At 45.3% G+C, this 60,948-nt stretch overlaps 1 protein-coding gene across 2 annotated transcripts; it reads left to right on the top strand.

Annotated features, from left to right (window-relative positions):
* The first annotated feature begins 8,259 nt into the window (after positions 1-8,259).
* LOC141112553 (F-box/LRR-repeat protein 8-like) lies at positions 8,260-54,912 on the top strand. Of its 2 annotated transcripts, none has more exons than XM_073605474.1 (3): positions 8,260-8,323; positions 27,436-27,610; positions 51,502-54,912. In XM_073605474.1, the coding sequence occupies exons 2-3, from the start codon at positions 27,459-27,461 to the stop codon at positions 52,493-52,495; spliced, it is 1,146 nt and encodes a 381-aa protein (XP_073461575.1). In that variant the 5' UTR covers positions 8,260-8,323; positions 27,436-27,458; the 3' UTR covers positions 52,496-54,912. The 2 variants fall into 2 exon arrangements, with proteins under 2 accessions (XP_073461575.1, XP_073461574.1); XM_073605473.1 differs by lacking the exon at positions 51,502-54,912 and adding an exon at positions 36,398-39,244.
* The last annotated feature ends 6,036 nt before the right edge of the window (positions 54,913-60,948 follow it).

Below are 60,948 nucleotides of genomic sequence, written 5' to 3'. Positions count from 1 at the left end.
TTCGTGCAGGGAACCATACTTGATCCTTCACCACGGCAGGGTCGTGTTACAACCTGTTCCATCCTTTTTGCCAAAGGTGATGTTGGCCTTTCATTTAAATCAGGACTTTATTTTGCCTTCTTTTCTTCTCAGCCTCGCTTTGGCGGAAGAGAGACGACTGCATTCATTGGATGTTGTCTGGGCAGTCAAGGTTTATCTGTCTAGATCTGCGGAGATCCGAGGATCGGACTCCGTTTTTGTTTTACCAAAAGGACCCAAGAAGGGGCAGGCAGCTTCCAAAGCATCCATTGTCAATTGATCATTCAGGCCCTATGGTCTGAAACTTAAAGCTCCTCCCTTTTAGGGTGAGAGCTCATTCTACCAGGGGTGTAGGAACCTCCTGGGCTTTTCGCCATCAGGTATCTGTGGCTCAGATTTGTAAGGCTGCTTCCTGGTCTTCAGTGCATACGTTCACAAAATTTTATCAAGTGGATGTTTGAGCAGCCGAGGATTCGGCTTTCGTGTACTGTGGGCTGCTGTATAAGTTCTGATGGCTATCGTTTGGCAGGGTGTTTCCCTCCCCTCAAGGCTATTGCTCTGGGACGTCCCAGCAGGTAATGAATATTAGCCTGACTCTGTCCCATGATGTATGAAAAAGAAAATAGGATTTTTTCGTCATACTTACCTGGAAAATCCTTTTCTTGAGTACATCATGGGACACAGAGTGATCCCTCCCCTCTTTTTTGAGGATTCAGTGCTTGCTACAAAACTGAAGTTCTTCCTGTGTGGGAGGGGTTATATAGGGGGATCACTTTCTGTCTAAAGACCTTTGGTCTACCAGTGTCCATTCACCTGGAGATGGAGTATAACCCAGCAGGTAATGAATATTAGCCTGACTCTGTGTCCCATGATGTATGAAAAAGAAAAGGATTTTACAGGTAAGTATGATGGAAAAAATCATATTTCTTTATTGTACATCACGGGACACAAAGCAAACATAATAATGACTATATGGGTTATATGCCACCTACTGGTGGATGGACACTGGCAGATAGTCAAACAGGAAGTCCACCCCAATATAACCCCTCCTACAAAGGAAGGACCTCAGTTTTTTCGCCAGTGTCTGTAAGGTAGAATGGTCACTGATGTGATACATGTGCTCTTGGAGCATACTTGGAGGTCTGGACGGTTCTATTTAGAATCATGATATTCGTTCAAAAAAGCTGTCAGCCAAAATGGATGGTACCCGAGCCTCATTGAAAGGAGAGAATATTCCTCAAGGTTTTGCCTGTAATGTGGCCTTACGGCGCTGGACCCTGCTTAATGGAACCAGGGTGCTATACAGGTCCAAGAATTTATAGGAACCGGAGGCTTTTTGCCAAGAGGAATGGGCAGCTTTACCATCTGAGAAGATAAAGAGCCTCATCCACAAATACCACAAAAGACTTCAAGCTGTCATTGATGTTAAAGGGGGCAATACACGGTATTAGGAACTGGGGTATGTCAACTTTTGATCAGGGTCATTTGTGTAGTTTCTGTTGTGATTATGATTTAGAAAGAGTAAACACAGTTGACTGATAATAAATGGCTTCAGCCAAACCCTAACCATGAGTGAAAGAAAAGTTTTTGTTCTCATTCATGTTCTCTGAAAAATGGCCAAGAAATCATAAATTCTGCCAGGGTATGTAAACTTATGAGCACAACTGTAGGTAACTGAATTTGACTTAGCAGCCGCCTGCAGTCCCTGTACAGCAGGGCTGGAGTATAAGAGGGAGAAGCAGTACAAGCCAATCGGCACATGTACTAAGACATCCCGTGTTAATAGGAGGAGTACGCAAAGTGACAGATACGCTTGCCACTGTGCTGTTTCTTCTTTCCCTGTCCAGTCACAAACCGGGGAGGGTCCAGGATGATGGGACTTGGGGACTAAATTATAATCCAAGATGTAGTGAGGACGAGTCTTCTGTCTAAATATATTTGTGGTAAAAATGTCTTCCTTTTTTTTTTTTTTTTTTTTTTTTTTAAATGACACTGTCAGGTCTTGAGCAGATTTGTGTAAGAGAAAGTCACCTGTCTGACAGCCTGTGTCATCTACCTTTTCTCCATTCTAATGTTGCAGCCTCTGTAAGACTTTTTGGCATTTGACACTCCTGCATACTGTGGTTCCTTCATCCAACCCCAAGACACTACATTAGACAACACACTCCTGTGCTAAAGTGAGCTGATTATATAGTGTCGCAAGTGCCTGGTCAAACCGTGGATAATTATACAGACGCCTTGCTGCCCTCTAGGGCTGGGGTTGTCCTAACCGTATTGTGAGGATAGAAAAAAGGGCGCGCTAGCCTAGTGCGTTATCCAACATATTTTTTAAAAGATATATGAAAAAACCATAAAGATGTCTACTCACAAACATAAGTTAAAATAAAATCATAAAATCACGCTCATCACACCACAAAAGTGGCAATCTCTATCAGTTGCTCAAATCACCGAACCCGGGGATGGGGGGGGGGGGGGGGGTCTTGGATAAGACCCCTCAGGTTGATGCATCTCGAAGGACTGGCCTTCTTCAGGATTTTTTCTTTTTCTATCCTCCAAGACACTACATGACTTGGTAGCAATGTAGGGTTGTGGGGGTCAGTAAGCAGTAGCGGTGCACTGACATTTAGGCTGCCTGTTTTTTCAATCGGCCGAAAGAAAAAAAAAAGCCCATACCAAAAGGGGGCATGGTCCTCCCCTGGTGCCGCCCATTGCGGGAGTGTCATCAATGCTGCCCAGTCCTCCACTCCCTCCTCCTCCCCTCCCTCCTCTCCTCGCCGTGATCTCCGTGTGTCTTGGAGCTGAATAGCCCTGGCCATAGTAACAATGTCCTACTGTGACAGACGGTACACTGATCCAATGCCGGGATCAGTGTGACATGATTACAGGAGGCAGGACATTGTTACTGCGGCTCGGGCAATTTATATCCAGCTCCGTGACACACAGATCGGCGCTGATCTGGGCACAAGTAGGCTCCATATGATTGGCACTGGTAGGCTCCATATGATTGGCACTGGTAGGCTGCATATGATTGGCACTGGTTAGGCTGCTGGGCACAGGTAGGCTGCATATGACGGGCACTGGTGAGGCTGCTGGGCACAGGTAGCCTGCATATGATGGGTACTGATGAGGCTGCTGGGCACTGGTAGGCTGCATATGATGGGTACTGGTGGGGCTGTTGGGCACTGGTAGGCTGCATATGATGGGCACAGGTAGGCTGCATATGATGGGCACTGGTTAGGCTGCTGGGCACAGGCTGCATATGATGGGTACAGGTAGGCTGCATATGACGGGCACTGGTGAGGCTGCTGGGCACAGGTAGCCTGCATATGATGGGTACTGATGAGGCTGCTGGCCACTGGTAGGCTGCATATGATGGGCACTGGTGGGGCTGCTGAGCACTGGTAGGCTGCATATGATGGGCACAGGTAGGCTGCATATGATGGGCATTGGTTAGGCTGCTGGGCACAGGCTGCATATGATGGGCACAGGTAGGCTACATATGATGGGCACTGGTGAGGCTGCAGGGCACAGGTAGGCTGCATCTGACGGGCACTGGTAAGGCTGCATTGATCTCTTGTACCATGTCTGCAGTCTCTGACCAGCTCCTATATCATGTCTGCTAGAGGTGCACCGAATGAAAATTTTGCTAACACTATTGGCAATGTGTTTAAGTAAGAGATTGCAGACATGATACAAGAGATGGTCAGAGACTGAGGACATGATACAAGAGATGGTCAGAGACTGAGGACAAGATACAAGAGATGGTCAGAGACTGAGGACATGATACAAGAGATGGTCAGAGACTGAGGACATGATACAAGAGATGGTTAGAGACTGCAGACTGCATTTATCTTGACCTTTCTTGCACTAAAGGTGCCAATAATGGCCAACAATAAATTCGTATTCATTTAAATTGATGATATTAATTAAAAAGTTGAATACAGTCATGTATAAAAATATAAATATTTAAAAAAAACTGTAAGTTTTGTTTTTTTGGCCTAGTGCATCCTTCATTTTTGGTTTCGGCACCAAAATTTCCATTCGGTGCACCCTTAGTAAGCAGGGGGCATTCTATGGTGCAGGGCGGTTGACAGGCAACTGGGAGGTGATGCATCATCTACTCATTGCCTGTTTTAACCCTGAAAGGCCCGTACCAGTGTGCACTTGTGCAAAGCATGTGCATTTCAACAATATCCTGGTGTCCCACAGGTCTGGGTTGTTTCCTGCAGCGGAGTGTTGGAATTCTCGTTCTGGTACTTGGTCCTTCCACACTCCTCTGCATTCATTGGCTCCCTATTCACTTACATCACCACTGCCAGCAGCCAACATGGAGGAGTATGTCTCTTCTGTAGACTCTCTCGCTATTAAGCGGTATGACAATTAAGCTAGCACGTGGGGTTGCTGGGGGGGGGGGGGGGGGCACGATCCTTACAGGGGGCTGGGCAGGAGGTGTCGCCGGGCTGCCCACAAAAAAAATTCCAAGGTGGCCCCTGATTAGTCAGCGACTGCCTGTCTTTTTTTATGTGTGTTGCATGGCGCTGCAGTGCCTGTGGTATATGTACTGAAGTACTGCTTCTTGCCAACTCTCAGCGACAGGACTTGTGTTGTAGGGTCCCTAGAGACCGTTTAGAAATAGGTCAGTGCGTTTCGTGGCATAACCCGCTTCCTCAGGACCTCCGATCACCACATGGTAAGATCATCCCTTGGTATGTATATCAAGTTTGACAAATATGATCAGGTTCGCCTTTGAGTGTGGAAAGAAATGAACAAATCCAAAGCTGTCCTACTGGCCCCTGAGGAGAGCAAGACCACTCAAAGGGGGATCTCTTAAGGGTCTATCGCATTCTCAAGTAAAATTTTTCCCAAATACCATCTAGGGGGCTGTAAGTCCCATGACTGGAATTGTTTAAACATTTAGCCCAGCTTCACACTGAAAGCGGGATTGGAATCATGTCAGTCCCGACTTTGGGAGCGATTTCAGAGACATCTGTGCGGGTTGCTGCACAGATGTCTATACAAATTGCACCCCGAAGTCGCCAAAAATAGTACAGAAACTACTTTTGGGGATCAGTGTGGCGCCACATTGCTGGCAATAGCTGCCAATTTGGCATGCAATTTGACATGTCAAATCGTATGCCAAATTGCTGCAATATGAACCTAGGCTAAATAAGAGTATGGTATGACCATTCGAGGCCAGTATGAAATCTCCACACTTTTCTCCAAGATGGTGTCCTCCAAGAGGAACGCCATCTTGGAGGAAAGTGTGGAGATGCCATGTTACAATTTGTGATTTGTCTCATGTAAAGTCCCATGACCAATGTACACTATATTGTCAAACATATCGGGACACCGCACATGAACACGCACATGAACTTTCATGGCATCCCAGTCTTAGTCCATAGGGTTCAATACTGAGTTGACCCACCCTTTGCAGCTATAACAGCTTCAACTCTTCTGGGAAGGCTGTCCACAAGGGTTAGGAGTGTGTCTATGGGAATGTTTGACCATTCTTCCAGAAGGGCATTTGTGAGATGATGTTGGACGAGAAGGCCTGGCTCACAGTCACCGCTCTAATTCATCCCAAATGTGTTCTATCGGGTTGAGGTCAGGACTCTGTGTAGGCCAGTCAAGTTCCCCCACCCAAAACTCGCTCTTCCATGTCTTTATGGATATTGCTTTGTGCAGTGGTGTGCAGTCGTGTTGGAACAGGAAGGGGCCATCTCCAAACTTTTCCCACAAAGTTGGGAGCATGAAATTGTCTATAATGTTTTGTTATGCTGAGGCCTTAAGAGTTTCCTTCACTGGAACTAAGGGGGCAAGCCCAACCCCTGAAAAACGATCCCATAACATAATCCCCTCTCCACCAAATGATTTGGACCAGTGCACAAAGCAAGTTCCATGCAGACATGGATGAGCGAGTTTGGTCTGGAGAAATTGACTGGCCTGCAGAGAGTCCTAACCTCAACCCGATAGAACATCTTTGGGATGAAGTAGAATGGAGACTGCGAGCCAGGCCTTCTCATCCAACATCAGTGCCTAACCTCACAAATGCGCTTCTGGAAGAACGGTCAATCGTTCCCATAGACACACTCCTAAACCTTGTGGACAGCCTTCCCAGAAGAGTTGAAGCTGTTCTAGCTGCAAAGGGTGGGCCAACTCAATATTGAACTCTACGGACTAAGACTGGGATGCCATTAAAGTTAATGTGCGTGTAAAGACAGGCGTCCCAATATAGTGTATTTCCAATTTTATATGTATTTATGGATGGAGGCATGTCACTTATGGTGCTCCAGACCACTTAATTTATATGTAGTATATGGTGTTCCAGGCACAATTTTAATGTATATGTAATATATGCTGATCTTATACCGGTAAGTGATATCTCTGTCATATGCCTTGAAAATTCAATAAAAAAAATCACTGAAAATGAAAGTTGTACCTTTTTTTGAATTGTTTTTCATCTATACGAAGGTTCATGCATCAGTTCCTAAAGTGAGAAGAAAGAAAGACACATGATTCTTCCAAAATATAAAATTTCTCGTAAAAAAAAAAAAGGGACAGTTGGGAGTGATACTTTAACTGGTTAGCAACCGCCCACTGTAGATATACTGCGGCAGGGCGACTGCTCTGTGCCAGATCATGTACCTAGTATGTGATCTGACACTTCCGGGTCTGGGGCGCGCATGTGTGCCTCCGGTGACCCGCTCCCTGTGTCATTGGACACAGCAGGAGCCAATCAGCGGGTCCGGCGGACGCGATGCCCGTCCGGACCCTTCGATCGTTCGTGAGAAATGCAGAACTGCGGTCAGCCTATGTAAACAAGGCAGACCGCTGTTCTGTGAGAGGAGAATGTACTGATCCTATGTTCCTGCTAAGCAGGAACCAACACAGATCTTTACATTCCCCCAAGTCACAGCAACCCTCTCCCCATTGTTTAGTAATCACTCCCAGGGAACACATTTAACCCCTTTGATTGCCCCTGAAGTTAACCCCTTCCCTGCCAGTGTCATTAGTACAATAACAGTGCTTTTTTTTTTTTTTTTTTTTTGAACATTGATCACTATATTAGTGTCACTGGTCCCCAAAAAAAGTGTCATTTTAGGTGTCCGATTTGTTTGTTGCAATATCACAGTCCCGCTATAAGTCGCTAAACGCCGCCATTACTAGTAAAAAATAAATAAATAAATAAAAATCTGTAATAGTTTGTAGATGTTATAATTTTTGTGCAAAGCAATCAATATACATGTATTTTTTTTTTTTTACCAAAAATATGTAGCAGAATACATGGCCTAAATTGATGAAGAAATTTGATTTTTTTTTTTTTTACTTTTTTTTTTTTTTTTTTAGAGCCCTTGCACACTGGGGCGGTTTGCAGGCACTATTGCGCTAATAATAGCGCCTGCAAACCGCCCCGAAAGTGCCGCTGCATGTATTCCTGTGTGAAAGCCCCGAGGGCTTGCACACTGGAGCGATGCGCTGGCAGGACGGTAATAAAAGTCCTGCTAGCAGCATCTTCGGAGCGGTGAAGGAGCGGTGTGTATACCGCTCCTTTACCGCTCCTGCCCATTGAAATCAATGGGACGGCGCGGCTATACCGCCGGCAATGCGCCTCTGCAGAGGCGCTTTGCGGTGGTTTTTAACCCTTTCTCGGCCGCTAGCAGGGGGTAAAACCGCCCCGCTAGCGGCCGCATACCGACGGTAAAACGCCGCTATTAATAGCGGCGTTTTACCGCCGACGCCGCCCCCGCCCCAGTGTGCAAGGGCTCTTAGGGAAATGTTTTATAGCTAAAAGTAAAAAATATTGTGTTTTTTTTATTTTTATGTTTTTAAATTTTATTTTTATATTTTTTCTTTTTTTTTAAATCATCACTCTTTTTTTGTATAAAGCACAAAAAATAAAAACCGCAGAGATGATCAAATACCACCAAAAGAAAGCTCTATTTGTGGGGAAAAAAGGAAATACAGTTTATTTGGGTACAGCGCCGCACGCCCACGCAATTGTCAGTTAAAGTAACGCAGTACCGTATCGCAAAAAATGGCCTGGTCATGAAAGGGGGTGGTAAATCTTCTGGAGCTGAAGTGGTTAAAGTATAAAAAACTCTATAAAATAGCCATTGATGAGCAAGACAATGAAATGTGACGTTAGTGGTAGACGTTTGGATTTCTCATGCTGGTCACAGTCAGTACGCCTCTTCTGTACATTGCACGCCTCCTTCCTGGCTCTGACTGTCATCTGACCCTAGAGAGCCAATACAGATTTGTAGGAGGTAGGGCAGCCTTGTGTTGCAGGAAGGGATCAGACTTGGTGAGTGTGCAGGGTGTGTTCTTCTATATACTTCTATTATGGTAGCATCAGCCTACATTTTTCTTTTACCATTAAGTACATGGTGTTTTATCATATGGCGCACATATAGTCTTATTTAGTGACTCTTTGATAAAGTGGCTTTTCATAGGTTAAATGATTTTTGTTCTAGTGACAGTAAAGTGACAGTTGCTAGGAGAGGGCTTGTACTGCCAGTAAATTGTGCCTGGGGAAAAATCCTTTTGACCTTTTTTTAAAAGCAACAAATTGTGTGAAGAATGTTGTCAGCGCTGATGGGATCAACGTTTGTGAAAAGTGCCGCTGCCGCATGTATTGTTCAGCTTTAAAAAACTTTGCGACACATCGCTCACATGAAATGCGGAGAACAATGGCTGTGTATGTACTGTCATTTCGATTTATTCAGTTACAAATCTGACATTGATTTGCAGTGCTTTGCTTACAGTGATATTAACCACTTGCCTACTGGGCACTTTTACCCCCTTCCTGCCCAGGCCAATTTTCAGCTTTCAGCGCTGCCACACTTTAAATGACAATTGAGCCGTCATGCGACCCTGTACCCATATGACATTTTTAGCATTTTTTTTCACACAAAGAGCTTTCTTTTGGTGGTATTTAATCACCACTGGGTTTTTTTTTATTTTTTGCTAAACAAACAAAAGACCTAAAATTAACCACTTCAATACCGGGCACTTATACACCTTCCTGCCCAGACCAATTTTCAGCGCTGTCGCACTTTGAATGACAATTGCGCGGTCATACAACACTGTACCCAAACTAAATTTTTATCATTTTTGTTCCCACAAATAGAGTTTTCTTTTGGTGGTATTTGATCACCTCTGGGATTTTTATTTTCTGCTAAACAAATAAAAAAAAGACTGAAAAATTTGAAAAAAAAAATATTTGTTTTTTTTGTTTCTGTTACAAAACTTCGTAAATAAGTACGTTTTCTCCTTCACTGATGAGCACTGATGGGCACTAATATGCGGCACTGATAGGTGGCAGTGATATGCAGCACTGATGGGTACACATAGGTGGCACTGGGTACTGATAGGCGGCATGGATGGCCACTGATAGGTGGCATGGATGGGCACTGATAGGTGGCACTGATGTACAGTAATTGATGGTACGGATGGATGCCAATCAGTGCCAAACAATAATGCCTAAAATCTGGGTCATCTCTAAGGTCAAAAACACAAAAAGATGAAGAGTGGCGCTACCCCCCTACAGTGGGGCTTGAGGTAAGTGACCACCCCCCCTTTAATATAATAAAAAGATCCTAAATCACAGTAGTTGAAAGTGGATTACCAATATTCAATAATAGTAGTCACACAAAAACATCAATTGCTTAATGTGATAGTAATTCCTAATGTGATAAAAATAACCTAAAAGTGTTGAACATAATATAGCATTACCTTAACAAAAAGTGACATGTAAATTATTACAAGTGACACCCCGTGAACAGTGAAAAAAAACGGTATTGTGATACCAGAAACATAGACCAATTAGTCATAAAAATAGGAAAAAATACAAGATACACAGATCATGTGCAAAATATACGATGGAAAAATATAGAATAAACCATGTGAAAATAAAAATATATAATAAAAAGTAAGTCCACATTTGTTTAGAATGATGAAAAACAAATATATTGAATGGTGAAGAAAAAAGTTCAAAAAGTGCAAGTGTCTTCAATCTGCAAATGCTGTTGCACCGTGTACACCACACCTCAATGCCGTGATTCCACTCCCCTGTGAATTGCTCACTCACCAGCTGATAAGGCCTCACACTCTCGTGTTTGGCTGGCAAAACACCTCAACCCACTATCATGGGGTTTATCATGCGGCCACCGATATCCACTGTTAAGTGTGCCGAACACTTTTCCTTGAGAAAATGACTCCACATATAAGGGAAGAAATGCTCCAAATAGCGTGATACCGTTTTTTAAAACATTTAATCAAAAACTAAAACCCACACATATGCACTCACATGGTAACTAAAATCAACTCTGCACTTCACAGCAAATGGAACTGTATCACAGCAAAGTATAACATAGCATGCAGTAACACTAGCAGGGACGGCCACAGCGGACCCAGGGAGTGTGGACGCCGGCGATCGTCTCACCCGTTCACCGCTCACATTCTCAGCTGGTCCCCGCTCCGTCTCCCGTCAAATCTCCCTCTATCAGACTTCTACGATTGCCGCGTAGCCACGCCCCGACATGTTTCGTTATAAGGTCCCCATGATTAAGTCCGTATGACGAAACATGTCGGGGCGTGGCTACGCGGCAATCGTAGAAGTCTGATAGAGGGAGATTTAACGGGAGACGGAGCGGGGACCAGCTGAGAACGTGAGCGGTGAACGGGTGAGACGATCGCCGGCGTCCACACTCCCTGGGTCCGCTGTGGCCGTCCCTGCTAGTGTTACTGCGTGCTATGTTATACTTTGCTGTGATACAGTTCCATTTGCTGTGAAGTGCAGAGTTGATTTTAGTTACCATGTGAGTGCATATGTGTGGGTTTTAGGTTTTGATTAAATGTTTTAAAAAACGGTATCACGCTATTTGGAGCATTTCTTCCCTTATATGTGGAGTCATTTTCTCAAGGAAAAGTGTTCGGCAAACTTAACAGTGGATATCGGTGGCCGCATGATAAACCCCATGATAGTGGGTTGAGGTGTTTTGCCGGCCAAACACGAGAGTGTGAGGCCTTATCAGCTGGTGAGTGAGCAATTCACAGGGGAGTGGAATCACGGCATTGAGGTGTGGTGTACACGGTGCAACAGCATTTGCGCTTTTTGAACTTTTTTTTTCACCATTCAATATATTTGTTTTTCATCATTCTAAACAGATGTGGACTTACTTTTTATTATATATTTTTATTTTCACATGGTTTATTCTATATTTTTCCATCGTATATTTTGCACATGATCTGTGTATCTTGTATTTTTTCCTATTTTTATGACTAATTGGTCTATGTTTCTGGTATCACAATACCGTTTTTTTTCACTGTTCACGGGGTGTCACTTGTAATAATTTACATGTCACTTTTTGTTAAGGTAATGCTATATTATGTTCAACACTTTTAGGTTATTTTTATCACATTAGGAATTACTATCACATTAAGCAATTGATGTTTTTGTGTGACTACTATTATTGAATATTGGTAATCCACTTTCAACTACTGTGATTTAGGATCTTTTTATTATAATAGAGGGGGTGTGGTCACTTACCTCAAGCCCCACTGTAGGGGGGTAGCGCCACTCTTCATCTTTTTGTGTTTTTGACCTTAGAGATGACCCAGATTTTATCATTTAATTTTTAAAGTGGCAGCTAGCACTAGGACGTTTGTAGTATACAGAGCGCAGTGGTAGTAGGACGAGATTTGGTGGCCTTTCTCTTGTTCACTCACAGTTTTAAACAATAATGCCTGCCAATCAGTAATACCTATTGTGGGCACTGATTGACATCCATTGTGTGGGCAATGATTGGCATCCCAGGTGGTCTAGGGTGGCATACCTGGTGGTGACATCCCTGGTGGTCCTAGTGGCGTTCCTGGTGGTCCATTGTGGGCATCCTTGGGGGGCGGAGGAGGCTGCGCTGATAATCAGCAAAGACCCCCCCCGTGAGAGGAGCAGCCAAGGAGCATTCCTCATCGCGAGTGAGCAAAAGCCGATCAGCGTCTCTTCCTGTTTACACTGTGATCATCCGTGATTGGACATGGCTGATCACATGGTAAAGAGTCTCTGTCAGAGACTCTTTACCTAGATCGGTGTTGTGGTGTGTCAGACTGATACACCACACCACCGATCACCACAATGCACACCCCCACGGGCGCGCGGCGGCTGTTATCCTGCTGGACGTCATATGACGTCCGGTCAGGATATTAAAACCACTTTGCCGCCGTCATTTTGCTATAGGGCGGGCGGCAAGTGGTTAAAAAATAAAACCTGTTTTCAGAGTTATACAATTTTGGAAAAAGGTAATTTTTCTCCTTCACTGATGGGCACTGATAGGTGACACTGATGGGCACTGATAGGTGACACTGATGGGCACTGATGAGGCGGCATTGGTGGGCACTGATCAGGAGCCTCTGATAGGTGGCAGTGAGGTGGCATTAATGGGCAATAATAAACAGGGCCAAGGATAAATCCAAGGAAAAAAACAAGCTTACTTACCGACCAGTTCGCAGACAACCAAAGTCCTTGGCCCTGTTTATATCTTATGTCGCCCTCCAATGCTGCTTACTGCGATGGCCAGTTATACAGGGGGGGAAGTGGCACTTTTTTTTGTGACACTGATGGGCACTGGTAGGCGACACTGATAGGTGGCACTGATGAGCACTGATAGGTGGCACTGGTGGGCCCTGCTTAGCAGTATGGATATGCATGGTAGGTGGCACTGGTGGGCACTAGTTAGTAGCAGTGGCTCTGTGTATGGGACCGATGTGCCGTTTTATAGAAGCCAGTAATCAGCTTATTTATTTCTCCTCGCGCTGTCAGCGTGAGGGGGAAAAAAAAGCCGATTTCCAGCTTCTGTTTACATCATGTGATCAGCTGTCATTGGCTGACAGCTGATCACATGGTAAAGGGCCAGGTTCAGCCCCTTACTCCGATCTGTGATCAGCCGACTCTCATGGACTCACTGATCAGAGCGCCCAGCCCTGCAGGGGGCATGCAGGCAGTGGTTGCATGGGAGGATGTACATGGACGCCCTCCCGGCAATTTAGGCCCACGCTGAAGCCGTCTTTCGGCTATAGAGCGGGCGTGAAGAGGTTAAAGCAGTATTAAACCTAAAAGCAAACATTTATTATATTGCTGCTTACCAATTCTTAGATGTAATGGCTGCATTAGTTTTCTTTATTTTGGCTTTCTGTCCTTTATTTTCATCTGCAGATTCAGCCAGTAAATCTGTTTTTTTTTACATTGCTTACAATGATCAGCTTTTATTCATGTAAAAACCTTTATCCCAAAAGAAAAAGCTGTTTGCTGTGACTGATTATAAGTGTTAGCTGGAGTTCAGCTTCAGTTTGTTAGTGTATTTAAATCTGCTAGTACATCTAACATTCATCCCCTCAGTCTGACAATGCCGCCGCTGTCTAGTGTGCCTCCGCGCTCAATTATCCAGAGTGGGAGCACTCTAATACAGGAGGGGTGTTACTGGCCAGATCAGCAGGTGAAAACAGAGGGAGAAAAGCCTAAAAAAAAAAAAAAAAATGTAGTCACCACAGCTAGGGATTGGTAAGCTGCAATGTGCAATATTACATTTTTGGGTTTGAAGTGATTGTAAAGATTCTTTATAAAACAAAAAGTGTCATACTTACCTGTTCTGTGTAATGATATGGCACAGAGCAGCCCTGATCCTCCTCTTCTAGGTCCCCTGGTCAGGTGAGGGTTCCTCCTCTTCTCCATGTACCACTATTGGAAAATCCTGAGCTGTGCTGTGTGTGTCCATTGACACACACAGTGCGGCTCGGCCCAACCTCCCGATCCCTCATGACTGATTTGATTGACAGCAGCAGGAGCCAATGGCTTTTGTTGCTTTTGCGAAGTCCAGTGAGGAGGGAGAGAGAGAGCAACGCTGGATAAAGATCAGGATCAGGTAAATATTTAGGGGGGCTAGGGAAGATGCTGTGCATAAAAGGGTTTTGCCTTAATGCACTGAATGAATTAAGGTAAAAAATCAGTACCCTTTACAACCCCTTTAATACCACTTTAATAGCTACATTTTTAAGCACGTTTAGCAACTGATTGAATAAGGAGGTTCTGCATCTTTTAATCTATGTTCCAGTTTAAAGGAGTTTTAAACCCTCACAGTTTTGCATACAATGCATTAAGGTGAAGACCTTTTGTGCTGCAGCCCCCCAGAGCCCCTCCCCCCTTCCTTACTTGAGCCCGATCGTTCCAGCTGCTGTCTCAGCTCCTCATTGGATAGATTAATCCAGCCATTGGCTCCTGCTGCTGTCAATCAAATCCAGTGACACAGGAGCCAGGGGGGCGGGGCCGAGTCCTGCTGTCTGTGTCAATGGACGCAGCAACAGGACTCAGGAGCGCGCCCACACGAGTGCCCCCCATGGAAAGCGGCTCTCCGCGGGGGGGCACTCAAGAGGAGGAGGAGCCAGGAGAGCACGGGGGGAGGGGGGGACCCAGAAAAGGAGGATCGAGAGCGCCCCAGAAAAGGAGGATCGAGGGCGCTCTGTGCAAAACCCTTGCACAGAGGTGGTAAGTATGTTATTTAAAAAAACAAAAAACAAAGAGAAAAACGAAGCTTTACATTTACCTTAACCACTTAAGCCCCAGGCCATTTGGCTGGCCAAAGACCAGAGCACTTTCTGCGATTCGGCACTGGGTCGCTTTAACTGACAATTGCGTGGTCGTGCGACGTGGCTCCCAAACAAAATTGAAGTCCTTTTTTCCCCACAAATAGAGCTTTCTTTTGGTGGCATTTGATCACCTCTGCAGTTTTTATTTTTTGCGCTATAAACAAAGAAATCGTGACAATTTTGAAAAAAACGCATTATTTTTTACTTTTTGCTATAATAAATATCCCCAAAAAATATATAAAAAAACATTTATTTTCCTCAGTTTAAGCCGATATGTATTCTTCTACATATTTTTGGTAAAAAAAAAACGTAATAAGCGTTTATTGATTGGTTTGCGCAAAAGTCATAGCGTCTACAAAATAGGGGATAGTTTTATGAATGTTTATTGATCCTTTTTTTTTTTTTTTTTTTTACTAGTAATGTCGGCGATCAGTGTTTTTTTTATCATGACTGCAACATTATGGCGGACACATCGGACACTTTTGGCGCGATTTTGGGACCATTCACATTTATACAGCGATCAGTGCAATTAAAAATGCATTGATTACTGTGTAAATGTGACTGGCAGTGAAGGGGTTAACCACTAGGTGGCGCTGTAGGGGTTAAGTGTGTCCTAGGGAGTGATTCTAACTGTGGGGGGGAGGGGCTATATGTGACACTACACTGATCACAGCTCCTGATTACAGGGAGCTGTGATCATGAATGAATGAATGAGTGACTTGTATAGCGCTACCTATGCGAACTGAATCGCCTCAGGGCGCTTTTTGCTGTCGGTGTCCTGTCTTTAGGCAGAACGGGGAGATGCTTGTTTACATTAGCATCTCCGCGTTCTTCCTCACCGTGAGATGATCGCGGGTATCCCCGCGGACATCGAGTCCGCGGGTCCAGGGATCACGGTCACGGAGCTCCCGGCAGGCGCACGCGCAAGCCGCCTCTTAAAGGGCCACATACAGGTACGTTAATCTGCCTGTACGTGCTCTTCTGCCGCAGTACATCTGCATGAGAAAGTCAGGAAGCGGTTAAAGTGACTTTAAGAGTAATTTTTTTTTTTTTTTAAATAAGAAACACATCATCCTTACCTCCACTGTGCAGCTCGTTTGCACAGAGTGGCCCCGAACCTCCTCTTCTGGGGTCCCCCGGCGGCTCTCGCAGCTCCTCCCCGCATCAGATAACCCCCTCAGAGAAAAGCTCTCCTGGGGGATTACCTTGCGGGCACGCTCCTGAGTCCAGAATTTGGCGTCCATAGAGGCCGAATGCAGGACTCGGCCCCGCCCTCCGGCGCCCGCGTCATTGGATTTGATTGACAGCAGTGGGAGCCAATGGCGGCGATGCTATCAATCTATCCAATCAAGAGCCGGGACCCCGTGGAGAGAGAGACAGCGCGTCCCCGCCAAATGAATGAAGGGGTTCAGGTAAGTAAAACGGGGGGGGGGGCCATGACTGCCAGGTGTTTTTTCACCTTAATGTTTTTTTTCACCTTAATAGGATGCATTAAGGTGAAAAAACGCGAACCTTTACAACCCCTTTAAGTTGGTACCATGACCACAGCCCCCAGTGGTGGTTTCAGGAAGGCTCATTTATCTTGCAGCATCCTATGGAGTCACCTTGCATGATCGGACTAGAGTTGAATCCCCCTACACTTTGTGCTTCAATAGAAACACACAGCCCCATAACCCAGGGTAGCAAGGCACTCCCCTTCTCCTCCCTCCTACCCCCTCTCTTTTGATAGCTAACAGACTGGCTGGAGAACTCGCAGGCAGATCACACTGCCCTATGCAAACCACTGCAGGTGTCAATAGAAAGTTAATGACACCCCCAGAAGGTTCGCATAGCGCAGTGCGAACTGTGAATTCGGACACAAATCCGATTACCCATGCGATCCGATTCTGATGCAGACAAAAAAAAGGGTCCTGCATGATTTAGGTCTGAATACGATGCAAATTCAGCCAGACAATTTGTCTGGCTGAATTTGCATAGCACAGACATTGCATGTGATCTGCACAGCAGTGTGGTGCACAGCACAAGCGATGTCTGAAATCGCACAAGTGTGAACCGGCACTTGAAGTTGTAAATTGCAAGTGCCGGGAAAATAATTTTAACAAATAGTTTACTGGGGAATGTTAATTTTATTGTGCTCAATGTGGGAAAATAAAAACATGCAAGGTTTGATACGGCTTTCAGGCTAGGTTTCCACTATTGCGACCTGAAAGTTGCGTGATTTTGATGAGACTTGAAGCAATGCCTGTGTATTCTTGACGTCTATGGACATAAAGTCAGACCAAAGTAGTGCAGGGACTACTTTGAAGTTGCACAGATATGAACGGCACTCATCGGAAATCATGGGGTACGAATTGTCATGCGATTTTGCAGTCCCAAGTCGCATGACAAGTCGCACTAGTGGAAACGTAGCCTAAGTATTCATTCACATTTTTCCACATTTTGTAGCCTTACAACCTGCACTTAAAGAGGACCTTCATCCCCCTTCTCATAATTTGAAATGTATTTTTTAATTTCTTTCCTCTTCTACCCATTTAGGGACATTTCCTGTCATGTTTGAGATTCTCATCTAGAATAGAATGACGTCCGACTGGCCTGCAACCTCCTGGGATACTGACATCATGCATCCCAGGAGGCCTTGGGGTACCTGACAGTGCGTGTCATCAGGGGGGCGGCTGTCTCTTCCTGGCTCTTGTAGCCAGCTGGCTGCTAGAGCCAAAAAGAAACAGAAGCCCCCCCGATGATAGAAATAAAGAAGATGGCAGCCTGAAATGCTGTGTGTGGCAGCAGATTGCAGCAGGACAACGATGGATTCGCTGGACCTGTGAGTATGCATTTTGAGGATAACCCAGGAAACCAGTGGGGTTAAGACATTAAAATTTTATTATTTGAAATGGTTTTATAGCGTATCTTTACTGTCTCTTTAACAAAAGAATATACATTCCACATTAATAATTGGGCTACCAAAATGAGTGTGTGCTGTAATTTTGCCTTCAGCGTTACTCCTGTTTCTTCTTGCTGGAGGCCACCATTTTGTTGAAGTCCAGAGCAGTCACTTCCTTACAGGGGATCCCCCCCCCTTCTACTTGGTCTCAAAAACTATATGTCACTTTCTTCAATTAGAATGTGTACATTTCCAGCCTTGATTGTATATCTTGGCGAAGTTCGGCAAGCCATAGATTCATGGATTTTCTTTCCTTTCACCACAGGTGGAAGGAAAGAAAATTGCTCAAATTCTCTATCAGCGCTCATTCTGGGTTCACACTAGATGCGGTTCAAATTCCCTGCAGATTCAGCGCCGCATCTAAATCGCAACCCGTCCATGCGAACCGATTGCAGAGTGTAGCTTAAAACGGATGTAAACCCTTCTATATACCCAGTGAAGTGAACAGCCTCAGATGATACACAGAGATGAAACAAATCTCCCTACATAAGTTTTACATGTATATCTGCTGTCTTCAGCATTATATACTGTTTAGAATTTGCACCGCCCTGTTAGAATTTTCACTCCCTGGTTCACCTGTGGGCAACGCTGTATCCTGGCCTAGGCCAAAAAGGCCCAGGCCTAGGACAGCACTTTGCAGGGGGGCAGCACGGAAAGAGTCCCCGCCGGCATGCGCTGTTAGTGTAGTGCCAGTCTATTGGGCGGACTGGGCTGAGAGGCAAATTAGGCACTGCTTCCGGTATGCGGGCGGCCGGCAATCCGCAACTTCTAATTTTGACTGTCCTATCATTCTGGACCACAAACCTTCCTCACTTTGCAATATGTTTTCTGCTGCACCATTGGCATGGTTATATCTTCTTAGTCCTCTCCATAAAATTTTCAGAAATTTGTGCTTAAAGTAGAACTATAGGCAACACTTTTTTTTTTCATTTTGGAAAGAGTAAGGGAGGGTTATAGCCCCTGTCAGTTTATTTTTTACCATCCCTGTCCCATTGCAGAGATTTCCCTTCACTTCCTTCCCCATAGCCAAACAGGAAGTGAGAGGAAATCTATGCAAATTAAGGGAATCCGTTGCCCCCCCCCAGTGTCCCCACTCGAAAATTTCAGGGCGGGTCTTAAACAACAAGGGGTGTGGCCTTGACAGGAAGGGGTGGGTCATATTTAAATTAGGGGTGCACGAGTTTAGTCAGGCCTAGGGCAGCACAAAACCTAAATACACTACTGCCTGTGGATGTGGATTCTTGCCATACACTGTGAGACAGCTGATTGGAGGAAAGGCACACCCCCACCCCCCTCCACATAGGCAGAAAAAAGAAGAAATAATGCAGAGCTGTGCTGTGAATAGACCAGCTCTCTGCTAATTTATTTATAGTTGACGGAGAACTTGTCAGAAGTTATCATGCTGATAACAGAAGAAAGGAGCAGGAGAATGCCAAGGGACATAGCGCTTTGAAGAGAGATAAGAAAACACTGCAGATATTTGTGCCCAGCTCAAAATTCATGAATGGGGTTTACATCCACTTTAAGTTAATGACACCCCGCAATCAGTTTGCAAAATGCAGTGCAATTTGCAGAATTGGATCGCATGGGTGTGATCACCCATACGATCCGATTCTGACACGGACAGAAAAGGGGTCCTGCACCAGTTTATTGTAAAAGAAATTTCCGGCAACCCAAAGCTTCTACTTATAGAAATGTATTTAGGCACAATAACAGTGTAGAATCCACATGATGCTTAGCGTTATGTGTTTTTTTCCACTGCTATTGGGCCTAAATACATTTCTATAAGTAGAAGCCTTGAGTTGCCGGCGACTTTTTTTCCCATGGATTCACAGTGAGCCAGTGCACCGACTCCGCTCATCAACATCAATATAGCAGTAGAGCTTGGGTGAGTGTCTTTCCTTCACCAGTTTGGTTCAAATGCTGTGCGATTTCAGCCATACAAATCCATAGCTCAATTCGCACCCCGGAGACACCGCATGTAATTCGCACAGGAATGTGCTGCGATTCCGGTGTGAATTACATGTGGTGTCTCGCACAGCAGCAGTGTAAACCCGGGCTCACTCCTGCAGCGCTGGCAGTAATTGCATGTAGAAAAATCCAACATGCTGGTTGTATCCAAGTCGATTGATGGATGGAGTACAATCTGCCTGCCCATACATGGATTGCAATTCGGGCCAGTCCCTGCTGAACTGGCTGAATTTCAATCCATGTATGGCTGGCTTTAGAGAGGAAAGCTGACAAGCTATACAGTGCTGAAGTTCACAGGCCCAGGAAGGAGAAAGGAGAGAATCCCAGGGAGATAAGATAAGACTCTATCCTTGTTAACTTGTAACTTAAGTTAAAGCGGAGTTCCGCTTAAAAAAAAAAATTACAAGTCAGCGGCTACAAATACTGCATCTGCTGACTTTTAATAATAGGACACTTACCTGCCCCAGGGTCCAGCGATGCGGGGGAACAAAGCCCCGCTCGTCTCCCCCTCCTCTCTGCGGCACCGGCATTGTAACTGTGGGTGCCCGGCTGTGGCTTCACTGCGCATGTGCGAGCCGTACGGCGCGCCGTGAGTGGCCGGGCAATCATCTGGAACCTGTGACGTGTCCCAGATGATTGCCGAGGGGGGGGGGGGAGGGGGTAAACTTGCTTCCAGTGCCGCAGTGCGCCAGGAGGAAGTGGGAGCTGGAACCCTCTAAAAAGAGAGTTTCCGCTCCCCCCCCCCAAAAAAAATGACATGCCAAATGTGAAATGTGACATGTCAGGGGGTCACCTTCCCTTAAAGCGGTAGTTCCATTTTTGGGTGGAACTCTGCTTTAACTCTTTTGTGTCTCCCTGGCAGCAGAGTTTGTCCTGTCACTGCTCCTGCTTCTCTTTTGTCCCTCCCTAATCTGTGTTCCCTCTGCACAGTCTGTGTCATTAAGGCGGTCAGCTGATCGGCCTCTAGTGGCTCTGACTTTAGGCACAGTGCCGATAATAGAGACAGTGTTGCCAACCGCCCGTAGATTTACGGGCAGCCCGTAAAAACAACCCGTTTTTCGGGGCGCCCGTGAATGCCCGTTACGGGCACCGGTGCCCGTAAAAATGATGGCCACGAGCCGGCCACGCAACTGCGCATGCGCCGTTCCGAAGCCAGCCAGGCTCGGGAAAGCTCGTACGCGCTCGGCCGGGCGGCGCATGCGCAGTAACGTAATACCGCCGCCCGGCGCCATTTTCGAATCGATCGAGCGCGGCGGCAAGGCAAGCTGACAGCTGAGCTGAGCCAGGCCCAGGCGACTCTGTCCTGTCATGCAGTGCATGACTTGGCTGGCTGCACAGTGCACACACAGGAGGTACGGAGAGTAAAGCTGTGGGGGGGATGGGATTGGGATCTAAAGGAGGACATTACTGGGACTCACTGGAGCCGGGAGAAGTAATATGATGGTGAATAGAGCACATCAGTCTCTGTCCCTGGGCCCTGGCTGCATGGCATATGCAGGGGACAGAGACTGATGTGCTCTATTCACCATCATATTACTTCTCCAGTCCACATCAGATTCATCAGTGTGCTGTGTCCTCCTCCTGTGCCCCTTTCACCTCTCCACAGGTCAAGGCAGAGGTGAAAGGGGTACAGGAGAAGGACACAGCACACTGATGAATCTGATGTGGACTGGAGAAGTAATATGATGGTGGACAGGGGAGGAGGCTGCTGTGAGGATGTGTCCTGACCGCAGTCTTTGTCCACCTCCTGTAGTATGTCCGCAGCCTCTGTCCCCCTCCTGTAGTATGTCCGCAGCCTCTGTCCCCCTCCTGTAGTATGTCCGCAGCCTCTGTCCCCCTCCTGTAGTATGTCCGTAACCTCTGTCCCCCTCCTGTAGTATGTCCGCAGCCTCTGTCCCCCCTCCTGTAGTATGTCGGCAGCCTCTGTCCCCCTCCTGTAGTATGTCCGCAGCCTCTGTCCCCCTCCTGTAGTATGTCCGCAGCCTCTGTCCCCCTCCTGTAGTATGTCCGCAGCCTCTGTCCCCCTCCTGTAGTATGTCGGCAGCCTCTGTCCCCCTCCTGCAGTATGTCCGCAGCCTCTGTCCCCCTCCTGTAGTATGTCCGCAGCCTCTGTCCCCCTCCTGTAGTATGTCCGCAGCCTCTGTCCCCCTCCTGCAGTATGTCCGCAGCCTCTGTCCCCCTCCTGCAGTATGTCCGCAGCCTCTGTCCCCCTCCTGCAGTATGTCCGCAGCCTCTGTCCCCCTCCTGCAGTATGTCCGCAGCCTCTGTCCCCCTCCTGCAGTATGTCCGCAGCCTCTGTCCCCCTCCTGCAGTATGTCCGCAGCCTCTGTCCCCCTCCTGCAGTATGTCCGCAGCCTCTGTCCCCCTCCTGCAGTATGTCCGCAGCCTCTGTCCCCCTCCTGCAGTATGTCCGCAGTCTTTGTCCACCTCTTGTAGTATGTCCGCAACCTCTGTCCCCCTCCTGTAGTATGTCCGCAGCCTCTGTCCCCCTCCTGTAGTATGTCCACAGCCTCTGTCCACCTCCTGTAGTATGTCCGCAGCCTCTGTCCACCTCTTGTAGTATGTCCGCAGCCTCTGTCCACCTCTTGTAGTATGTCCGCAGCCTCTGTCCACCTCCTGTAGTATGTCCGCAGCCTCTGTCCACCTCCTGTAGTATGTCCGCAGCCTCTGTCCACCTCCTGTAGTATGTCCGCAGCCTCTGTCCACCTCCTGTAGTATGTCCGCAGCCTATGTCCACCTCCTGTAGTATGTCCGCAGCCTCTGTCCACCTCCTGTAGTATGTCCGCAGCCTCTGTCCACCTCTTGTAGTATGTCCGCAGCCTCTGTCCACCTCCTGTAGTATGTCCGCAGCCTCTGTCCACCTCCTGTAGTATGTCCGCAGCCTCTGTCCACCTCCTGTAGTATGTCCGCAGCCTCTGTCCACCTCCTGTAGTATGTCCGCAGCCTATGTCCACCTCCTGTAGTATGTCCGCAGCCTCTGTCCACCTCCTGTAGTATGTCCGCAGCCTCTGTCCACCTCCTGTAGTATGTCCGCAGCCTCTGTCCACCTCCTGTAGTATGTCCGCAGCCTCTGTCCTTCTCCTGTAGTATGTCCGCAGTCTCTGACCATCTCTTGTCTCTTATCATGTCTGCAGTCTTTGAGGGGATCCTAGAAAGGATTCAAGAGTGGGAGTGCTGCCAGGATGGAGGGTTACGGGAAGAGACAGACACGTGTGGACTGTGGAGAGGAGACTATAGAATAGCCACCAAGCTGGAGCCATCTGACTGAGCCCTGCTGGGTGCACCTGAGAGGAGGTCAGTGACAGTGCCGCCAGGCCAGTCTGGGGGGGGTCACTGATGTAAGGCGGGAGTGAATACAATAATGTAAGGGGGCACTGATATAAAGGTTTCCCCCCCTATATTAGTAATCCCCCCTTACCTTAGTGTATTCACACTGCGGAAGGTGGTCTCTGGTCACCATCCTGCAGACTCTGATGTAAGGGAGAACTCTCTGCTGGCCGGGTTATAGTAACCTGACCTTCATGTAAATTGAGAAATATATTTTTTTGACTTTTGTTTAACTTAAACACATTGCTAATAGCACTAGCTATGTGTTTACAGTTCAAATATTAATATTTGCAATGTTTAGCACTAAAAACAGTAATTTTAGGTACTTTTTTTGCAGTGTCAGTAAAAAATGTGGATCTGCCAGTAAATTTCATGGGTTTTTTTTTGCCAGTAAAAAATGGGCACTGTTTGTAAATTTTGACGTTCTGCCAGTAAATTTCACTTCGGGGGGTTGGCAACACTGAATAGAGATCAACTGAGCATGTGCAGAGCAGGGTGAGATGGCATATTACTGGATTTTAAACAGTAAAGGTGCTTCTTTTTAAAGTGTAGTTCCACCCAAAAATTGAACTTCCGCTTATGATTTCCCCCCCTCAAGTGCCTGATTTGGCACCTTTTAGGTGGAGGGGATACCTGTTTTTTTTTTTACAGGTACCTTTTCCCCACTTCCGGGAGACTAGGACGGCGAATTACGTCAGCAGCTTGCCCCCCCCTTCAGCCGGGCCAGTAAGAGAGCACAGCGTGCTTTGCGCATGCGCAGTAGGGACCCGGCCGTGGAGCCGAAAGGCTACACTGCCGGGTTCCCTTACCAGCAATGCCCGTGGCAGCACCCTACCAGCAGATGGAAACATCAGCTGCGGTGCCGACATCACTGGACTCCAGGACAGGTAAGTGTCCTAATGTATAACAGTATGTGTAGCTATACCTGCAAAAGGGGCCAGCCAGAAAAATGATCTAGCAGGACCTAATTTTCTGACTAAAGTTCAATTTTAAGGCCTCCCCTTCATATAGGCAGTCAGGGGTGGTAAAAACAGGTTGTTGGGCCACTATTTTACCTCCCACTTAAAACACAGCAAACAGCCTGCTGGGACTATACACATGCCACAGCCTTGATGCTTTGCATTGTGGCCACGGCAAATGTAACGCAGCCTATTGAGCTTTTGCCTTGTGGTGCGGCACCATTGACTTGAATGGGAAAGTTTGACAAGCGCACATTTGCATTGTGTTTGTTCCATTCAAAATTACTGATCGGCAAAGAAAAAAGAAAAGGCATTCAGGAGATGGCAGTATCTGTAAGCTGCTGATTAAGCTAGAGTTGCCACCTCATCCCTTTAAATCCGAACACCTTTGAATTACACAGGTTCTGAGGCTAATTAAAGTGGAGTTCCACCCACTTTTACAACTCTTCAGCATAAACTGTGCACTGTAAATTAATTGGATATTTTTACATTTTTTTTCTCAGCACCTACTGTATATCTGCTGTATTCATTTATCACTTCCTCCTCCCTGGCCGTGGCCCAGCGCATCATTTCCTGTTTGCAGTGCCTTCTGGGAAGGGGCGGCAACTTCCTCTGACACTGCCGTTGCTATGGAAACCTGACCTGAAACCTATTACACTGCTTGTGCTGCACTGAGCATGTGTGAGATCTGCAAGGATGAGATCCAGGAAGAAATACAGTCTGGCTTCAGATGCCCACACTTAAGATGGCCACGGCCTGCTGTATGTTTATAAAATAACAAACTTCTGCTATAAACTAACAAAACAGACCTTAGTTTACAGACTAACTTTACTAGAATACATTAAGCTTGTGTATTATAGGGATATTTTTATTTAAAATGTATAATTTTGGCCGGAACACCACTTTAAATGCAGATAAGGCACCAAGTGAGTTTAATTACCACCTTAATCAGCCACAGAACCTGTGTAATTAATATGTGTTCGGGTTTAAAGGGATGAGGTAGCAACCATAGATTAAGTGTCGTTCACACCGGGCCGATTTGACATGTCAAATCTTATTCCAAATCGGAGCCTATCGCCAGCACTGGCACCGTTTGAATGTGAGAGTGACGACCTTGTGGTGCCGCACTGATTCCCAAAAGTAGTTTCTGCACTACTTTTGGTGACTTCGGGGGTGATTTTAATAGACATCTGTGCATGAACCCGCACGGATGTCTGTCAAATCGCACCCCCCCCGAAGTCGGATTGAAATGCCGGTTTGAAAGTTCAGCAGAACTCGCACAATTTCAAACCCGCCCTCAGTGTGAACATGGGCTAAAGGCTGAGTTCACCTTTTTAAAAAAAATAAATAAAATAAAAAATACTAAATGCACATTATTTTGCAGGTTAAAAAAAAGTGCATTTATTATTATTTTTTTTCCTTTTATCCTGCAGACCTTGTCCACCTGGTCAGTGGATCGCGGGTGCAATGTCAGGATCCTGAAGACAAATCTCTGCCTTTACCTCTGTACAGGCAGACAGTAAGCCCCGGTTCACACAGGAGCGACTTGTCAGGCAACTTAGCCGCCTGACAAGTCACGTCCCATTCTGTACTACGGAACCGACTTATAAAAAGGTTCCTGTAGTATTTTTGGGGCGACTTCAGGCGACTTGCATTGACTTCTATACAGAAGTCGTTTTGCAAGCCTCCACTGAAGTCGTGTGCAGGTCGCCTCGGTGAGTCGACCTGCAAGTCGTGTTGCCCCTGTGTGGACCGGTGTCTTGCCGAGAAAGTTCCCTCGGGGGATAAGTTCCCCCCTGTACTGCGCAGGCGCAGCGCCTGCACAGTACGAACTACTAGCAGCCGCCGGAGATAGCCGAACGACAAAATCTCCAATCACCTGTACACGGCGCCTGCGCCCTGGGTCCAGGTTCCTTCCCCACCATCCAAGTGGACCTAGAGGGGGAATCTAAAAGAGCCGAGCGAAGCGAGGCCGTGCCCGAAGCGTGGCGAGTGAAGCGAGCCCGCGAGGGGCCCTCTTACAGGCGCCAAGTACAGCTGATTTTCCCCTATTTATCTTCGGCTATTTCCGCCGGATCCTACTGCGCAGGCGCAGCGCCTGCGCAGTAGAGGGGGGTCCTTATCCGCCGAGCAGAACTTTCTCGGCAGAACACCGGCACTTACTCAGCTGCAGGAAGTGTCAGGGAACTATGAGGGCACTGATAAGCACCTTGGTAGTTCATTAAGAACTACAGGCTGATTAGCATGGTGGAAGAGGGGACTTGTCCTTCATTCATTCACAGATCTCCCTGTGAATTCACAGATCTCTCTGCCACACAGCTGCGTAGTTTCTAAAATGTGACAGCGGGTGCGTGAAGAATAACCCCCTCCCACTGTTCACACCCATGCAATCCGATTCCTGCACCATTTGGCAGTTCGCACTGCGATAGGCGAACCGATCTGGGGGTGTGATTAACTTTCTATTGACACCTGCAGCGGTTTGCATAGGGCAGTGGGAACTTAGGGTTGCCACCTCATTCCTTTTAAACCGAACACATATGAATTACACAGGTTTGGTGGCTGATTAAATTGGTAAATAAACTCACTTGGTGCCTTATCTGCGTTAAATTAGCCTCAGAGCCTGTGTAATTCATACATGTTTGGGTTTAAAGGGATGAGGTGGCAACCCAATGTGAACTACCTGTGATTCCTATGCAATGTGGGAACCAGCACTGGAATTGTGTTGGTTACGGCATGGTGCTAGTGTGAACCAGGAATTATCTATACATTGTCGGAGCATGCTGGCATGCTAATGCATGTTACTTGTGTTGCTCAGTGGTGCAGCTGGTGGTCATTTTTTATGGAGAGCGGGCAAACTGCAAAAGCCCCCCCCCCCCCCCCCGGTTGGGTTGGTCGATGCACTTACTCCATCCGTGGTGGGCATCATGGAGGCTTCCCCTGCTTTCCTCCGCAGGCATCACGAGCACATGGCCGTGATGCCAGTTAAAGCGACGCAGTGCTGTATCGCAAAAAAATGGTCTGGTCATTAAAGAGGCAAATCCTTCCAGGTGGTTAATGTCTAGAAAAAAATGCACCTGCAGTAATTTTTGTCGAAGCAGTTTGCACGAGTTTGCAGTGGTGTGCTGTACAGCAGGTGCGCCGGCAACTCATGTGCAAGCGCCATGTGGGCCATTCATGGTGACTGCATTCTACGCCCATTGTCTTATGCATTAACATGTGTGATGGGCCCTCAATGATCTAATTAACATTCCAGCCCAATAACCAAAAGCTAAAAACAGAAAAAGTTGACATTGTATTAAAACCGGCTGTATGTCCTGGCTACAAACCACCATCACCCTTCTATTCGGATCACTTCTCCTCCTACACAATACAGAGCACTATTTATCTAGCTCAACCTGTGTGTTTGACCTTTCACCCGCCATGAGTAATCTCTTTTCAGGGCCAACAATGTTTAATGTAGATCCATAAACTTTTTCCTGAGTGCAACTTAAATAGGCGAATGAGAGAAAAGGAAAACTGCGATGACCATGTTTGGTATCAATGACGGTGCAATAAAATACCTGTGCTTGTTCCAAACAGGTTAAGCTGGAAGCAGAGGCACGATGTCTGAGCAATGGAAGTACATGCCTCAAGATGTCCTCACACAAGTGTTCTATTACCTGCCTATTACTGATAGACGGGCTGTCTCCCAGGTCTGCCAGTCCTGGGCATCGGCTGTGGCTTCAAACTCTGTCTGGCACTACACAGAAATCTGGTAGGTAATAAGGTTTTTTTATTTAAAATGTTATTTAATTTATTTATTATAGGTATTTTTATAGTGCTGACAATTTACGCAGAGCTTTACATGTATTGTATATTCACATCTTACCTCAAGGAGCTTACAATCTAAAGTTCCCACCTTCCGTGCATATATGCACCTACTAGAGTAAATGTAGACAGAAATCATATATAATTTATTATACAGTATTTGATACTTTATTATACAGTTAGGTCCATATATATTTGGACACAGGCACGATTTTAGATTTTTTTTCAGGTATTTACCAAAATATATTCAAGCTATAGTTATGTAATATACAGTGGGGACGGAAAGTATTCAGACCCCCTTAAATTTTTCACTCTTTGTTATATTGCAGCCATTTGCTAAAATCATTTAAGTTTATTTTTTTCCTCATTAATGTACACACAGCACCCCATATTGACAGAAAAACACAGAATTGTTGACATTTTTGCAGATCTATTAAAAAAGAAAAACTGGAATATCACATGGTCCTAAGTGTTCAGACCCTTTGCTGTGACACTCATATATTTAACTCAAGTGTTGTCCATTTCTTCTGATCATCCTTGAGATGGTTCTACACCTTCATTTGAGTCCAGCTGTGTTTGATTATACTGATTGGACTTGATTAGGAAAGCCACACACCTGTCTATATAAGACCTTACAGCTCCCAGTGCATGTCAGAGCTCAGAGACAGAATTGTGGCAAGGCACAGATCTGGCCAAGGTTACAAAAAGATTTCTGCTGCACTTAAGGTTCCTAAGAGCACAGTGGCCTCCATAATCCTTGAATGGAAGACGTTTGGGACGACCAGAACCCTTTCTAGAGCTGGCCGTCCGGCCAAACTGAGCTATCGAGGGAGAAGAGCCTTGGTGAGAGAGGTAAAGAACAACCCAAAGATCACTGTGGCTGAGCTCCAAAGATGCAGTCGGGAGATGGGAGAAAGTTGTGGAAAGTCAGCCATCACTGCAGCCCTCCACCAGTCGGAGCTTTATGGCAGAGTGGCCTGACGGAAGCCTCTCCTCAGTGCAAGACACATGAAAGCCTGCATGGAGTTTGCTAAAAAATCACCTGAAGGACTCCAAGATAGTGAGAAATAAGATTCTCTAGTCTGATAAGACCAAGATAGAACTTTTTGGCCTTAATTCTAAGCGGTATGTGTGGAGAAAACCAGGCACTGCTCATCACCTGTCCAATACAGTCCCAACAGTGAAGCATGGTGGTGGCAGCATCATGCTGTGGGGGTGTTTTTCAGCTGCAGGGACAGGATGACTGGTTGCAATCAAGGGAAAGATGAATGCGGCCACATCATCCCTTTAATCCAGGAAACACATTAATTACACAGGTTCTGTGGCTGATTAAGGTGGTAATTAAACTCACTCGGTGCCTTATCTGCATTAAATCAGCCTCAGAACCTGTGTAATGTGTCCTGGATTAAAGGGATGATGTGGCAACCCTAGGTCAAGTACAGGGATATCCTGGACGAAAACCTTCTCTAGAGTGCTCAGGACCTCAGACTGGGCCGAAGGTTTACCTTCCAACAAGACAATGACCCTACGTACACAGCTAAAATAACAAAGGAGTGGCTTCACAACAACTCCGTGACTGTTCTTGAATGGCCCAGCCAGAGCCCTGACTTAAACCCAATTGAGCATCTCTGGAGAGACCTAAAAATGGCTGTCCACCAACGTTTACCATCCAACCTGACAGAACTGGAGAGGATCTGCAAGGAGGAATGGCAGAGGATCCCCAAATCCAGGTGTGAAAAACTTGTTGCATCTTTCCCAAAAAGACTCATGGCTGTATTAGGTCAAAAGGGTGCTTCTACTAAATACTGAGCAAAGGGTATGAATACTTAGGACCATGTGATATTTCAGTTTTTCTTTTTTAATAAATCTGCAAAAATGTCAACAATTCTGTGTTTTTCTGTCAATACGGGGTGCTGTGCATACATTAATGAGGAAAAAAATGAACTTAAATGATTTTAGCAAATGGCTGCAATATAACAAAGAGTGAAAAATTTAAGGGGGTCTGAATACTTTCCGTCCCCACTGTATATGGGCTGAAAGTGCACACTCTCAGGTTTAATTTGAGGGTATTTACATCCAAATCGGAGAATTTTATTAGGAATTGCAGCTCTTAAGAATAGCCATCCCCTGTTTTAAGGGGCCAAAAGTAATTGGACAATTGAATCGAAAGCTCTTTCATAGCCAGGTGTGGGCTACTCCTTCGTTATTTCTCCATCAATTAAGCAGAAAAAAGTTCTGGAGTAAATTTTAAGTGAGGTATTTGCATTTGGAATCTATTGCTGTGAACCCTACATCATGTGTTCAAAGGAGCTGTCCATGCAAGTGAAACAGGCCATTGTAAGGCTTCAAAAACGAAACAAATCCATCAGAGAGATAGCAGCAACATTAGGAGCGGCCAAATCAACAGTTTGGTACATTCTGAGGAAAGAAGAACTCACTGGTGAGCTCAGCAATATAAAAAGACCTGGATGTCCATGGAAGACAACCGTGGTGGATGACCACAGGATCCTCTCTATGGTAAAGAAAAACCCATTTACAACATCCAGACAAGTGAAGGACACTCTCCAGGAGGTGGGTGTATCACTGTCAAAGTCTACAATCAAGAGAAGACTTAATGGAAGCAAATACAGAGGGTTCACCACAAGGTGCAAACTATTCATAAGCCTAAAGAATAGAAAAGCCAGATTAGACTTTGCCAAAAAACATCTAAAAAAGCCAGACCAGTTCTGGAAAAGCAATCTTTGGACGGATGAAACTAAGATTAATCTGTACCAGAATGACAGGAAGAAAAAAGTGTGAAGAAAGCTTGGAACAGTTTATGATCCAAAGCACACAATGTCATCTGTAAAACATGGTGGAGGCAGTGTGATGGGATGGGCATGCATGGCTTCAAGTGGCATTGGGAGATTGGTGTTTATTGATGATGTGACAGAAGACAGAAGCAGCTGGATGAATTCTACAGTGTTTAGAGATATACTGTCAGCCCAGATTCAGCCAAATGCAGCAAAGTTGATTGGACAGCGCTTCACAGTACAGATGGACAATGATCTAAAACACACTGCAAAAGCAACCCAGGAGCCTTTGACTCGGCCATTGCAGAATATACCACTTCTTTTCCTTCAATCACATGATCTCAACCCAATTGAGCATACATTTCACTTGCTAAAGGCAAAACTAAATGCAAAAAGACCCACAAACAAAGAACAACTGAAGACAGCTGCAGTTAGAGCCTGGCAAAGCATCAGAAAGGAGGAGACCCCGTCTTTGGTAATGTCCATGGGTTCCAGACTTCAGACAGTCATTGCCAGTAAAGGATTCTCAACAAATTATTAAAAATGAACATTTTATTTATGATTATATTAATTTGTCCAATTACATTTGAGCCCCTGAAAATGGTAGGTATGTGTATAAAAATGGTTGTAGTTCCTAAAATTTGTACTTGATATTTATGTTCAACCCCTTGATTTAAAGCTGAAAGTCTGCACTTCAAATTTATTTGGATTGTTTAGTTTTAATTTTATTCTGGTGGCATACAGGGCCAAAAGTATGAAAATTGTGCTTGTGTCCAAGTATATATGGACCTAACTTTAGAACTTTTTCAGCCATAGAAGAATGTTGATTATTTCACCTGTGATTCTGAGAACTGGAGAGCTGATATTGGCCTATGAGGCCAGAATTAGGCCACGATGGCCCATGACAGCCATAGTCTCTGCTGACACAATGTACCTTTCATGTTCATACTATAATTTACAGTACCCGTATGTAAGTACATAGGACCAAATACAATTTCAACAGGGATGCAACACAGTACTTCCCTACGCTAACAAAAAAAAAAAAGTTTGGGCTAAACTTGCACTTTAAAGGAAACGTACAATGTGCCAACCCAGGGGCATGCTGATAGGAAGAGCAAGCAGAGTGATGGGGAGATAAACTGATCACTGTGCTTCTTCTACTTTCACTGTCCATTCAGAGACTTGGGCGAATCCATGACAACCTGGCCGCAGAGGAAGTGTGTTAATATATGCTGGCTGTCATTCAACCTGGAAGACTGAGGACAGCTAGTGGTGGAACAGTAGTACTGCAGGGTACAGTCTGAAATCAAAGGGTCATTTTTTTATTTATTTAAAAAAACCAAAAAACTGTCTATGCAGGTAAGGGGTGTTTGTAGATAAAAACAAACTCTGCAGCTTTGACTAAAGTTGAATAATTCCCTTGCTATAGGTGTAGGCCATTTATGTACCTCCAGAAGCCTGAGTGGAATACTCCCAAGACTTTGCTAGGACACTTAAGCTGAGTTCTTCTTTATACATTTCCAGGCTATAAACAATTTTTTTTTTCTGCGCTTAGTTGCAAATCCTTACCATTATCTAAATTATTTTAATGAAGGCAAATAGATAAAGAAGGATTCGATGTTGAAACAAACTCAAAGAGCTGACGTGTTCCAAAACCTTAAACATCAGGATATATGATTCAGACACCCTCTGCATAGCCACCTGGTTGACATCACTATTCAAATATTGAGGCTTCAGAGCTTTTTATGTTGCCTGCCAGCTCACTGGACAATAAAAGAACGCGATCACATTGCTTAGATTTTTTTTTTCATCTTGTAAGCTGCTAGGTGCTGGGTTCACATATATCACCGCATGTGATTTGGATAGGAATCGCACCGCATTCCTATTCAAATCACGTGCAATGTCTGTGCGGTGCAATTTTAACCATCCATTTGTGAGGCTCAAATCGCACCAAATTCGCACAAAAAAGGTGCAGAACCCCTTTTTCCCGCACTGGAATCGGATCGCATTTTTCATACCATTTTGGGGTGTCCTTAACTTAACATTGATCCCCCTGCAGTTCGCATGAACGCTGTGCAATTTCAGTGCAGTGCAGGAAACGCATAGGATTCGCTGCATTTCCTGCACCATATATATGTCAACGAAGCTTAAAGGACAAGTAGGGCCAAAGCTTTTTTGGCCCTACTTCTCCAATAGATCACAGGAGTGCAGAAAGTCCACCCAGAGAGCCTGGATTGGAAGCTGGCTCAGCCTCTCCAGTGAGCTCTGGATGGGCAGAGCACAGAGCTGGTGACTGACAGTGACTCTGCTCACTGAAGACCGAGAACTGAGTAATCAGGGTTTTCCTTTTTTTTTTTTTTTTTTTTTTTTTAATTAAATTTTTTTTTAAGAACCCCATTCTTCTCTTTAAAAAAAATTCCTCCGCCAGCAATGAAATATAGCTCAATTGGTTCACAGTGCTTAACCCCCCCCCCCCCCCCCCCCACTTGTCTGAAATCTGCTTTGCAAGAAATTATGGGAAGATGATATACTCCCACCCCTGCAAAAATTAAAAGCCAGCAGCTACATGTACTGCAGCTGCTGGCTTTTAATAATAAGACACTTACCTGTCCTGGGGTCCAGCAATGTCGGCACTGCAGCTGTTTCCATCAGCTGTCGGGTGCTGCCACCGCCATTGCTGGTAAGGGAATCTGGCAGGGCAGCATTACGGCTTCACGCCGGGTCCCTACTGTGCATGCGCGAGGCTACGCTGCGCTCTCCTACTGGCCCGGCGGTGGGGGAAGGAGGAGAAGGGAGCTGAGACTCTGACGTAATTTGCTGCAGCCCGGACTCCCGGAAGTGGGGACAGGATACCAGTCGTATATGCTCCCCCCTAAAAGGTGCCCAATGTGGCATCAGAGGGGGAGAGGAGACCAATGAGCGGAAGTTCCACTATTGGGTGGAACTCTGCTTTAAACTGTAATTTCCCTCCCAAAACCTCTGTGCTTACCAACAAGTAGTAGTTCACTAAGTACTAAGTCATGTTTTCCTTGGGGATCAAATACTTATTTTACTCACTGAACTGCAACTTGATTTATAACATTTGTATCGTGTGTTTTTTTTTTTTCTGGAATTTTGGTTGATATTCTGTCTCTATCATTTAAAATACACAGATGATAACAATTATAGACCCTTCATTTCTTTGTAAGTGGGCAAATTTACAAAATCTGCAGGGTATCAAATCATTATTTTCCACACTGTATATTGCATATACATAGCTCCCAACTGTCCCTGATTTAGAGGGACTGTCCCTAAATTTGGAGCAATGTCCCTCTGTCCCTCTTTTCTCCTCATTTGTCCCCCATTTTGGTCTGATCTATATAGATGTATATAAAATGCACTTTTTATCTATCAAAAAGTGTTTTCCAGTGCTAAACCTTTCATCCGTTGCTCAGCGCTGCAGGAATGTGTGATCCATCTGCTAGGACTGTGTATGTGTAAAAGCAGCCTCAGAAAGAAACAAAGCACTACAGGCTGTGTGATCTTTATTTATTTATTTTTTTTTTAATCAAACAGGTTCTTTATTGAACTTTAGACAGTCAAATACAGTTCAGTGATAATCACTTTCCACAACAGCATTACACATACCATCAGCCATAGGGAAAAAGGAAAAAAAAAATCAGCCATAGGGAAAAAGGAAAAGAATATTTCACATAATATAGCGCAAGAACAGTACATGCACATGTAAGTCTCCAATTATACTTAGCAGAAACACAAGATCTCCATTTTCCTTTCTCACAGAATAGCAGTCTGCTTTGTTTACATAGGCAGATCGCCGTTCTGCCTCTCCACCTCTCCAGAGAACGATTGGCGGGTCCCGGTGGACATCGCGTTCAATGGACCTGCTGATTGGCTCCCACTGTGTCCAATCACAGCGGGAGCAGGTCGCCGGTGCCTCACGCGTGCCTGTACATGATTTTACGCAGGAGGGCCATCCTGCCGCAGTATATCTGCGCGCGGCGGTCCTTAAGAGATTAATGTACAAGAAACATAGCAAATAAGTGTATAAACAGCCTCCAATTTATTATCTTTTATACCGAGCACTGTGTGATCTTTATGAATGGCAGTGCTGGTCTCCAGAGCAGGGGAGGAATGTCCAACCAGGCTGCTTAGCAACCGAGGGACAGACTCGAAGGGGACCAAGTGCTATATGTACTAGGTTTCCAGTAGGACAGGGGTCTCCAATCTTTCTAAACAAAGGGCAAGTGTATTATAGATTTTAGGGGGACTGGACTTTGGCCAGTGAGAGTGGAAATTTCCCTGGCATTGGTGGGAGTAAACATCACCACATTTGGTATTAGGGGGAATATTAGTGCCCCATTGTTGGTATCATGGGGGGGGATAGTGGCCTATTTTTGGTGTCAGTGGGAGAAATGGTGCCCCATTGTTGATGTCAGTTGGCAGTGGGAGGAATAGTGCCCCAAGGCCCCGATAAACTCAAGCAAAGGGCCTCCGGGCAGCAGTTTGAAGACCACTGCTTGCTGAGTCTGTACCCCACTGGTTGCCCCGACCATGCAAGCCCTCTGACACCTCTGACATCCTGGGCTCAGACATTTCTCAATGATGAGAGTTATAAACAAACACACTTTAGATGCAAAAGTTGGATAGTGTTTACTGAAAAGCTAGGAGCATAAATCCGCAGTGGTTTAAACTTGACCCCTGGGGAAGTTTCACAGTAACAAGAAAACACAATAGTGACAATGATATAAAACAATAACACAAAAGCAATATTTGGTTGTACAGTGAAAAGATTTTCAAATAATACTCTATACGGATGGACCTATGGGAACAGGCAGGAGGAGGGCAGAGGGGTGACCGCCTTTGTGTCAAACCACTCCCTTCTACAGGCTTAGGCAAAGGGATAAGCAGTGATGTCTGCATGCAGTGTCTTTGATAGAAGAATGGGCAAATGCCTGCTCACCAGTCCCAATGACTCTTGGTAGTGGACACAACGTGGGCCTCGGCAATAGGCCTTGAGGGAGCCCTGCTCAAGGATACAGCAGTCCGGTGACGCACCACGTTTCAGCCCGGCTGGATCTGGCATGGACGTGCAAAGAGCGACCTCCAGATCGCTGCTGGTCGGACAGAGGTAGCTGGCAACAGATGCCCCTGCACCCACATGCGATGACGCTCTCTCTACAGCACAGGACATGACTCGGCCACAGCACACACCAACACAGTCACTTGCTATCAGCTTCCAGGCCAGGGTCCCAAGAGGCAGATCCCGCCCGCACACAGGCCTTTTATCACCTCTCCCAGCATCCTGTTCTTCCTCTCCAGCCGGCTGGTATTTGTAGTTTGAACCAGTCCAACTGAATGCAGATCATAACTCTATGGACTACATGTCCCAAGATGCTTTTCTTTTCTTAGAGAACTCGGTTACCCTACCTTCAGGATATGACAACACAGAGTCCAGCTGAACAATAGAAGAGAACAGCTCCACAGCAGCAGCGCTGCACAGTGTCTCCTGACAATGCAGGCAGCATTAGCCAGCTCCTGGCTACATCTAAAACCTTATACTAGATGTCAGGGGACAGTTAGGCCACAGGAACCATGCTTGGTATATTAAAACTGTTTCTACTGTAAACGCAAATGCAAGGTCTAGCCACACGCCTAACCAATAATGTATCTTGGTGTTCCACCACAGTTTGCAACATGCATGTGTAGGTACTGGCATTCTTACTGACAAAAGAAAGGTATGCCAAATATGCACCATATGCTAGTACTATGTGGTCAAGAGGGCTTGGATGGAAAGCAAAGGACCAACATGTCAGTTCAGCAACTAGCAGATCATCATACATTCATCAAGAGTAACTGTTCCTTTTAAATGTTCCTCAGATGTACTGTGTGCAGGTAACGCTATCAATATTTCAGTCACATCCTGTATTTTCTTTCTTTTGTAGCTGGATAACCGAGGATCAGCTACAGTCCCTAGATGGCTTGCAAGATTTCCTTGGTCAGATTAGACAACTGAAGATTGTGTTTGACCAATCCATAGAAGCAAATAGAAATAATGTCATCCAGATGCTTAACTGTTTGGCCAAAGAGGGCAAAAAGTTACAGAGTCTGACCATCACGTGTTGTGGGGAGAACCCTTTTTTTTACTCCGGCTTAGAAATTTTGGACAGCATTATGGAACTGTGCCGTAAGGAAAGCAAAGTAGACCTCCATCACATTGACTTAAGAAAGCTTCCATTTACTCTCAGCGATGGTTTTACAAGGCTCATTGCTACAGGAAGTCCAAATCTCCGTAGCTTGTACATCAACAATAGAACATTGGTTTGCAAAGTGACTCCTGACACACTTATAGAGGTCTTACAAAAGTGTCCCAAGCTGACTGTTCTAGGTGCCTTTTGTTCCAGTCTTTCAGAAGATGTATTCCGGGAACTTATGAAGCCAGAAAGACCACCCTTTAAACATCTGGATATCTTGTGTGAACGTCTTGATAAGTACCTCCCTGCTATTTCTGATGAGGTTTGGGAAGCACTTCATCAACACCAACCTTCTCTGTCTGTGGATATGGAGTTGGACCATACTGTCCCAGCATGGAAAATTCCACGAATCCTAAAGCCGAATATACCTATATCTACATTACAGCTCAACACTTACAATGAAATGACAAGACAACTAGCATTTGTCAGTGAACACTATGTGAAAACCCTCAGGAAGCTTGTGGTACAGACCACCTCCTCTAGTGGACTCAACTCAGCTTTGATTGACATAGCGACAAAGTGCCTTCAGCTGGAGGAAATCCACTGCTACTGTGTAGTTAGCTCTGATGTTTTTAAGGCTTTTCTAACACACTGTCCTCATTTAAAAAAATACACACTAAAAGTTGATAAGGAAAGTTATCCTTGGAAGGCAACCTATTGTCAACCACCATCTAAAAAACCATAGTTTAACACACATTTTAGAGACAAAAAAACGCCTTATGTGATAAAGGGTGCATATTCTTGCTAAATGTTAAAGTACTGTATATCAAAAACCAAAACAATTTTCTTAGCCATCAGGCTCATCCCACCCAGCTTCAAAAATCCTCATTTGCGGTGTTGTCCATGTGTCTGTTTGGACACTCTGGCCTCAGTATACTGCCGCACGTGGTGCTTCCACCAAATGAATGTACCTATAGGTGCTAACGTATGCTTATCCCCTGCTGAGCTGAGCGCATCATCCGGATGACAGGTTTTTGCCCACTCTGCTTATGCAGATTGGACACGGACACAGCCCACTCTGCTCTATGGGCAGCTGGATGTACTGCTGTCCGTTCCGGCTAGACGGAGGGGAGCGGATCCCCTTCCATTTTTTTGCCGGATTGGGCCTGGAGGTAGCCGGGTTTAAACAGTCCCAAGTCCATTGATGTCTGGCGCTCCATTGAGAAGAATGAAGGGTTCGATCATGTCCGGCTGAAATACGGACAGACGGACCCAATCCGACCTCTCATGTGCAAGAGGCCTAAGTCAACTTTTTGTCCAGGTTACATACTGTATATGAATTCATACCCTCCAGCATGACCCATCTCAAAGGGTACAATATAATCTGCTCCTGAACTACTCTCAAGTAACTCAATTTGCAAAGAGTTTATATGACTGACAGGTGATTTGAAGTATCTAGTGTATAAGTATTTGAAGTACCTAGTATCAAATACTGCATATCTATATCAAATATATCTTTATGCATTATCTTAAGTGCATTCATGATAAGTAATTGGTAACACTTATGCCGCGTACACACGACCGGACTTTACGGCATACTTTGTCCTGCGGACTTTACGACGGACTTTCCGAATGAACGGACTTGCCTACCCACGATCAACCAAAGTCTGACAGATTTGTATGTGATGACGTACGACTTGAGTCCGTCAAAAAGATTTGAAACATGTTTCATTTCTAGGTCCATCGAACTTTTGGGGAGTCCACACACGATCGAATTGTCCGACGGCCTCCGGTCCGCCGAACCAAGTATGCCGTAAAGTCCGGTCATGTGTACGCGGCAAAGGGCCTCGTATATACGCAACTTAGAAAATGCTGCTAAATCTGGCCATAGATTTTTGATCGAAAATCCTTAGGAAAAGAATGTTCTAAGAAAGTTTGTTCATTTTTCCAATCATTAGTGGGTCAAATTGACATTCCTTTTCAACCGCAGTGACAGGAGGATGGATAATTTTTCTCAAAACAAATTTCTAATAGTGTATTTGGTTTTTGGTAAAATCCATTCATTCCAAAATCACATGTGAAAAGCAAACAAAATCTTTCAAATGCAATTTAAACATTATGAGAATGTTCTTCGAATTTGTATGCAGCACTCAGAGGAAAAAAATAAATAAATGCCCAATACATGTGTTTGGCGTAAAGATTATCAGTGTTTTTTATGTGCAAAAATGCATCTAAATGTGCATAAGTGCACATGTAAATTTATTCCAATGGCCAGAATAAATTAAGATGCTGGGCAGTTGAAGGCACTTACACTGAACACGATACATGTGTACACGCATAGACTTACACACCATTATCAGCATTTTTTCTGCCAATTCCTGGCAGAAAAAAGCTAGCATATTTGAAGCGTTACCATGTGCATATCCTTAAACAGGCGTTCAGCTTTCCTATGTAAACGCATACCACTTTAGCGCTGAGTGTCATTTCTTATGTAACTTTTTTGTTTGTTTCTGTTTTGTATCATACCTCATTTTGTGTAATTTTTGATGTGCATGTCATGGTTTATTCAATAAACATATTTTTTATGATTTAAAAAAACTCACTCTGTCACGACCCCCACACGCTTACTCCTTGTGACACCTATTCACTATGTCCTGTAAGTAGGCACTGCTATGTCAAACATTTCACAGTGTCTTCTGACCTACAGAGGTGCTGAGAGGAGGAGTTTCAGGAGGCGGAGTCAGTACAGGAATCACTGAATGAAGGCTACAAGTTACCATGGGATATGTAGTCCTTAGAAATTGAAAGTAAACAGAGGAGAAGGGATAATGTGTAAAGAGACGGCCAGCAGAGAGGCAGCACTCACAACAAGAAGGAATATATTGAATTTGTCAGAAATAACTATTGTTATTACAATGCTGATATTCTGAAATAATAGTGTATGCTGTGACCACATAACTTCTTAATTTTGTGCAGTAATGTAAAAAAAAAAAAAAAAAAGCACTAATGTCAACACTGTATGGCAGCTTTTAATGATTTTTTTAGAACATGACAGTTGATCTGATCACTATATAGCAGCCTTTCGCAACCATGGTTCCATGAAACCCTGTGGCTCCTCCAAAGATTGCTGAGAGTTCCTTGAGCTGTGGCAGATTAATGTCCCACCGGATACTGCACAAATCATTCTAGAGCCTTTTTAGCTGTCTGTAAGGGGGCATTGTTCCCTCTAATCACCAAAGTAAAATAATTCTTCACACTGACTTCCATTGTAAGGATGGTACACCTCTCACTTACTACCAGTGTAATACCAGCAATGTAGAGTGGCCCTTCACCACTGGGGCACATTTTTTTTCTGCTTGTTATTATTATTATTATGCTTTTATTCTTTTATGCATTGTTAAATGTACAGCTGCCAATACAAGTGAATGGTTGTATGTGTTTGCACTAATTTAGTACTAATATGGTTGTATGTGTTTGCACTAATGCAGACGCAATAAGCATTTACAAGAAACATGTACAGCCCTTCATTTGTATTGGTGGCTGTATGCAGCAAGTGCGCACAAGCGCTGCAATGTGTTCATGTGCATGAGACCTTACTGATCATTATTATCAATGTACAGTAATTATATAGCGCCAACAGTTTGCACAGCACTTTACAAAATAAAAGGAGGCAATACAGCAACATTACAAGAGGATTAGGGTCCTGCGCCTGTGAGCTTACAATCTAAAAGGGAGGGGCTGGTGGAACAAAAGGTAATAACTTTGAGGAATGAACTGATGAGGGAAGTAAACGATTTGGTTATTAGCTGAAGGCAGGATAGGCTTCCCTGAAGAGATGAGTTTTCAGGGATTGCCTAAAAGTGGACAGAGTAGGGGATAGCCGGACAGATTGGGGTAGGGGGTTCCAGAGGATGGTAGAGGCTCTGGAGAAGTCTTGGAGATGAGCATGGGAGGAGGAGACAAGGCTTGGAATGTAGAGAATGATTTGGGTGATATTTGGAGTCAAGATTGGTGATACAAAGCCATTCACAAAATTGTGAATGGCTTTGTATATTATTGTTAATGTTTTGAATTTTATTTGTTGGGCAATGGGATGCCAGTAGAGGGATTGGCAGAGAGGGGTGGCGTACTCTGAACGGTTGGTAAAGTAGATGAGTCTGGCAGTGGCATTCATGATATACTGAAGAGCGGATAGCCTGTGAAGAGGTAGGCCTATGAGGAGGAAGGTACAATAGTCACGGCGAGAAATAACAAGGGAGTGAATAAGTTGCTTTGTGGTTTCAACGGTTAAAAAGGGGCAAATTTTGGAGATGTTACAGAGGTGAAGTCTACAAGATTTGAACAGTGATTGGATTTGGGGCTGAAAGGACAGGTCAGAGTCCAGGATTTTTACACCTAGTACCCTGGCATGAGGGGAGGGAACAATGGTCGTATTATTGATCTTGATGGAGTAGTCAGGGGAGGGAGCACGGGCAGGAGGAAATATGAAGTCAGTTTCAGAAAGACTGAGTTTGAGAAGTGGTGTGACATCCATGCTGATATGTCAGTTAATAAGTTAGTAATGCGAGAGGAGACTGAATGTGTGAGGTGAGGCGTAAAGAGAAAGATTTAGGTTTCATCAGCAAAGAGATGGTACAGGAAGCCATTGGAATTTATCAAAGTGACCAAGGCAGAAAGTGTAGTTGTAGAGGGGTCCAAGGACAGAGCCTTGGGGGACCCCCACAGAAAGAGGAAATGGAGAGGAGTAGAAAGAGTTATAGGTAACACTGAAAGAGCGATGTGATGGGTAGGAGGAGAACCAGGAGAAAGCAGAATCTTGAAGGCCAAGAGAGTGGAGTGTTTGAGGTGAAGGGGATAGTCAACAGTATCAAAGGCCGCAGAGAGGTCTAGTAGTATGAGTATGGAATAGTGGCCATTGGTTTTAGCAGTAGTTAGTAAATCATTAGTGAGTTTTAGTAGGGCAGTTTCAGTGGAGTCTGTAGTACGTGAAAGCCAGACTGTAAGAGATCAAGAAGGTTGTTGTCAGGGAGGTAGGAGCCCAGGTGGTTGTAGACTAAGCGTTCTAAAAGTTTAGAGGTAAACGGGAGCAAGGAGATGGGTCTTACATTGTTCAGGCTGGCGGGGTCCAGTGAGGGCTTTTTAAGTATAAGCACCTCTTATAGAGGGGAGGGGAAGGTGCCCATAGAGAAAAGTTTAGCAACCTCTTCGGTAATAGCAAGGTTAAAAGAGGAAAGTGTTGATTGAGGGTGGTTTTGTACAGGGTATGTTAAGTGGGATAGATATCAGTGCAGTGGAGATGCCCCTGCAAACTGCATCAATCTTGTTTTTTGAAGTGATTGGCAATCTTGTGAGCAGTGAGTGAGTTACTGGGTGGGTATGGTAGTGGAGAAAGAGAGTTAAAAGTAGAAAAGAGCCAATGAGGACTGATTGACCGAGTATTAATGAGAGTCACAAAGTAGGCTTGTTTGGCAGCATGGAGAGAGGAATTGTATTTTAAGAAGGCAGATTTATATAGGGTGAAAACTTGCTGGGATTTAGTTTTATGCCACAATCACTCCAGTGCATGGCTATGTCTCTTAAGATTTCTGGTGTCATCAGTCAGCCAAGGTTGTAATGGTTGGGTCCATTGTTAGGTCAAAAGATGAGGTTAAATGAAAAAGTTGAGATGTAGCCAGGCTATTAACAATAATGGGATGTTAAAATCACCAAGCTTGACAGTGCGTATTTCAGAGGAGAGAAAGTAGTGTAGCCAGGCAGAGAAGTCATCAAGGAAGTGTGACACCGGTCCAGGAGGCCGATAGATCACTGCTATTCTAATGCACCGTACACACGATCGGACATTCTGACAACAAAATCCATGGATTTTTTCCGACGGATGTTGGCTCAAACTTGTCTTGCATACACATGGTCACACAGATCTTGTCAGAAATTCCGAACGTCAAGAACGAGGTGACGTACAACACGTACGACAAGCCGAGGAAAAGGAAGTTCAATAGCCAGTGCGGCTCTTTTGCTTGATTCCGAGCATGCGTGGAACTTTGTGCGTCAGAATTGTGTACAGATGATCGGAATTTACGACAACGGATTTTGTTGTCGGAAAATTTGAGATCCAGATCTCAAATTTTGTGTGACAGAAATCCTGATGGAAAATGTCCAATGGAGCCTACACACGGTCGGAATTTTCGACAGCAGGCTCCCATCGAACATTTTCCATCGGAAAATCCGACCATGTGTACGGGGCATTAGAGAAATGAGAGAAAACAGACAAATACAGTGAGTCTCGAAAGGAGAGGAGGATAGAAAGGGAGAGATAGGAAGGATTTGCAACAGTGGCAGTTCACTATGCAGTGGAGGGGGGTGGGAGGGGGAGATTGGCATCTCTGTGGTGCCCGTGGGATCTGCCTCCGCCTATCAGTTCACTTCTATAGACAAAAGAAAGAAATGCTGCTCCAAATAAGAGTTCCTTGAGACACAAGCCAAGATAAGGCACACAGGTGCATGCTCTGCAATGGATCAAAGAGCAAGAAAAAATCCTGGACGACCGCACACCCATACAACAACTTTGTGAATTAAAATCCAAAACAGTTAGTCCATGCAGAGGTAGAGGCAAATGTCTTACGCATTTTACACCATGAGTTGGTGTTTAATCATAGCTAAAGCTATTAGCTATGAGGCCTTGCCTGGGCCTCTGACCTGGACAGGCACCGAAATCAGTGTACAAGTAAGTCGCTCTGCTTGTACACTGAAGTCGATAGCTGCCCGGGACAGAGGCCCCTCCCCTCTCCACTGTATAGAACAAAGTGAACCGGTAGCCGGAGGGAGATCCCGCGGGCAGCACACAGCTGATGATCGCCTCCTCCCACCTTCCTTTACTGCATAGTGAACTGCAACTGATGTGATCCGAAGTGCAAGGGGAGATGTTGCAGGCACCACAGACTGTCATCAATGTGCAGGTGGGTGGCCATGGGGTGAGGGTGGGGGTTGGGTTACACATCTAGTGGGTACAGAGCAGAGATATGTTAGACCCCTTTCACACTGGCGGACCGATTGGGTCCACCTGTCTGCTAAAAACAGATGGAGGGGAGATCCATTCCCCATCTGTCCGGTGGTTCGGATCAGATGACAGTCAAATGAAAATGGACAGGCAATCCATTTCCATCTGACCGCCCCATAGAGAACAGCGGGCTGTGTCTGCATAGCGGAGCAGACACAGACCTGTCATCCACTTGCTCAGCAGGGATCAGCGGAGGGATCCCCCGCTGAGCAAGCGGTTCCCACAGATGGGGCCTTAGGGGTGTACGGGGTGCCAAGTTCACTTGCTGCAGTGGTGTGCTAGAGGCATACAGAGGATGCTGGGAGGTGCAGAGGTGTGTGTGTGTGTGTGTGTGTGTGGGGGGGGGGGGGTACGGAGATGTTGGGGGTGTGTCCATTCACAGACTTGGGCGGGTCCATGACAACCTGGCCTCAGAGGGTTAAAATATGCTGTCTGGCATTCAGCCTGGAAGAATGAGGACAGCTAGTGGTGGAACAGTAGTACTGCAGGGTACAGTTTCAAATTAAAGGGTTATTACTTATTTAAAAACTACCTATGCAGATAAGGGGTGTTTGTAGATAAATAGTTGAAATGCCCTTGCTATAGGTGTAGGCTATTTACATACATCCTGAAGCCTGAGTGGAATACTCCCAGGACATTGCTTAGTGAGACCTAGTCATTACAGCGCACCTCCACTATAACAGGAGTGAGCTTCTATGATTCACACCACCTCACATGCTCTTTCTCTCCCTTGATGCAGTAGCTCTGAGCTCAGCATTTGAGACCTCACTCCTGTAATGGTGGAGGTGACCAGTAGTGACTAGGCCTCACTTAACTAGTCCTAGCAAAGTCCTGGGAGTTTTCCAGTCAGACTTTGGGAGGAATGTAAATGGTCTACACCTACAGCAAGGGCATTATTCAACTTTAGTCAGAGCTGCCCATATTGTTTTTATCTACAGACGTTCCTTATCTTTTTGTTTTTTTTGTTAAAGGTGAACTAACCCTTTAATTGTATTTTTATTTAAATGTTTTAATCAGCTTATATTTTTTTTAATTCATTTTTTAAATGGAGTTCTTTATATATTATCGGGCTGTAAACAATTTTCTTTTTTTTCTGCATTTAGTTGCAAATCCTTACCATTACGTAAATTATTCTAATGAAGGCAAATAGATGAGGAAGGATTCCATGTTGAAATAAACTCAATAAGACCCCTTTCATACGGGGGGCGGTTTGCAGGTGCTATTGCGCTAAAAATAGCGCCTGAAAACCGACCCGTAACAGCCGCTGCTGTGTCTCTGGAGCGGTGCGCTAGCAGGATGGGAAAAAAAGTCCTGCTAGCAGCATTTTCGGAGCAGTGTATACACCGCTCCTGCCTATTGAAATCAATGGGGCAGCGTGGCTATACCGCCGGCAAAGCGCTTTGCGGTGGTTTTTAACCCTTTCTTGGCCGCTAGCGGGGGGGTAAAACCGCCCCCGCTAGCGGCCGAATACCGCCGCTAAAATGACACACCTCCCGCCCCAGTGTGAAAGGGGCCTTAGAGTTGACGTGTTCCAAAACCCTGAACAACAGGATATATGATTCAGACACCCTCTGCATAGTCACCTGGTTGACATCACTATTCAAATAATGAGGCTTCAGAGCTTTTTATGTTGCCTGCCAGCTCACTGGACAATACAAGAACGCGATCACATTGCTGAGATTTTTTCTTCTTGTAAGCTGCTTGGCTCGCTGGGTTCACATATATGCGGTGCTGGACACCGAATGTGATTCGGATAGAAATCGCATTGCATTCCTATTTAAATCAAGTGCGATGTCTGTGCAGTGCAATTTGAGACATTTATTTGTATGGCTCGAATCGCACAAAATCTGCACAAAACAGGTGCAGGACCCTTTTTTTTTTGTTGCTCGCACTGGAATCTGATCGCATAGGTGTTCACACCTATTCGACCCGAGTCTGTCAATCGCACTGTGTTTTTCGGACCATTTTGGGGTGTCATTAACTTAACATTGACACCCCCTGCGATTCACATAAGCGCTGTGCGGTTTGAGGTGCAGGAAATGCATAGGATTCGGTGGTGAGTGTTTTTTTTATTTTTTATTATTTTTGCAATTTAATTTTTAAATATTTATTACAATTCTTTTATTCTTTTTTTTCTTTTTTTATCAGCGCTGTTGGGGGGGGGGGGGGATTTTGGTGAGCTATCAGGGCCCTCACATCTCCCCTTTGAGACAGAGAAAGGGACTGAGGACACAGATTTCCCAGTCCCTTTCTCAGCATCCTCAGCTGCACTGAAGATGAATGGGCAGGAGACAGAGGCTCCTCTCTATTCATAAACTGAAGCATCATAAACACAGTTTACAATGCTCAGTTATGAATGGACAGAGTCAGTGATCACTGACTCTGCTCATTCTGAAAAGGAAGGAGCCGGTCAATTACATGTTTACCGACTCCTTCCTCCGCTCTCCATCCGGATAGATCCGGGACAAGGGGGTGGGGGGTGGAGGAGCACACAGAGTACACCAGGAGCCACAGGAGGATGTGGGGAGCGACAGGAGGACACCGGGAGCCGCAGGAGGACGTGGGGAGCGACAGGAGGACACTGGGAGCCTCAGAAGCACGTGGGGAGCGACAGGAAGACACTGGGAGCCGCAGGAGGATGTGGGGAGCGACAGGAGGACACTGGGAACCGCAGGATGACGTGGGGAGCGACAGGAGGACACTGGGAACCGCAGGATGACGTGGGGAGCAACAGGAGGACACTGGGAGCCGCAGGAGGACGTGGGGAGCGACAGGAGGACACTGGGAACCGCAGGATGATGTGGGGGCTCGGAGATTAAGAGACATTTGATGGGCAGTCGAAGATTACCGGTGCGGCAGTGGGAGAGAGTTACTAGCACCGATCTCCCTGTGTGGCTTTCAATGAAGCAGCTGTCTGATGCTTGTAACTCCCCCACCACTGCACCGATCATCTGTGAGGCTGCCCGGGCCCCCCCCTGCTGAGCTGACGCCGGGCCCGGTACAACAGGGCTGGCTGTACAGGCTTATCATCCGCCATGGGGACAGTTCTAAGAGTAGTTAGGGTTATGTCAGAATTCTACTTTTAAAATGATCCCTTGCAGTGTGGGAGCAGATAATTGCTTGTTTTTATATATAGGGGACATACAAAAGAAAATCTACTTACCCTTACTTCTTCGCGCTGCTAGACCAGCCCTTGTTGCATCTTCTCCTACATGCTCCACTGGTGTCAGGTCCTGTCATCATCAAGACCAATGCAGGGTCCATACAATGTGCTGGATGTGATGATGCAGAGGGACAGTACACCACAGCGTAGGAGAAAGTAAAACTGGCCAGGTAAGTAAAACTGCTTCTCCTTTTCCCTAGACGAAATGAGCAGGTAAACTGCAGGTATAGCCTCACTGCAAGGGATCATCTTCAAATTTCCCAGAGATTCAACAAGGTGTTGGAAACATTCCTTTAGAGATTTTGGTCTATATTGACATGATAGCATCACGCAGTTGCTGCAGATTTATTGGCTGCACATCCATGATGCGAATCTCCCATTCCACCACATCTCAAAGGTGCTCTATTGGATGAGATCTGGTGATTGTGGAGGCCATTGGAGTACAGTGACCTCATTGTCCAGTGGTGAGATGATTTGAGCTTTGTGACATGTTGAATTATCCTGCTGGAAGGAGCCATCAGAAGATGGGTACACTGTAGTCATAAAGGGATGAACATGGTCAACAACAATACTCAGGTAGGTCGTGGTATTTAAACGATGCTCAGTTGGTACTAAGGGGCCCAAAGTGTGCCAAGAAAAAATCCCCCACACCATTACACTACCAGTCTGAACCGTTAATACGAGGCGGGATGGATCCATGCTTTCATGTTGTTTACGCCAAATTCTGACCCTACCATCTGAATGTCGCAGCTTTTTGGGGAGGTACAGCCAGCATACAAGCAGCCGCAGATAGATCACACAGAGCCACAGCTCTGAGTGATCTTTTACTATTATGAATGAAGAAGCAATGCTGATTGTTCACTCATACAGTAATAGTAATAGAACACTTTTCGCAGCAGCTCTGTATGCTTACAGTGCCTTGAAAAAGTATTCATACCCCTTGAAGTTTTCCACATTTTTTCATGTTACAACCAAAAAACATAAATGTATTTTATTGGGATTTTATGTGATAGACCAACACAAAGTGGCACATAATTGTGAAGTGGACGGAAAATGATCAATGTTTTTCAATTTTTTTTTTTATAAATAAATATGTGAAAAGTGTGGGGTGCATTTGTATTCAGCCCCCCTGAGTCAATACTTTGTAGAACCACTTTTTGCTGCAATTACAGCTGCAAGTCTTTTTGGGGATGTCTCTACCAGCTTTTGCACATCTAGAGAGTGACATTTTTGCCCATTCTTCTTTGCAAAATAGCTCAAGCTCTGTCAGATTGGATGGAGAGCGTCTGTGAACAGCAATTTTTAAGTCTTGCCACAGATTCTCAATTGGATTTAGGTCTGGACTTTGACTGAGCCATTCTAACACATGAATATGCTTTGATCTAAACCAGTGGTCTCCAAACTGTGGCCTTGGGGCCGAATGAGGCCCTTCGCTTGCCTTTATCTGGCCCTTGGGGCACTATTCTTCCCTCTAATATGTGGCACTATTCATTCCTGCATTGACTACAACAATTGGGGACTATTCCTCCCACAGACACCACCAATGGGGCACTATTCATTCCACTGACATCAATGATGGGGCACTATTCCTCCCACTGACACCACCAATGGGGCACTGTTCATTCCACTGATACCAATAATGGGGCACTATTCATTCCACTGATATCAATGATGGGACACTATTCCTCCCACTAACACCACCTATGGGGCACTATTCTTTCCACTGACACCAATGATGGGGCACTATTCTTTCCACTGACATCAATGATGGGACACTATTCCTCCCACAGACATCAACTATGGGGCACTATTCTTTCCACTGACACCAATGATGGGGCACTGTTCTTTCCACTGACATCAATGATTGGACACTATTCCTCCCACTGACACCACCTATGGGGCACTATTCTTTCCACTGACACCAATGATGGGGTACTATTCTTTTTACTCACATCAATGATGGGGCACTGTTCCTCCCACAGACACTACCGATGGGGCACTATTCTTTCCACTGACATCAATGATGGGACACTATTCCTCCTACAGACACCACCGATGGGGCACTATTCTTTCCACTGACCGCAATGATGGGGCACTATTCTTTTCACTGACATCAATGATGGGGCACTATTCCTCCCACTGACACCAATGATACAGCACTATCGCTCCCACGGATACTGAGGATGGGGCACTACTCCTCCCACTGACCCCAGTAATAAGGCACTATTATGCCCACTGACACCAACAAAGGGGCACTAATAATTCCCTTAATACCAAGGATGGGACATAGTTTACTCCCACTGATGCTGGGACATTTTCTACTCCCATTGGCTGCAGTTTAGGCCCCCTAGTCTGAAGCACAGTAAACCAGCCCTTTGTTTAGAAAGTTTGGAGACCCCTGATCTAAACCATTCCATTGTAGCTCTGGCTGTATGTTTAGGGTCGTCGTCCTGCTGGAAGGTGAACCTCCACCCCAGTCTTTTGCAGACTCTAACATGTTTTCTTATAAGATTGCCCTGTATTTGGCTCCATCCATCTTCCCATCAACTCTGACCAGCTTCCCTGTCCCTTCTGAAGAGCATTACCACAACACGATGCTGCCACCACCATGTGTCACAGTGGTGATGGTGTGTTCAGGGTGATGTGCAGTGTTAGGTTTCTGCCCCCTTCGGTTTTGCTTTTAGGCCAAAAAGTTACACTTTGGTCTCATCTGACCAGAGCACCTTCTTCCACATGTTTGCTGCGTCCCCCACATGGCTTCTCGTAATATGCAAACAGGACATCTTTATGGCTTTCTTTCAACAATGGCTTTCTTCTTGCCACTCTTCTATAAAGGCCAGATTTGTGGAGTGCACGACTAATAGTTGTCCTGTGGACAGATTCTCCCACCTGAGCTGTGGATCTCTGCAGCTCCTCCAGAGTTAACATGGGCTTCTTGGCTGCTTCTCTGATTAATGCTCTCCTTGCCCAGCCTGTCAGTTTAGGTGGACGGCCATATCTTGGTAGGTTTGCAGTTGTGCCATACTCTTTCCATTTTCTGATGATGGATTGAACAGTGCTCCGCGAGATGTTCAAAGCTTGGGATATTTTTTTAAAACCTAACCATGCTTTAAACTTGTCCACAACTTTATCTCTGACCTGTCTGGTGTGTTCCTTGGCCTTCATGATGCTGTTTGTTCACTAAGGTTCTCTAACAAACCTTTGAGGGCTTCACAGAACAGTTGTATTTATACTGAGAATAAATTACACCCAGGTGGACTCTATTTACTAATTAAATGATTTCTGAAGGCAACTGGTTCCACTAGATTTTAGTTAGGGGTATCAGAGTAAAGGGGGCTGAATACAAATGCACGCCACACTTTTCAGATATTTATTTGTAAAAAAAATCATCATTTTCCTTCCACTTCACAATTATGTGCCACTTTGTGTTGGTCTTTCACATAAAATTTAAATAAAATACATTTGCGTTTTTGGTTGTAACATGACAAAATGTGGAAAACTTCAAGGGGAATAAATACTTTCTCAAGGCACTGTATCTGCTACTTTTAGACATACAGAGCCCCAGTTGATCGATCACACATCGCCGCAGTGCTGAGTGATCTTTTACTTTTACAAAGGAACACGAATGGATGTTGGGCCGGTGGTGCCGTGTATGACACAGCCTGGCAGTGCTAATCATTAATTCATAAAAGTGGAAGGTTGCTCAGCGATGCGGCAATGTGTGATCCATCGGCTGGGTCTGTGTATGTGTAAAAGCAGCCTCAGAAAGAAACACAGGCTGTGTGATCTTTGTGAATGGCAGTGCTGGTCTCCAGAGCAGGGGAGAAATGTCCAACCAGGCTGCTTTGCAACCAAGGGCAGATTTGAAGGTGACCAAGTGCTATATGTACTAGGTTCCCTGTAGGGCAAGGGTCTCCAAACTTTCTAAACATTAGGGGGGCTGGACATTGGCCAGCAGGAGTGGACATTTTCCTAGCATCGGTGGGAGTAAACATCGCCACATTTGGTATTAGGTGGAAGAGAAGTACCCCATCATTGGTATCATTGGGAGGGATGGTGCCCCATTTTTGGTGTCAGTGGGAGAAATTATGCCCCATTGTTGATGTCAGTTGGCAGTGGGAGGAATAGTGCCCCAAGGGCCTGGTAAGGGAGGCATCTGGGCTGCCGTTTGGAGACCACTGCTGAATGGAATAAAAATATTTTTTAAAAGTTATAAGGATACTTATTCTTTAAGACCTTATGCTTGATGTCAGGGGACAGTTAGGCCACAGAAGCCATGCTTGCCACATTAAAATTGTTTCTACTTTAAACGCAAATACAAGGTTGAGCCCCACCCCTAACCAATAAGGTATCTGGTTATGATGCCACCTGGTATTAACCACAGTATGCAACATGCATATGTAGGTTCTGGCATTCTTACTGAGAAAAGAAAGGGATGCCAAATATGCACCATATGCTAGTACTATGTAGACGAGGGCTTGGATGGAAAGCAAAGGACCAACATGTCACTCATGCAACTAGCATATCATCCTGCATTCATCAAGAGTAACTGTTCTTGTTAATTGTTCCTAAGATGTACTGTGTGCAGGTAACGCTATCAATATTTCAGTCACATCCTGTATTTTCTTTTTTTTATAGCTGGATAACAGAGGATCAGCTACAGTCCCTAGATGTCTTGCAAAATTTCCTTGGTCAGATAAGACAATTGAAGATTGTGTTTGACCAGTCCAAAGAAGCAAATAGAAATAATGTCATCCAGATGCTTAAATGTTTGGCCAAAGAGGGCAAAAAGTTACAGAGTTTGACCATCATATGTTGTGGGGAAAACCCTTTATTTTACTCCGGCTTAGGAATACTGGACAGCTTAATGGAACTGTGTTGTAAGGAAAGCAAAGTAGACCTCCATCACATCGACTTAAGAAAACTTCCATTTACTCTCAGTGATGGTTTTACAAGGCTCATTGCTACAGGAAGTCCAAATCTCCATAGCTTGTACATCAACAATAGAACGTTAGTTTGCAAAGTGACTCCTGAAACTCTTATAGAGGTCTTACAAAAGTGTCCCAAACTGACTGTTCTAGGTGCCTTTTGTTCCAGTCTTTCAAAAGATGTATTCCGAGAACTGATGAAGCCAGAAAGACCACCCTTTAAACATCTGGATATCTTGTGTAAACGTCTTGATAAGTACCTCACTGCTATTTCTGATGAGGTTTGGGGAGAACTTTGTCAACACCAACCTTCTCTGTCTGTGGATATAGAGTTTGACCATACTGTCCTAGCATGGAAAATTCTACGAATCCTAAAGCCGAATATCCCTGTATCTACATTACAGCTCAACACTTGCAATGAATTGACAAGACAACTAGCATTTGTCAGTGACCACTATGTGAAAACTCTCAGGAAACTTGTGATACAGACCACCTCCTCTAGTGGACTCAACTCAGCTTTGATTGACATAGCGAAAAATTGCCTTCAGCTGGAGGAAATCCACTGCTACTGCGTAGTTAGCTCTGATGTTTTTAAGGCTTTTCTAATACACTGTCCTCATTTAAAAAAATACACACTAAAAGTTAATAAGGAAAGTTATCCTTGGAAGGCAACCAATTGTCAACCACCATCTGAAAAACAATAGATTAGCACAAATTTTAGAGACAAAAAAACACCTTATGTGATAAAGGGTGCATATTCTTGCTAAATGTTAAAGTACTGTATATCAAAAACCAAAACAATTTTCTTAGCCATCAGGCTCATCCCACCCAGCTTCAAAAATCCTCATTTGCTGTGTTGTCCATGTGTCTGTTTAGATACTCTGGCCTCAGTACACCTCCACATGTGATGCTTCCACCAAATCACCAAATGAATGTACCTGTATGTGCTAATGTATGCTAATCCCCTGCTGAACTGAGTGCATCGGCCGGATGAAAGGGTTTTGCCCACTCTGCTTATGCAGATTGCACACGGACACAGCCCACTCTGCTCTATGGGCAGCCGGATGTAAACAGACGAGCTGTCTGTTTACACCCAACTGCTGTCCGTTCCGGCCAAACGGAGGGGAGCGGATCCCCTTCCATTTTTTTTGCTGGATTGGGCCTGGAGGTAGCCGGGTTTAAACAGTCCCAAGTCCATTGACATCTGGCACTCCATTGAGAAGAATGGAGGGTTTGATCATGTCTGGCTGAAAAACGGACAGACGGACCCAATCCGACCTCTCATGTGCAAGAGGCCTAAGTCAACTTTTTGTCCAGGTTACATACTGTATATGAATTCATACCCTCCAGCATGACCCATCTCAAAGGGTACAATATAATCTGCTCCTGAACTGCTCTCAAGTAACTCAATTTGCAAAGAGTTTATATGACTGACAGGTGATTTGAAGTATCTAGTGTAGAAGTATTTGAAGTACCTAGTATCCTAGTAATACTGCATATCTATATCAAATATATCTTGTTTTAATTATACAGTACATTCATGATATGTAATTGGTAACACTTAGGCCTTGTATATACGCAACTTAGAAAACGCTGCTAAATCTGGCCATAGATTTTTGATCGAAAATCCTTAGGAAAAGAATGTTCTAAGAAAGTTTGTTCGTTTTTCCAATTATTAGTGGGTCAAATCAACATTCCTTTTCATCCACAGTGACAAGAAAATGTGAAGGAGCAGGATGGATAATTTTTCTCAAAAAAAATTTCTAATAGTGTATTTGGTTTTTGGTAAAATCCATTCATTCCAAAATCAAATGTGAAAAGCAAACAAAATCTTTTGAATGCCATTCAAACATTATGAGAATGTTCTTCGAATTTTCGTAGCAATTTTCATAAGACTTTTCCTAAGAATTTTTGTTTGAAATTCTATCCATCTGCTGTATGGGCAGCTTTAGGCCTTATGCAGAGGGGCATAAAAATACTGCTGCTAAGGGCGTTTTTTTTTGCCACGAACACAGTTGTATGTTATTTAATGTGGCCATTTACATGCAGGCATTTATATGCAAATTTGTACAGAGCACTCAGAAGAAAAAGATGAATAAATGCCCAAAACCTGTGTTTGGCGAAAAGATTATCAGTGTTTTTTATGTGCAAAAATGCATCTAAACGTGCATAAGTGCACATGTAAATTTATTCCAATGGCCAGAATAAATTAAGATGCTGGCCAGTAGAATGCACTTACACTGAACACGATACATGTGTACACGCATAGACTTACACACCATTATCAGCATTTTTTCTGCCAATGCCTGGCAGAAAAAAGCTAGCATATTTGAAGCGTTACCACATGCATATCCTTAAACAGGCGTTCAGCTTTCCTATGTAAACGCATACCACTTTAGTGCTGAGTGTCATTTCTTATGTAACTTTTGTGTTTGTTTCTGTTTCGTATCATACCTCATTTTGTGTATGTATAATTTTTGATGTGCACGTCGTGGTTTATTCAATAAACATATTTTTTCTGATTTAAAAAACTCACTCTGTCACGACCCCCACACACTTTCTCCTTGTGACACCTATTCACTATGTCATGTAAGTAGGCACTGCTATGTCAAACATTTCACAGAGCCTGTCTTCTGACCTACAGAGGTGCTGAGAGGAGGAGTTTCAGGAAGCGGAATCAGTACAGGAATCACTGAATGATGGCTACAAGGTACCATGGGATATGTAGTCCTTAGAACTTGAAAGTAAACAGAGGAGAAGTTGCAAAGCATGCGGGATAATGTGTAAAGAGACGGCCAGCAGAGAGGCAGCACTCACAACATGAAAGATTATATTGGATTATCAGAAATAACTATTGTTATTACAATGCTGATATTCTGAAATAATAGTGTATGCTGTGACCACATAACTCCTTTAATTTTGTGCAGTAATGTAAAAAAAAAAAAAAAAAAAAAAGCACTATTGTCAACACTGTATGGCAGCTACAGTTGTATGATATAGCATGTGTCTAATGATTTTTTTTTTATAACATGACAATTGATCTGATCACTATATAGCAGCCTTTCTTAACCATGGTTCCATGGAACCCTGTGGCTCCTCCAAAGATTGCTGAGAGTTCCTTGAACTGTGGCAGATAAATGTCCCACCGGATATTGCACAAATCATTCTAGAGCCTTTTTAGCTGTCTGTAAGGGGGCATTGTTCCCTCTAATCACCAAAGTAAAATAATTCTTCACACTGACTTCCATTGTAAGGATGGTACACCTCCCACTTACTACCAGTGTAATACCAGCAATGTAGAGTGGCCCTTCACCACTGGGGCACATTTCTTTTCTTCTTGTTATTATTATTATTATGGTTTTATTCTTTTATGCATTGTTAAATTTACAACCGTGTACAGCTGCCAATACAAGTGAATGGTTGTATGTGTTTGGGTAAACACTAATGCAGAAGCAATAAGCATTTACAAGAAACATGTACAGCCCTTCATTTGTATTGGTGGCTGTATGCAGCAAGTGCGCACAAGCGCTGCAATGTGTTCATGTGCATGAGACTTTACTGATCATTATTATCAATATACAGTAGTTATATAGCGCCAACAGTTTGCGGAGCGCTTTACAAAATAAAAGGGGGCAATACAGCAACATTACAAGAGGATTAGGGCCCTGCGCCTGTGAGCTTACAATCTAAAGGGAGGGGCTGGTGGAACAAAAGGTAATAACTTTGAGGAATGAACTGATGAGGGAAGTAGAAGATTTGGTTATTAGCTGAAGGCAGGATAGGCTTCCCTGAAGAGATGAGTTTTCAGGGATTGCCTAAAAGTGGACAGAGTAGGGGATAGCCGAACAGATTGGGGTAGGGAGTTCCAGAGGATGGTAGAGGCTCTGGAGAAGTCTTGGAGATGAGCATGGGAGGAGGAGACAAGGCTTGGAATGTAGAGGATGGTTTGGGTGATATTTGGAGTCAAGATCGGTGATACAAAGCCATTCACAAAATTGTGAATGGCTTTGTATATTATTTTTAATGTTTTAAATTTTATTTGTTGGGCAATGGGATGCCAGCGGAGGGATTGGCAGAGAGGGGTGGCGGACACTGAACCGTTGGTAAAGTGGATGAGTCTGGCAGCGGTGTTCATGGTGTACTGAAGAGGGGATAGCTTGTGACCTATGAGGCCTGTGTAGGCCTATGAGGAGGAAGTTACAATAGTCATGGCGAGAAATAAGAAGGGAGTGAATAAGTTGTTTTGTGGTTTCAATGGTTAAAAAGGGGCAAATTTTGGGGATGTTACAGAGGTGAAGTCTACAAGATTTGAACAGTGATTGGATTTGCGTCTGAAAGGGCAGGTCAGAGTCCAGGAGTTTTACACCTAGTACCCTGGCATGAGGGGAGGGAACAATGGTCATATTATTGATCTTGATGGAGTAGTCAGGGGAGGGGGCACAGGCAGGAGGAAATATTATGAAGTCAGTTTCAGAAACACTGAGTTTGAGAAGTGGTGTGACATCCATGCTGATATGTCATTTAATAAGTTAGTAATGTGAGAGGAGACTGAATGTGTGAGGTGAGGCGTAAAAAGAAAGAAAGTCACCAAGGGAGAAAGTGTAGATGTAGAGGGGTCCAAGGACAGAGCCTTGGGGGACCCCTACAGAAAGAGGAAATGGAGAATAGTAGAAAGAGTTATAGGTAACACTGAAGGAGCGATGTGATGGGTAGGAGGAGAACCAGGAGAAAGCAGAATCTTGAAAGCCAAGAGAGTGGAGTGTTTGAGGAGAAGAGGATAGTCAACAGTATCAAAGACCGCGTCAGGGTGAAGGGACTCCTTTTCGGTGCATCTGTCTTGGAGCCTCCACCTGAGATCTAGAGACCGCGTCAGGGTGAAGGGACTCCTTTTTCTGTGATATTTGTCTGGGAGCCTCCACCCGCGATCTAGAGACCGCGTCAGGGTGAAGGGACTCCTTTTCAGTGGTATTTGTCTGGGAGCCTCCAACCGCGATCTAGAGACCGCGTCAGGGTGAAGGGACTCCTTTTTGGTGGTATTTGTCTGGGAGCCTCCACCCGAGATCTAGAGGTCACGTCAGGGTGAAGGGACTCTTTTTCGGTAGTAATTGTCTGCGAGCCTCCACCCGCGAGCTAGAGGCTGCGTCAGGGTGAAGGGAATCCTTTTCGGTTGTAATTGTCTGGGAGCCTCCACCCGCGAGCTAGAGGCCGCGTCAGGGTAAAGGGACTCCTTTTCGGTGGTATTTGTCTGGGAGCCTCCACCCGAGACCTAGAGGCCTCGTCAGGGTGAAGGGATTCCTTTTTGGTGGGATTTGCCTGGGAGCCTCCACCCGAGATCTAGAGGTCTCGTAAGGGTGAAGGGACTCCTTTTCAATGGTAATTGTCTGGGAGCCTCCACCAAGATCTGGAGGCCTCGTCAGGGTGAAGGGACTCCTTTTCGGTGGTTATTGTCTGGGAGCCTCCACTCGCGATCTAGAGGCCACGCCAGGGTGAAGGGACTCCTTTTCGGTGGTAATTGTCTGGGAGCCTCCACCCGAGATCTGGAGGCCTCATCAGGGTGAAGGGACTCCTTTTCGGTGGTAATTGTCTGGGAGCCTCCACCCAAGATCTGGAGGCCTCGTCAGGGTGAAGGGACTCCTTTTCGGTGGTTATTGTCTGGGAGCCTCCATCCGCGATCTAGAGGCCGCGTCAGGGTGAAGGGACTCCTTTTCGGTGGTATTTTTATGGGAGCCTCCACCCGAGATCTAGAGGCCTCGTCAGGGAGAAGGGACTCCTTTTCGGTGGAATTTGTCTGGGAGCCACCACCCGCGATCCAGAGGCCACGTCAGGGTGAAGTGACTCCTTTTCGGTGGTATTTGGGAGCCTTCACCCGCGATCTAGAGGCAACGTCAGGGTAAAGGGACTCCTTTTCTGTGGTATTTGTCTGGGAGCCTCCACCTGAGATCTAGAGGCCTCGTAAGGGTGAAGGGACTCCTTTTTAATGGTAAATGTCTGGGAGCCTCCACCCGAGATCTGGAGGCCTCGTCAGGGTGAAGGGACTCCTTTTCGGTGGTTATTGTCTGGGAGCCTCCACTCGCGATCTAGAGGCCGCGCCAGGGTGAAGGGACTCCTTTTCGGTGGTAATTGTCTGGGAGCCTCCACCCGAGATCTGGAGGCCTCGTCAGGGTGAAGGGACTCCTTTTCGGTGGTAATTGTCTGGGAGCCTCCACCCAAGATCTGGAGGGCTCGTCAGGGTGAAGGGACTCCTTTTCGGTGGTTATTGTCTGGGAGCCTCCACCCGCGATCTAGAGGCCGCGTCAGGGTGAAGGGACTCCTTTTCGGTGGTATTTTTCTGGGAGCCTCCACCCGAGATCTAGAGGCCTCGTCAGGGTGAAGGGACTCCTTTTCGGTGGTATTTGGGAGCCTCCACCGAAGATCTAGAGGCCTCGTCAGGGTGAAGGGATTCCTTTTTGGTGGGATTTCTCTGGGAGCCTCCACCCGAGATCTAGAGGTCTCATAAGGGTGAAGGGACTCCTTTTCAATGGTAATTGTCTGGGAGCCTCCACCCGCGATCCAGAGGTCGCGCCAGTGTGAAGGGACTCCTTTTCGGTGGTAATTGTCTGGGAGCCTCCAACAGAGATTTGGAGGCCTCGTCAGGGTGAAGGGACTCCTTTTCGGTGGTTGTCTGGGAGCCTCCACCCGGGAACTAGAGGAAGCGTCAGGGTGAAGGGACTCCTTTTCGGTGGTAATTGTCTGGGAGCCTCCACCCGAGATCTGGAGGCCTCGTCATGGTGAAGGGACTCCTTTTCGGTGGTTATTGTCTGGGAGCCTCCACCCGTGATCTAGAGGCCGCGCCAGGGTGAAGGGACTCCTTTTCGGTGGTAATTGTCTGGGAGCCTCCATCCGAGATCTGGAGGCCTCGTCGGGGTGAAGGGACTCCTTTTCGGTGGTAATGGTCTGGGAGCCTCCACCCGCGATCTAGAGGCCGCGTCAGGGTGAAGGGACTCCTTTTCGGTGGTATTTTTCTGGGAGCCACCACCCGCGATCTAGAGGCCACGTTAGGGTGAAGGGACTCCTTTTTGGTGGTAATGGTCTGGGAGCCTCCAGTAAGAAATTAATTAATGAAAATATATAACAGGTCTATTAACCACTACACATCCGCGCTATGGCCGAATGACGGCCACAGCGCGGTCCTGAATTCCCGGGAGGCCATCATATGATGGCCTCCCCTGTGCACGCTCCCTGCGCGAGCCCTGCAGGGCGTGCACCGAGCGCGCTGTGATCCCCGAGTCGCTGAGACACGGCTGATCACCGATCCGAGTAAGGGGCCAGTCCCGGCCCCTTACCATGTGATTAGCTGTCAGCCACTGACAGCTGATCACATGATGTAAACAAAAGATCGGTAATCGTTTTTTTTTTCTACTCGCGCTGACAGCATGAGTAGAAAAAAAAGCCGTTCGCCGGCTCGGATGTGAGGGACATCGGTCCCCAAGTGGAAGAGGCACATCTGCCTCATCAGTGCCACCTAATAGTGCCATATAACAGTGCCCACAGTGCTACCTAACAGTGCCCACAGTGCCACCTAACAGTGCCCACAAGTGCCACCTATCAATGCCCACAAGTGCCACCTATCAATGCCCACCTGTAGTGCCAATCAGTGCCACCTGGCAGTGCTGCCCATCACTGCCACCCATCAGTGCCCATCACTGCCACCCATCAGTGCCCATCGCTGCCGCCTATGAGTGCCCATCACTGCCGCCTCATCAGCGTACATCAATGAAGGAGAAAAATTACCCGTTTTAAATTTTTTATAACAAAATATAAAAAAAAAAAAAAAAATTTTAATTCAGTTTACATTTTTTTTAACAAAAAGTAAAAACTGCAGAGGTGATCAAATACAACCAAAAGAAAGCTCTATTTGTGGTGAAAAAATTATAACAATTTCATTTGGGTACAGTGTTGTATGACCACACAATTGTCATTCAAAGTGCGTCAGCGCTGAAAGCTGAAAATTGGTCTGGATAGGAGGGGGGTTTAAGTGCCCTGTAAGCAAGTGGTTAAAAAAGGGGGAGTGTGTATTGAGTTTTACTGAAAAATAACCACTTCAGCCCCGGAAGGATTTACCCCCTTCCTGACCAGAGCACTTTTTACAATTTGGCACTGCGTCGCTTTAACTGCTAATTGCGCGGTCATGCAATGCTGTACCCAAACGAAATTTGCATCCTTTTCTTCCCACAAATAGTGCTTTCTTTTGATGGTATTTGATCACCTCTGCGATTTTTATTTTTTGCGCTATAAACAGAAAAATATCGAAAATTTTGAAAAAAAAAGATATTTTCTACTTTTTGTTATGAAAAAAATCCAATAAACTCAATTCTAGTCATACATTTAGACCAAAATGTATTCGGCCACATGTCTTTGGTAAAAAAAATGTCAATAAGTGTATATTTATTGGTTTGCGCAAAAGTTAAAGTGTCTACAAACTAGGGTACATTTTCTGAAATTTACACAGCTTTTAGTTTATGACTGCCTATGTCATTTCTTGAGGTGCTAAAATGGCAGGGCAGTACAAGACCCCCCCCCCCCCAAATGACCCCATTTTGGAAAGTAGACACCCCAAGGAAATTGCTGAGAGGCGTGTTGAGCCCATTGAATATTAATTTTTTTTGTCCCGAGTGATTGCATAATGACAAAAAAAAAAATTACAAAAAGTTGTCACTAAATGATATATTGCTCACACAGGCCATGGGCATATGTGGAATTGCACCCCAAAATACATTCTGCTGCTTCTCCTGAGTATGGGGATACCACATGTGTGGGACTCTTTGGGAGCCTAGCCGCGTACGGGGCCCCGAAAACCAATCACCGCCTTCAGGATTTCTAAGGGCGTAAATTTTTGATTTCACTCCTCACTACCTATCACAGTTTTGAAGGCCGTAAAATGCCAAGATGGCACAACCCCCCCCCCCCCCCTAAATGACCCCATTTTGGAAAGTAGACACCCCAAGCTATTTGCTGAGAGGCATGTTGAGTCCATGGAATATTTTATACTTTGCCACAAGTTGCAGGAAAATGACAAACTTTTTTTTTTTTGCACAAAGTTGTCCCTAAATGATATATTGCTCACACAGGCCATGGGCATATGTGGAATTGCACCCCAAAATACATTCTGCTGATTCTC

This window comes from Aquarana catesbeiana, linkage group LG11 (assembly GCF_042186555.1).
Source record: "Aquarana catesbeiana isolate 2022-GZ linkage group LG11, ASM4218655v1, whole genome shotgun sequence".
Lineage (NCBI taxonomy): Eukaryota > Metazoa > Chordata > Amphibia > Anura > Ranidae > Aquarana > Aquarana catesbeiana.
This window is presented reverse-complemented; position numbering and strand designations above follow the sequence as displayed.

Coding starts and splice junctions, on each gene's coding strand:
- LOC141112553 (XM_073605474.1), top strand. CDS start 27,459: ATGTCTGAGCAATGGAAGTACATGCCTCAAGATGTCCTCACACAAGTG. Junction 27,611..51,501: donor TGGCACTACACAGAAATCTG/GTAGGTAATAAG, acceptor TTTTTTTTATAG/CTGGATAACAGAGGATCAGC.